The sequence below is a fragment of the Quercus lobata genome, chromosome 6 (genome assembly GCF_001633185.2).
Source record: "Quercus lobata isolate SW786 chromosome 6, ValleyOak3.0 Primary Assembly, whole genome shotgun sequence".
In the NCBI taxonomy this organism is placed as follows: domain Eukaryota; kingdom Viridiplantae; phylum Streptophyta; class Magnoliopsida; order Fagales; family Fagaceae; genus Quercus; species Quercus lobata.
In genome coordinates, this window is record NC_044909.1 from 24971358 (window position 1) to 25043446 (window position 72089).

The window sequence follows — 72089 nt, forward strand, 5'->3', positions numbered from 1 at the left end:
TGTAGTGTAGTAGACCATGGTACACCAGACCAAATAGCTCCAATATCAGTTTCATGTTTATGACAACATCCTAATTCACTTTTTTCCCCCTATCATATGGAAATTAATCTCTGTTTAGTTCTGAAGGCATAAAATTAGGAGAGAATTGACAAGAATGAACTAGAAATTATTTGTTTGCAACACTTCATCAATTGTAACTACAAATCCATTTAAATTTTAAGCCTTGCAAAGGTTTTAGGTATTTCCTTACTTATTTCTAATAAGTATTTTCCACCGAAAATACAAAAGCTAATTAATGGCTTCATTTTTTCTATGCATTTATTTTCGTGCCAGCATTGTTGTTTGATATTAACTAATGAGCATTGTCTGAAATTGTATATTTACTAGATGGAAAGGGCCGAAGAGCACGACAGAGCATGCCACACATGTGATAGCTGCGTATCGTGCGTCACTGTTGAGTATACGAGCACACCAGGTATTCTACCACTTCATGTCACAAGGATATAATTCTCCATATTTTTGTTTTTCACTTGGTAGGGTTGTCAACTACTACATGTGTATAGTTAATAATGTAACTTTGGTCGATTAGACCATAGATATTCAAGGAATTAGTTACGAACATTTCAAAAAGGTAGGCAGTCAATATAAGGTACCTACATAGTAATTTTACACTAATGTTTATCATTTTGATTCCACACATATTTAGCTATGTACCCTTAAAATTTCTCTCTCAATTTTAGCTAGTGCAACCAGTAGTATCAGGGTGCATCTTACCTTGTCAAATCCAATAAAAGGGGGAAATAAGTCAAGAATGTCTTAGGATTTTTAGTGAAGTGGTTCTTCAATGGTCTTCTACATATTTGCTCACATTGAGGATTGACACAAATAAGTACGTATTTGATTTGTTTTTTTGTTAGCCATTTATGTAGGTTGTCTGGGAGCTGTACAGGGATGTCCTAGACTCGTTGCCCCCATATTGCACTGCCGACCGACATATATGGAGGGCCACTGTGCCGTTGATCTATTTTTGGATAGTAGAGGATCATCATCCCGAACATGTCTTTCGTCAGTTTGGGATGAAGAAAACGCCACCGGATATTGTGGATACATCGGTTGATCTTCACAGAATCTCCCTCCAAGGTAAACTAGACAAGGATTGGGCGCAAGAGCATGCTGTCTACATTGACCGATGAGCCCATAGAAAGGAACGTCTTGCCGATGCACCAACATTGGATGGGGACACGACGTACCTTGCTTCTTACATGGAGTCGTACTGAAGGATGACCAAACGGTACATTATGCATGAGTCGGCATATTGGGAAATCCTGGTAAGGCAACAATTCAATGCTTCTTTTATGGATTGACAATATATGTGTTTTGCTGCATGCATTCTAAAAATTAAAGTTTTATGGAGCCATTGAATCAATATTTTGACGTTCATTTTAGAGAACATTTCATTTCTTCCCACTAGATATGCATTTGTCACAACAAATATGTACTAGTGAGCCATTTTAATGTTCATATATATATATGAATAAGCTCAACATGCATAATTTGTTTCCAAATCGGTCATGAATTACCTGCCAAGAGATATACTCAAAAATCATACGATTTGCCCTTAAAGGCATAGACACAAAAGTAACCAGAAAAGTTTTAACTGGACTCCTTCATTTCGTAGGTTGAGTCCAATGTAGAATTACTATTGCAATGCGAACCAGACTCCCAAGTGTACAACAATCTGAAGAGTACACTTGATCTTGTCGGAGAGTTGAGCCGAGTCGCATTGAAGAACGCGCATGCCACAGCGGTTGAGGCGAGCACACAGGCCACAGGCTGTGGTGGGGGAGGTCATGGGTATGGAGGGCGTGGACGCAATGGAGGTCGTGGAGGTGGTCATGAGGATAAGGATGACTCAGGTAACTTCCAAGTCTAATACCTCCAATTCTTACTGACTTCCACTTATACTACTTTCAGTTGTAATTTATTCAGAGGACGTATTATAGTAGTGAAGTATATATTGTTTGGTAAGTATTTTTTAGGGTTAATTTGCACTTCCTTCTCTTAATTATGGTATAATTAGTTACAATGTTCTCCCAAACTTTAAATATTAAAGCTAAGCACTTTAAATATTAACCAGTGGGAATAAGCACTTTTTCTGCCAAGCAAAATATATATGTATTGAAATGTAAGACATGCAAAACTATTTCATTCATTCCTTATAAACTACAATCACAATACTATTATCCACTTTTAACATATACACATCAATGCTAATATATTTAACACATTGATGAAAAAACAGTAAGTCTATTCATTTTTTCATCGGGTATAAAGCACAATAATATGTTTGCCAATGTAATTCCTTTGAAAAATATTTCTACGCGACCATGAAAATAAAATTAGCATTATATGAGGAAAATTCAAAGCTGTGATCACATTATGAAGTTCATAAAATTAGAGTTTTAAAAAATACTAATAATAACAATGACAGGGTATAAACAAGTAAACAAAGTTGGACTTTGTAATTCAAAGGTTTTTTTTTTAATTTTTTTTATTATAGTTAATTAAATATGCCAATAATGAATTGAAAACAAAGTTTTATTAGATTTTATCAACAAAACAAGGTTTATATAGAGTAGTCTAGGTGTCCTAAGCATTAGTTTTATTGGGTAGGGTTTCCACTTTACAATAGTTATTGGATTCTATGAACAACATGCACTAGGTGCGGGTCTATTTGTATTGCTTACGCATTTGGCCCTTGTCATGTAGGGTTTACACTTTAGAATAGTTATTGGATTTTATGATCCCACTCAAACTAAGTTTCTACGAACTTATTTACGAATGAACCCCTCCTTTATACTTTCTAGTTTCTAGGGTAATTATACATTTTGAATCTTGTGTTAAAAACAATGTTTTATTGTTATTGTATCAGCTTTGTAGCTAATCTATGATTTCAGCTCTGTTCTAGCTTTGCTTTTGGACTTTGTTGTCTTCCATTTTCAGTTGAATGAATGCGACTGTTCCAATAAAAAAAAAAGTTTTATTGGATTTTTATGAGTAATGTATTAACTGATAGTGCAAGTAATCTTTCTCCACTCTCGGTCAGAAAATTTTCTCCATCCTAAAAAATCAAATTTTATCACTCACCTTCAAGAATTTTCTTAAATTTTATTGTTAAAGTTGAAATAATTATTCAATTAAAAAAAAAAAAAAAAGACAGCAAATAGTAGACATTTTTATTTTGGGGCAAAATATGATACTTTCATTGCAAATGGAAAAATATTCAATCAAAATAAAAAACGTAAGAACACTGGAAAAGAAAGCAACCATAAGGCTGCAATTGGGACATTTTGGGCGTGTGAGTGTGTAAATGAGAGGTTTCATTCCCCAAAATAAATCCCCTATAAAGGGTCAAATGCCATTGAATCATATCTAGGCTGCAAATGGTAAGACATTTTCTAACTCAATCCCTTGTTGTCATCTTAATAAATACAACTGTTTTTGTACAGATGATGAGGCGTTGGAGGGCAACTAGAGCTTGTACATGGATGGCGCCGAGTCATCACGATGCACATCTGACGCTGCTGCCCAGCCATCCCACCTCGTTGGCCATGACAATGGTGCAGAACACACATCTTGTGCTCAAGCCGTCCCTCAGTCCCCACCACCCACTCGGCTATCTCCCCTATTGTTCAGCGACCCTACCCACGACGGTGGTTGTATATTTGTACCCACACCTGGCTGACCGACCCCACCTGTAGTTCAGGCTAAGCCCACCCAGGACCCTTCACTTCCTCACCCCGATGAACTGGCTACACAAATTGAATAGATACAGAGTGAGAATATTGAGTAGGTACATGGGTTGCAAAGATCACTCCGCACTGACATACATCCCCCTGGTTGTGGGACCGATGACGATAAATACCATGATTTATATTTAACTATGAAATCCACAGATTGCGCATAATTATAAAAGATATATAAAACTTGTAAAGGAATTATTCCTATGTCTACCTCCACTATTATATGTCCTAGTCTTCTATGTTTAGAATGATAAAGTAATTATTTGCACAGTTAGGACGGCATCTTTCTTAACTACTATCTATTAATTAGAATGTTTAGATTAACAATCATGTGCTCAGTTTGCATTAGATTTTCTTATTTAGCAAGTACACCTCCATGCATTAGTATTGAATTACTGTTGCCATTGTTGCAATGCAGTTAATCATGTATTCACCATCATTATTTGTGGTTGTAGAATTTGTAGTAGTCATGTGACATTGGATGGCAACCCAATTCATCACCCAACTTACTAGTGGTGTCAAGGGTGATCAATCATTGCTATAGAATTTTTCTCATTAGTTTTTCTTTTTTCATTCCCTAAAATCCTCACAGAATCTGCACAATGATGTAGCCTATTGAATGTTGACCCCTATTTAGTGGATAAGTAAAAGAGAAGCTATATAGCTCCTTTCCACATCATTGTGGCCTTAGGGAATGTGCGATCCCTCTCTTTAAACTCTACTTTGGTTGTTAGGGAATGTGTGAATTCAAGTAATGTGCTATGGTTTGAATTTCAGGTAAGATGAGACCGGCGAAGGCAGCTGTGAGGAAACGAAAAGATGTTTGAGCTGTTGATGATGTGGACCATATAGGGGTAAAACCTTGCCCAATATCTGGACTTTTTAATTTATTTTAGTTTTTGAGGTTCATTTTTCGATAATTACAATTCACAACCAAAAAAAAAAAAAGAGAAATCAAAAACAAGTTTTTTCTACTGAATTTCTCTCTCCTCTCTATAGATATACATAAGTCCAGCATGGTTTAGAAATTGAATTTGCTTAGTTCTGTTTATAAATTTCCTTCCTTGCTTTAAGCTTTGTTTGATTTTCAAGAAAGTGATGGAAAAAAGGTGCCCTGCACATCAAATTGTTATTATTAAATCTGCCCTGCACATCAAATTAGATCTATGAAATTTGGACACAGACACAACACAAGTGTGTTGTTTCAGCTTGGACATAGCATGTTAAAGATAGCAACTTGTTCAATTTCAGACCATACATATGTCGCAGGAACAGCATACTTGGTACAAAGAGAAGGCATTTCTTTTTGTTGATTGGTAAGTGAAAAATAGAAAAGGCATTTCTTCTACATTAGTTAAAAAACCCTTCTAGTCTTGGTACAAAGAAAAAGGCATTGCTGGGTCAATTTCTTTTGGTCTTGTTTGTGGTTTTAGATTCATTAGGGGAACCTCATTTTAATGATTTTAAGGGACAAGAACATGTTGAGTGAGGATGAGATGCATGCAGGTGAACCATTTTGTGTATAGAACTTGTTCTTGAGTCAGAGCATAAATAACTTCCTTGCTTTATGATTCAATAATGACCAGGGTTTTGATAGGGAAGAGAAAAAGACTTGATGTAGGATTGCGTACGAGTAAGAAGAAATAGTCAGCTATTTATTTGTTTAAGCTACTTAGGTAGTTGGGTTTATTGATGGAGTAATGGAAAACAAACTGGATTTCGGGTGTTTTTTCAAACATTCTTATGCATGCATTTTAATTTGGATGTCGATACATATAGTTTTAAAAAGAATGTGCGCAAAAAAAAAATTTTAAAGGAAAAAAATAAGTTCTATTCCATTCATACCTATAGGGGTAGCAACTTCGGCGGGGTTTATCACATGGATCAAGTGCTTATTGTGAAGATCATTTGCTGAATTTACCATTATTAGTAGTGCAAAGATAGATTCCAAATAGCAATTGCACATTATTAGTATAACAAAAGGCTAACCTAATATAGTATTGGATTCATGTGAAGTGCTCCCAAAGATAGTATTCACACTATTTGGAATAAAATAAGTTGCCACCTCTTCTACCATCATATCCATAGGAACATCTAATAAGCTATCATCTATAACTTCTTTGTCACATCTTTGGAGGATTTCATCATTCAATTAAGACAGCACCAGCATATTTTCTACATTACCGAAATGAAAATCACATCCAATAATAGGAGTCTTCACTAATTATTTGTTGATAATTCCCACTGTTTTTCCCGATTTCAATCTCTTAGTAGCACCATTTTTATCATGACATTCAAAGGTACAAATACCAGAACCATACTTCTCTAGGTACCTCAAATAGATTTCCATTGATGGTTTTACGTTGAAGGGCAAAGGTACCAGGACCATATGAAATAGGAATATCAAACAGGTTGCCAAGATCCACTTCACTTCTACAACACATCTCTACTTGAGTTCGGATAGCTCTTTTTTTATTTAAAATCAAATGCCTTTTTGACCTTCTAGCTTGTGCTTCATCCATAACTATCTCAAATAATATACTTCTTCCATAATTATCGAACCACTAACACAACATTACCACTAACCACTCACCATATTTGTTAATTACTTGAAAATTTATTCGCTAGGAAAATATAAAGTTCTAGTAGTTTGTGAATACCATAAAAACAAAAATGTTAAAAGCTCTAACGAAAAGCATATTAACAAGAAGTCATATAATTTACCAATAACTAGTCGCTAACCCGTGTGATGAACGGGATTGTTTTAAATTAAATCAAACGTTAATATGTTCAGGTTTAATCATTTCTCAAATTTCAATTATTGAAAGCTAAATTGGCTCTAATATAAGATGAAACATGTAATATTATGAAGTAATATATTGCTATAATCATAATGTGCTCTTACATTTGGTTTAATAAGTATTACAAAAGACCTAGTAAATAGAATAAATATACAATTGTGCTTACATCTTCAAGCTTTATTCAATGCTTTTCAAGAATATATTTCCTCCCTTTTTCAAGCTCTTCTAAAATGGTTTACTAATATATACCCTAAAAGTATACTTTAGTAAAACCCAATTTGTAATATCCCTGACAATTTTTTTTTGTTACACATATCTCATCTCAAGTACCGCAGTACCTAACATTTGACAACCATTTTTTTTTTTTAACTAACGTTTTTTCACCTCCACTCATTCTTTGTTGCTTTTAGGTTTTATTTATTTTCTTAATCTTCATATTATCTCCTCCACATGTTCTCTTCCAATATGTACTTACATTTCAAAATTTACAAAACAAAAGTCTTGGCAGTTGGCTCTTTTTACCTTTCGTCATTCATAACTTGATAACCCAAAGCAAAACTCAAAAACCAATAGAGAGAAGTGGTAACCAACAAAGAAAGATCTGATAGAAAAAATGAAGAAGACCGAGAGCAAAGGAACACGCAGAGACCACAATGAAAAAATTGTATTGCAAAGCTCACAAGAAACAAAGTAGAAGAAGAGAAGAGACCATGATACAAAAAGAGAAGCATCAGATTGGCAGATTTGGGATAATTCTAAGGAAGTATTTTTGGCTTCTGAAGTTGTTGAAGAGTTAAGAATTTATCAAAGAGCATAAGAGACGTTGGACAGAAAAAATTTGGGTTTTTCAAAGCTTTCATGTTTGTGTGTCTTTAGATGCGACGCGATGCAATGCTTGCTGTTGGTTTACCATGAGTTTGATCAAGGAGGAGCTGGTAGAGGAGGAGTTGGTAGAGAAAGGCAGGGAAGAGATGGCAGAGCATCGCGCAAGGGAAAGGCAGAGCATTGGGTTTTAGAAAACTTTTATTACATTTTTTTAATGTTTTTTTTAAATATTGTGCTGATGTGGAAATTTGTGGGAGGTCCAAAAGTTTCGGTTTTATATGTATATATTGTTAATAACAACACTATCAATAAAAAAGTAGCTAACCTTTTTCAAGAGAATAAGCAATTATTTATACATTATCAGGGGTAAATACTAACCATACTTTTGTAATCACAACATAAACAAGGGAAAAAAAACTAACCTTTGTTAACAAAATAAGCAGGTACTATGGAAAATCACAGCTAACTACTTGTCATATTTTTTAATGACTTGAAAATAAATTGACGGGATAATAGAGTGTTTTGGTACAATTGTGACTACTGAATAATTGACCAATAATAATAACAACATAAACAATAAAAAAGAGCTGACCTTTGGTAAGGAAATAAGTAGTTAAAAAGCCTCAGTTCATTGGCAACAGATTTTCCCAATTTTATGACAATCTCCTGTGGGGGAAAAAAGCACACCAAATAAGGACATAAACTGTAAAAACATAATGACCTTTGTTAAGACAATATGCTGTTTAAAGACCCTTTATCATATAAGTTACCAACAAATTTTTATGCTAAAACAAAATATACTATTACGCAATCAGGGGAAGAAGAAGAAGTAGAACTAAATGTGTTTCGAAATTCGATTTCTAAAGCATGGGGAGACAGCCCTGTGTGTGCAATATAAATAAGTTTTTTGAAATATATCACAGAAATATTAATGCATTATTAGAACTCAATTCAAACAATTCCCTAGTTTCCTTGCAACTTGTTCTAAAATAGAAAATAAACATGCAACATAAATCATAGGAAAGAAAAAAATTATATAATTAAAGAATAAACATTCTTCACAAAAAGGAAGGAAAGTATAGGTAGATGAAAGAAAGGAGTAATCAAACCTTAGGAATGATTGGAATTCATTTTGCATAGCATAAAACAGGATCAGTAAAATTCTAAGTCTCCTTGTAGCTTCCTATGAAACAGAAAATAAACATGCAACATCAGTGATAGGAAAACAAAAAAATTTATATAATTAAACAATATAATTTTTTCACAGAAATGAACGATAGTATAGGCAGATGAAAGAAATAAGTAATCAAACCTTAGGAAGTATAAACCAGGACCATTAAAATTGTGAGTTTCCTTGCAACTTGTTATGAAACGAAAAATAAACATACAATATCAATCATAGGAAAACAATAAAATTATATAATTAAACAATAAAAATTTTTGACAAAAAGGAACAAAAGTATAGGCAGATGAAAGAAAAGAGTAATCAAACCTTAGGAATGGTTGGAATTCGTTTTGCAGAGCATAAACTAGGACCATTAAACTTGTAAAGAAAAGTAAAATAGGAATAGATGGAGAACCTCTTCCTATATAAGATGCATAAATACCCAAAGACATGCATCATTAATACCGAGAGATTCTTTTGAAATTCCATAGCATTCATTAAGGTGCTTGAATCAGTGTGGTAACTAGGAACATGCACCAATTTCATATTTAAATTGGTGTGGTCCCCACATGACATTGGGAACATTTATGACCCTGTTCATATAGTGGTTTTCTAGCCTATATTGACATGACAAACCTTAATAACTTTGGATTGTAATGCTTGGACCATGAAATGAGGTTATAAATGCACTACAATAATGATCTTCTTTCTACCCCACTAACTTCGTAGATTGACTAAGCTATAAGTCGCAATGCCTCAACGTCAAATTGTAAAATGTGAAACAAGTTTGAATCTACTTCAACATGTGGATCATCACAAGTTCCAGTAGATCAACAACTACAGACATAAAAAGACCACTATGGAGGGAAATGAGTTGGAAAGAAGAGAGAATTTGTTAATATGCTAATATACACGTACGAAAGTCTTGGAAGCGTCGAGCACATCATGGTCAGCAATCCTACAAAACTAAGTACAGATACCACCGCAACAAAATTCACCATAACAGAACCACCATGGTCAACCCTATACGAGAAGAGGTGTGAGTTAGAGGTGTATTGTCGATGGCACGAGTTACGAGTTCCTAAGGCACATTCAGCTGAGTTACCTAGAGATGAACCTGCCAACATACTTGCTCATCTTGAATAAGAGAACAATCAAATGCAAAGGCGACTAGACCATTTTCACGCAATCCAAAAAGCTAGGAAGCATCTAAAAGGGAAGGTACAAGAGCGAGCCATGAAGTCTATTAATGAAATTACTGCGTTAGATGATGAAAGAGATATTTCAAACTTCTTAGATTCAAGTAATGATGATTTCCAAAAATTTCTATCTACGAACATTAGACGTTGTTGTTAATGTCTATACATTCTGTACAGTACAAAATGTTGTTGTTAATGTCTGACAAATGATGATTATGTACATTCAACTTTTGCAAATCTAAAGATTAACTGTTCATTAGTTTTAGCTAAGTTTATATGAAATCAGGATGACATTTTTTCCCTACTGTTCTTTGTTGCTACATATGAAAATTTAATATGAAAATTTCATAGATTCAATACATATAGACTCATCCAAACCACACACACCAACCACTCTTTCACAGAAAAACCATATGGCTCCTAAAGCAAGGACTCGCCGGAGTAGAGTGGGGCCCAACTGGGACCATCACCATCGAGATGTAGACGCTCACATTTGTTCAAGATAATACTCCCTTCCACCATGCGTGACATGAAACTAGTAATGTACATTGCTATGTCAGTATGTTGCAATGTTTTCAATGGATTGGTTAAGTGTATATGAAATCTGTTAGGACATATGTAATTCACTTGTTAGGAACATATGCCATTATTTTATGTAATTGGCTTATCATTTGACAAAACGCACTTTACTTGTATTTGGGTAGATCTAAGATGTGTTTAATACTTCAAGAAACTGTGTTTCAGGATCAAGTGTTGAAGATATGCAAGTCTGTCCAAGATTCAAGCTAAAGAAGTGTTGTTCATTGAAACTCGACAGCTAGCTATCCATCGAGCTTAAGAAACTGTTCCAACCCCGTGGCTCGACAGCACCTCGATAGACAGCTATCTGTTGAGCTTTATGAAAAACAGAATTCCAGTTCTGTTTTGACTCTAATCCGTGATTATGTGTTTGGGCCTTCTTTTCTTCTAACCCTAAACATATAAAAGGATTATTTTAAGGGCTGTCAAAGTGTACACAAGTTGCATAAGTGTTGAGCAAAGTTTGTTTAAGCAATTTGTAACCGGAGACAAAGTTTTGCCCTAGCTCATCATTCTTGTGAAGAAGTTGTTGTATATGTGCACCGTAGGGTTTTGTGACCAAGCATCTTCTTGATCTTCATCGTTGGAATGAACTGAAGAGTTTTGCAGCCAACAACCTTCTTTAGTTGGTGATTGAAGTCGCGTACTGAGATCCACGCATTGGTTAGTCACGTACTTAGGAGCCGTGCATCGAAAAGGGAAATTGTCACTACAGAACAAGTCCAATTGGGTATTGGGGTAGGAGTTCAACTGTAAGTTGGTATAAGGTACTGAGATTCCTTTACTTGTAACCGCTTGTTGTGATAATAGTGGAATTTCGGGAATGGTGACTTGAAAATCACCCAGTGGAGTTTCCCCATTCGTAAACAAATCACCGTGTCATTTATTTTCTGCTGCATAATTAGTTTATTGGTAATTTGTTTGTGCTACCACGCGTTTGCATGTTAATTAACTTAATTAATTCACTTGGCTAAATTAATTGGTTAATTTATCACAAAAGGTCAATTCGTTTTTGGCCTATCAAGTGGTATCAGAGCAGGAACACTCTGATTAGGGTTTAATCTTTGCTGTGTTGATCCATTGACCCCTGTTTGTCATGGATAGAGGACAGTCATTAATTATACCTCCTTTATTTGATGGCACTAACTATGCATACTGGAAAGTATACATGAGAGCTTTCTTGCAGTCTTTAGATTAGAAAGTGTGGCAAGTTGTTAAGATAGGCTGGACCAAGCTGAAGGAAGCGCCAGCCGACTGGGATAATGCCAAGATCAAGGCGGCAAACTTCAACAGCAGAGCGTTGAATGCCTTATTTAGTGCGGTCACTAATGAGGAGTTTAAGAAGATATCATCTACTGAAACTGTTAAGGAAGCATGGACCATCCTCCAAACAACTTATGAGGGAACAAAGGCTGTTAAGGATTCAAAGTTTCAGAGGTTAACTACAAGCTTTGAAGAGATTAAGATGGAGGAGGATGAGTCATTTGATGAGTTCTATGCCAAGCTCAAGGACATAGTGAACTTAGTTTTCAATCTTGGGGAAACCATTTCTGAACCCAAGATTGTGAGAAAGGTACTCAGATCTCTACCTGAGAGATTCCATGCCAAGATTACGGCAATCAAGGAATCAAAGGACATTGACAAGATTCCTTTGACAGAGTTGGTTGGAAATCTGCAGACTTACGAGTTAGGGTTGACTAGGATTGGCAAGACGGGTAAAGGCAAAAGCATGGCATTGAAGGCCAAGCAGTGAGACAGATGAGTCTTCAGATGATGACGATTCTAAGATAAAGTCCTACATCACCAGGCAGTTCAAGAAGTTTATGAAGAATGCTAATGGAAAGGGCTTCGACAAAGACCATAGGCAATCCAGTTCTTCTCAGTTCAAAATCCAAGACAAAGGGAAGAAGGATGCAAAGGATGGCGGTCAGTACACTGTTCCCGCAGGACCTAAGTGCTTTGGGTGTCAAGGTTTCGGTCACATGAATCAAGAGTGTCCTACATATCTCAAGAGCATTGGGAAGAGCAAAGCACTTGCTGCTACCTTGAGCGACATCGAGGCTGAGGATGATTCCAACAATGAGGATGACGGAATCTTGAATGCCTTCACTACCACTATTAATCCTACTGATGGAATTGTTGAAGATGTGGTTGAAGAAGAGGAATTGGTGGAATCCAAGTTTGAGAAGATGGATGATCAAGATGATATCCATACAGCCTATGAGAAATTATACAAGCTTTCTGAGAAACATGAGAAACTTTACAGGCTGACCACCAAGAAGCTCAGTGATGTGGAACTTGATCGTGAATAGCTTTCCACAAAGTTTGATGAGGCTAATCAGACTATTAGAGTACTGAGGTACGAGAACAATTTCTTGGCTGAGAAGACCAAGAAGCTTGAAGCAAAGCTGTTTCAAGTCAAAGCTCAATTGGAGAGGACTTCAAGTGCAAAGCTTGGTGAGATGCTCAGTCTTCAAAAATCTGCTTTTGATCGAACAGGTTTAGGGTATGGTTTCTCTTCCTCTAATACTGCTTCTACTAGTACTACTGTTTTTATTCCTCCTAGCAATAATGTTGAAATTGAGAACAATAATGTTAAAACTGTTTTAGCTAATGAGAACTTAGACAAGGGAAAATCTATCTTAGGAGCACCCACTAAGCAAGATAAGAAGGAAGCTAAAAATCCTAGAGCTAAAAATCCTAGGGCTAAGAAGGCTAACTCTTAAAAGCCTAAACAAAAGAAGTAGCATCTCTGTCATCATTATGGAGTTGTCGGTCATACTTGACCAAATTGCTATAAGTGGCTTGCCACTCAACAGAGCAACATCATGATAACATCTGGAAGCCAGAATCAACTTCAATCCTCTCTTACTCCCCTTGGAAATCTTCTCAAAGCCCTCATGTTCCTTTCAAACTTGAATGATTTTAATTATTCCCTCTCACCGCCGATTAAAGGATTTAATCAAAGGAAAGGTTCTTCCAGGGTGTGGAAGGAAAAGGGCTCTAAGTGATTCTATCACTTTTCTCTCTCTCTCTTCTTGTTTTTGTGTATGCATTACTTGTGTGTTTTGCTTTCAAGTTTTGAGTCAGTCTGGTCTTTATACTTTGCATTGCTTAACTTGTTTTTGTTTGTTTTCAGTTTTGATTATTTTGTTTTTAATATAAAAATTAAAAAAAAATTGAAAAATCAGAAAAATATAAAAACAGTGTGTGTTTTGTGTACATTGGTACTTGTGTACCTTGAATGGCCATTGAAACAAAGTTTTCTAAATTTTGTATCTCTTGTAACTTAGATGAGCATTTCTATGCACAACTAAGCAAATGAGTTTTGTGGCTCTTATTTGTAATGAGTAAGATTAAGTTATCACTTGTACTGAACACTTGTATCACTCTTTTTTGACGGAAAGGACTAGAAAATCCTAAGAGAAAGACATAAATAACCATTTCACCATTGTTGCCCGCCAATCAAAATATGATACCTGTATACTTCGGCATAGCAAAAGTGTAGTGTCAATGACATTTGTGTGCTTCGGCATAGCAAAATTGGAATGTCAAATGCTTACCATCATTGGGTATTTCTTTTCTCTCTCTTATATGCCCATGCATGATTTGCTTAAATAAAATATGCAAAGAAAATGAAAAGCAAAAAGATCAAAATGCTTTCAATATGATTGCAAGTGTGTATTCTAGGAGATGTGGGAGTTATAGGATGTACCTCGAAAGTGATAATCCCCTTCAAACAGTTATGATTGTGTGTGAGTTAGAGTGATTTTCTCATATCTCAAATCGTCATAACATGTATACACTTATGCAATCTTGTGATATTTTTCACACACAATACGCAACATTCTTTGCTACTTTTGATACATGTGCAGGTACAATGTGATTTGGCCATCACAAGGTTTTACATGTGTAGTATGCTCACTAAACTGTCTTGACTTGTTTTTGAAATATAAAATTGGTTAGACTTGTTTAGTGTGTGTGTGTGTGTTTTTGGGATCATTTTGCTTAAAATTTTTGTTGAGAGATGATTTTAAGAGCTTAAAATGTTGATTGAATCTTTGGTTGAGTTGCATACATAATTGCATTCATATTTGTGTTTTTCCCTTCTTGAAAAACGATTTTTAAGCAATCTCAACACCTCCTAGATACCTCCTCGACACCTGGCTATCTGTCGAACTCTTAAGGTCTTTTCTTACCGCAATCTCGACAGATCCTCGACAGCTGGTGGATCGAACGAGAAAGTTCCTGGATCCTCGATAGCTTCTTGAGAGTTGGTGGATCGATCGAGCTTGTTTTCTTGTGTCTTTGCTTTGTTTCTCGACACCTATATCTGTCGACGTTGTCTTTCTCGACATCTACCTCGACAGATGGCTCGATACCTCTCAACACCTCTATCTGTCGAGAATTACTGAGGAGTTATATATTCTCTCTTCACAATCCGGTTCTCACTTCTTCGATCTCTCTTGACCTGTCCGCACCTGTTCCTCTCCCAAACACCATTTCTCTCACTCCAAACCTCTTCCCAAGTGTTTTTTCAAGTTTTCCTTCACTTGGTAAGCTTCTAATCTCCTTCATTTACATGCTTTCGTGATTTGAAACCTAGGTTTTGGGGTTTTTGAAAATTTTGGGGTTTTTCAAAATTGATGATTTATTGTTGAAATTTTGGGATGGGTTTTTAATTAAATGAGTTTCAAATCTCATGTATTGCATCATATTAGCATAATAACAGTATTATCATGCATTTAGATGTGTGCAAATTGATTGTGTGCTGGTAAGATTTGATTGGGCTGAGCCCATGATGCAATTTCTTTTGCATATCACATGTTCATGCATTCCCCATGCATATGTACTTTCTTTTCAATATACTTGTTATATTTGAACTACTTTGGAGCTTTTCTGATTGTCTTTCTTTCTCTCCCCCCCTCCTTCTATTTACGTTAGTCGTGTCTATGGCACCTAAGTGTAAGTCAACTATGTCCCAAAACCCTTTGCGTTCTAGGACATCGTCTTCTTCTGATCCTACTTCTCACATTTGGTTCTATGATGAGGATGCCTGAAAGGACTTCTTGAAGAACTTTTCTCGACGAGGTGTTCATTTGGAACGTCGAGTCATTTTAGCAGACTTTGCCGACACTGACCTTCCCACTGTCATTCACAGTCAGGGATGGGAGTCACTATATGACGTCCCAATCACTTGTCCGACCGTGCTGATCCAGGAGTTTTACTCCAACATGCATGGTTTCGGATTTTTTAGTACCTTTCTTTTCTACTTGCGTTCGAGGTACGCGCATTGTAGTCACATCGCAACTTGTTGCAGATGTGCTTCATGTTCCGAGGGTAGAGCATCCTGACTACCTCGGTTGTGAGCATCTGCGGACTGTGTCCAAGGACGAGATGATTTCCACTTTCTGTGAGTGTCTCGCAAATTGGGGTGATCGTCAGTGCACACCATGTCAGCCTTTTGCTAAAGGACCTAGATTCATAAACATGGTGATGACTTTTGTTTTGCACCCACTCTCTCACTATAACTCTATCACAGAGTCTCGTGCTCGATTTTTGCTTTCTTTATTAGAGTACCTCACTATAGATTTTCCTTCATATTTCATTCTTTCTATCTTCGATGCGTATAGGGATACGGCTACCCGTGATAAGCTTATTTTCCCTTCGACTATCATGCAAATTCTATGCCATTTTTCTGTTCCTTTTCCCTCTTCTGACCATTTTCCTATTATGTGTGTCATAGACTACACTACCGTTAAACGTAGCGAGGTGTAGTTTCAGTCTGGGCAATCGGATTCAACAGCTCCTCCCTTCCATTTTGCTCCGCCTCGTTCTGCTCCATCCACATCTGCTCCCTCTTCTTCTTCAGGCAATGTGACTCTAGGAGACATCATGGCGTAGCTGCGGCGTATGGATGCTCGCCTTGATATACTCTCTACGAAGTTGTATCAGGTGAACGTTCGTGTAGGTCGTATTGCACAGCGACAGGCGACCATGGGTGGTTATGCTCCTGAGGCTTCTCCTCCACCACCTCCTCCAGTGGCTTTTGAGTCTGAGGATGATGATGATGCTTCGAATGATGATGATGGAGATGCTAGCTCTACCGATGAAATGTCTACTTGACACTCTTATCCTTTGTCACTCGTGACAAAAAGGGGGAGTAGTTTTGGATATAAAAGTAGTCATTCTTAGAAGGAGAGTTAGTATAGGACATTTTGTTAGGGGGAGTGTTGATATCTGAGGGATGTAATAAAGATTTCATGTATCTTTTTCTTTTCTCTATTTTAGATACATTTGTTCTTGTATATGGGTCTTGTGACCATTTTGACATACTTATCTTCTTTATATATGTTGATGTATGTTTCTTTCACCTACCTTTACATGTGTTGTTTCTTTTCTCTCTTTATGCACATGCTTCTTATTACGTGTATGCAATCTATTATTTCTGTTTCACACAAAGATGTCTTGATGAGTTTTGTTTAAAAATGTTTCAGAAATACAAGTTGTCAAAGTCTACTTATCATAAACTCTCTTCTTGCAAAGTTTTTTAAGAGTTTGTGTTAAGATAGATTTTATTGTATTCAACAAGTGAATATGAGTTGAGTGATTTATGACTTCTTTCATATGTTCATTTGTTTGTTATGGTTTTGTCACGGATTGCCAAAGAGAGAGATTGTTTGGACATATATGATTCACTTGTTAGGAACATATGTCACTATTTTATGTAATTGGCTTATCCTTTGACAAAACGTACTTTACTTGTTTTTGAGTAGATCTAAAATGTGTTTAATACTTTAAGAAACTGTATTTCAAGATCAAGTGTTGAAAACATGCAAGTCTGTTCAAGATTCAAGCTAAAGAAGTGCTGTTCATTAAAGCTCGATAGTTAGCTATCCATCGAGCTTAAGAAGCTGTTCTAGCCCCGTGGCTCGACAGCTGCTCGACAGTACCTCGACAGACAGCTATCTGTCGAGCTTTATGAAAAACAGAATTCTAGTTTTGTTTTGACTCTAATCCGTAATTATATGTTTTGGCCTTCTTTTCTTCTAACCCTAGACATATAAAAGGATTATTTTAAGAGTTGTCAAAGTGTACACAAGTTGCATAAGTGTTGAGCAAAGTTTGTTCAAGCAATTTGTAACCGGAGACAAAGTTTTGCCCTAGTTCATCATTCTTGTGAAAAAGTTGTTGTGTATATGCATCGTAGGGTTTTGTGACCAAGCATCTTCTTGATCTTCATCGTTGGGATGAACTGAAGAATTTTGCAACCAACAACCTTCTTTAGTTGGTGATTGAAGTTGCGTATTGGATCCGCGTATTGGTTAATCACGTACTTGGGAGCCGTGCATTGAAAATGGAAATTGTCACTACAGAACAAGTCCAATTAGGTATTGAGGTAAGGGTTCAACTATAAGTTGGTGTAAGATACTGAGATTCCTTTACTTGTAACCGCTTGTTGTGATAATAGTGGAATTTCGAAAGTGGTAACCTGAAAATCACCCGATGGGGTTTTTGCCATTAGGTTTTCCCCATTTGTATACAAATCACCATGTTATTTATTTTCTGCTGCATAATTACTTTATTGGTAATTTTTTTGTGCTACCACGTATTTGCATGTTAATTAACTTAATTAATTCACTTGGCTAAATTAATTGGTTAATTTATTACAAGGGGTCAATTCGTTTTTGGCCTATCAAAATCACTTGCTTATTTTTTCCTTGCTGTTCTTTGTTGCTACATATGATTCTTGTGCTTTGGTTGGACCATGTCCTCTACTTTGTAATGTAGGAAAAACTTTAGATATGTTGATGTTTCCAGTATTCTGTCTATGTAATTTGAAATGTTACCCAAATAACACTCATCACTCAACTTAAATTTATTGCACATTACTTGTAAGAAAATTTAATAGATTCAATACATATAAACTCATCCAAACCACATATACCAACCACACATATGATTCAATAATATGAATAATTCATATATATGACACCATGAGTCGCTATATCATATACCCGTATCTGTGTATCTTATTTCTACTAGTGTACTACTTTATATAGATACATTACAAACAAACTTATCTAAACCAGACTAACCACTCATTCTCTCTTCCTCTTTATGTACAAGAAAAATTTTTCGTAACAAACTTTTCTCTGACTTCATCTTTTGTGGGCAAATCATCTAAAGGATATGTTTGTATCATCTTCATCTAAGTCTATTATTTCTACTTGATGATCTTCCAATTTACAGTTCTTGCTGGGTGGATATAGAATCTCAGTGGCAGTCTTATCAAATATAAGAACATGGAAGCTTAAATTTCCTTCATATCTGAAGACTAAAAAATAACCATAACAGATAAAATGGTATTCAACGAAATCCTGCCAACCATTACAAAACCAAATGTTGTTATCAGCTTTCTTCAATTCCACTTGCCAAATACCACCATAGGAAGCAGTGAGTATAGCTACGGTGGATAGCTCAGCACTGTTGAACCTTGACCACAAGTATCCATCCACACTCACGTGAAAACATAGAGCATCCCTTCAAAGTTTATGCATCAATTTTGGGGGTGAGCTATCCACTATTGCTACACTGATGTTTGCAGTGCTGCTAAACAGCTTCGCACTATTGAACTCTGTCCAGTCATGTCACCCACACGCACGTCAATACACAGATATGCAACCTTTTGCAATGCACTGTTTTCAAGGATGTAGAGCATCCCTAAAAAGTTTATGATACATTTAACACAGCTCGTCACTGTCTCGTCAAGTCATGTCAGATGAAGCACAGGAATGTTGAATAGTCTTCACGTGAACCCTATTAAGTCATATCACCTACACGCACGTCAATACACAGATATGCATCCTTTTGCAATGCACCGTTTTCAAGGATGCAGAGCATCCCTGAAAAGTTTATGATACATTTAACACAGCTTGGCACTGTCTCGTCAAGTCATGTAAGATGAAGCATAGGAATGCTGAATAGTCTTCACGTGAATAAATACACAACCTCCTTTGCAGTACACATCACCAGCCCGCTGCTGTAGACAAGCTATAGTCATATCAAACAGCTGCCTCAGCAAACCATATGCACCAATAGGTGCCACTGTATAGCCAAGTCATGTTCGCAGTTTTGCATGTGCTCCTCAACACCTCATTGAACAATACACTGTCGAGTCATATCATATTTATTCACGTGAATACTTACCCTTACACATAGTCACATCCACGTGAATACTTGCTCTTGCAAAACTCCTATATAAAGTCCCATTTACATCTACTCTTGCAAAACATCCACACATACCGAAGTTCCATTTACATCTACCCTTGCAAAACATCTACACATACCAATCAGAAGTCACATTTTCCAATGTCAATGCACAATTGGAAGCTACCTCGTTTTCCAAATAATTATAGGAGGGAGAGAGATTCCGACGATAGGGAATACTATGCCGGACTGCGACGGGAGTAAGACTTTCGTGTGAACAAGTCCAACGCTCTGCATGATGATCTCGTGCGACTTAGAATGCCTTTTGTCGATTGTATCTCGCTCAGATTGCCACGGCGAAACATGCACCAATATAAGCATGCAGTGACAAAAAAAAAAAAAAAAAGAACAATATGATAATACTCCGTAGGTCCAGGTATCACATGCTATAACTGGCGGAAGAGCTAGCCGTCGTACGAACATGCAACTCACTCCGGCGGAACGTAACAATGTCCTCAACTATGAGGAATACCTGTCAAAGTGAATGCCTATGTGGTATGTGTGTTATGTCTAAGGTTAAGTTAATAATGTTAGTAGCGTTAGTGTTCAATATGCAATGCATGCATATTGGTGACATCGTGTAAGTTATTTTAAGTTTTCTGTGTTATATTGTAGGTGATTATTGAAAAACATCATTTGTGGGAATATTTAACTTTTATGTTTTATGTGGGAATAATCTAGATTACGAATAATGTGCATGCTCCTCACAATCAATAATAAGGTTTACATAGTACAAATGCAACAACAGTGATGCACATACATTTAAAACATAGTTAAGCAAAATAGTTCTCCAACAAAGTCTAATTACACCACGACACGATTACTCTTCATCTAACATCTCCACGTCTGACTGATAAATGGGATCAGTAAGAAGTGATTGCATGAATTATGCATGCTCGTACCACCCTCTCTCCATTAACTCTCGAATCTCGACTTGGGTCCGATATCTATTAAGACGTATCTTCATTCGATTATTTTCTTCTCTTATGCGGTTCAATACTTTACGAAGTTCGTCGATCGTGTCTTTGGGCATCTATGATGCGAGTCGCCAAGGTACTAGCAACTTAAAACCAACCAACTCATCATAAAACATTTGCTGTTCACAAAATAACTAAGCCCACTCCTGTCTCATGGTATTGTGAACATAAGCACTATTTTGCAGATTCGAATTGATTAAATAGCTGAACTCATCTTCCAATACCTAGCAACGACCCATAGCAGTGAACATATCGTGAGGCCTATAGAGTTATGGGTTTCCAGAACCAAACATTGACACTGAATACAATAACATCAAATGATCTAATTAACAGTGTGCATCAACTATTAGTAAATAATGTAATGTTGCATAAGATGGTACATGACAAAGACATTCATAAATTTGTGTACTATTACATGTTAAAAATGAAATACTAACACTTAAATTTGACCATAAACATTAGACGTTGTTGTTAATGTCTACACGTTGTGTGCAATACAAAATATTATTGTTAATGTCTGACCAATGATGAGTATGTACATTTAACTTTTGCAAATCTAAAGATTAATTGTTCATTAGTTTTAGCAAATCTAAAGATTTTCATTTTTTGTCAATGAAATTTACCCCAGCAAAGACCCAATATAACCCAATGTACACACATAACACTCATCACCGTTTCTATAGATTATTGTACATTTCTTGTAACACCAAACAACTAATATAACCCTAATCTACTCACATAACACTCATTCAAGAAAATACCAAAGCACAAGTAATACAACCTATTAAATGAAAATTCTTCTCTAACAAAAACATACGTTATGGTTGATAAACTTTTATAATATCTACAACTACTTTTACCTACACAATAAAATTCTCTATGTATTTCAAAGAAGAAAATGAGTTTCTCACCTAAGATGATAGAGAGATAACACCAACTTCTGACAGAAAAATCTGAAAATGAGGAGAAGCTGATCTGAAAATGATGAGGAGAATTGCATGAGAAGCTGATCTGTGGAGGGGAGAAGTAAATAGTAGAACAACTCAATTATACCAGAGCCGAGTAACATTAATAACTCGATTTCCCATTCATCGGGTTCAGCTTCACATGCAAATAAGTGATTTGAAATTGCGTCAGAACATAGCAGAACAACTCGATTATACCAGAGCTAAGTAACGTTAATAACTTGATTTTCCATTCATCGGGTTCAGACATGCTAATAACTGATTTGAAATCCCGTCAGTAACTTGGTTTCCCCATTGCTGAGTTACAAACAGTAACGTGGGAGTATTTTATTGGCCAAAAGCCACGCTGGATTGCCAGTATGGCAAGAACCTGCATATAACTTGGTTTTGTAATAATCGAGTACCTTAAGTAACTCAATTTTAGGGTCATCGAGAATCGAAATAGGGGCACACCCCTATATAGTTTTGAAACAGGGGCATAATGCCAAATATTTTGCCTAATAGGGGCAAAAGGCTAGAATCTCGAGCAAAATGCTAGAATTCCCAAGGGGTAAAACCCCATTTTGGCCCCACCTCTCCTCAAATGAATTTGGCAATGATTCACGCGGCGGGTGGAGCTCTCATTCTCAAGGAGGGTATTGATTTCTTCTAAAATGTTTCTCAAAAATAAATTTGGGAGATCAAATGATATAAAAGAAACTAAAAAAAAAAAATTAAGATTATTTTTTGTAATGTATCTCTAATAATGCTTTTCTTTTTCCACATATTTTGCTTTGTATACACACTCTCTCTCTTGGTATATATTCCCCGAGAATTCGAGACTCACTCTTTCTCAAATGTTTCTTTTAAAAACCCAGAAAGATTCCCCCCCTTTGCATTCCAATCCAATCTGCTCCCTTTATTTTTTATTTTATTTTTTCTCTAGCCATTTGTTTGTTTTCTTTTTTCCACCATAAACCCCAACAGTTCAATGCAAAAACAGAGAGCATCCCTGGTGTTTTGTTTGATGTTGCCGTAGGGTCTAGTAGACTGTTAATGCAACATCAATCAGCTATTGAGCATGCCTCACTCTTCCCTCTAATTTTGTTTTTTTTTTTTTTTCTCTCTCTCTCTCTCTCTTAATATTTCTTTCTTTTTTAACTACTAAAATCAAAAGTTAGACAAAAATTGAAATTTTCATTTGTGATTAAATTTATAATAAAAACAAAATTGGTTTAAATAAAAATGTCAGATTTGCACAATAAATGAAATAAGGATTTTTGTACATTTTTTTAAAATTTAAAATTTAATAAAATAAAGGTGAAAAATGATAGGATGATAATAAATAAAAAACCGTAAATAAAAAGTAAAATTAAAATTTAAGTTAACATGACAAATGAGAAAGATATTAGAGAATTTATGCACATCATTTAATTTGTTCATCATTGGAGGGGTGCACATGCCAAAGGGTATGCTCATGATTGAGGAACAAAATAGGGTGTCTGTATCAAGATTCAAGAAAAAAATTGTACATTTTGTACCAAACATTTGTAGCTTATAAAAGCAAGATGCTGTATCTTTTTAACATTAGCACTTGACAAGCTTCTATAAAAGAAGGGGAAACATTGTTGCTAACTCACAAATTAAGAAAAGTTATAACGTTAGCTTTGGAAATAAAGATGATTCGGATTAGTCTGATGAATGGGAAATGAGAAGTATCACTTCTATTTAGTGCATTCAAAAACTCATGGTTTTGTTTAGATATATGCAGTGAATATGTTTCAAGATTTATGAGAATGTGAAATGCACTCGAATGTAAATACAATTTTCAGTATTAGGTTCACCATTTTATAGAATTTTTAGAGTCACTAAAGAAAATATGTTGAATGAGATGAAGACATGTTGTATTTGCTAGACACTACTGTTTACTTGCTTTAACCAGTGAACACTTAAAAAAATAAAGTTTGCTTTTGATTCTTCTTAGGTCTCACATGATCAGTTGCCCTAAATGTTTATTCAAGAGGGATTTGCTTTTCCTAATTTTTTGGATTTGAGGATTCAGGACAATCAGTTGAGTCCTTTATTGGGGGCAAAAAAATTTGTTGGGTAAAGGTTCAAATTCAGCAAACATTTCAGTTCCTCCATTGTATTGTTAATGCCTTAATGGTCTCTTAATTGTTCCAAGCTCAGTAGAAAGGCTTTTGATAAGCCCACATCCAATGCAAAGTGTCTTTTGCCCTCTAATCCGCAGCTCTTGTTTATCCCTTGTGATGAGTCTTTCCTTGGGTGACTTTTATCAGCTTTCGGCTAAAGTAAATAGATTTTGGGCTCTGTTTATTTTTTAGATAACTATATTCATAGATGTGCCAAAAGTATCCTTAACAAGCGTAAACCCCAGATGCAGCCAATCCAAATGGCTTTATTAGCAGTTAAAAGTTGAAGAAAAGGTAAATGCTAGCTGCATTTTTTGTCCATTAAATTCAATGTATGAGCAAGGTTTTCAGTTTTAGGTAGCACATTTGTTCCAATCCCCCATATCAACATCTAACATCCATAGCTTTTCCCATTAAACTTCTGTATCTTCAAATGTTGTGTTCTTGGCTTATTTTGTACTGTGAACCTACCTTTTGGGTCACTAATCTAGAGAAGTTTGTCCTTTATGAGAGTAGCAGGGATGATAATGATCCTCTTGATTGCCTAAACTGAGTTGTCCTCAAAAAACTCATACAACTTATCCAAATTTTAGTCATTATTGGCTTGATCGATTAGGTTTGAAACAATCAAAGGGGTAATGGAGATAGGGTCATTTTTTTGCTTAGCGTTTGAATCCTTCCTGCCATGGAACATAAAGGGTCCATCTAGACATCAATAGATTTCCAATCTTCGACCGGGATATAGGCCTCCTTTACATCTAGACACTATGCATTTTCTATGGCTCATTAAATAGGTGATGTAGCTTTAATGGGGTCACTTCTCAACCCTCAAAAAAAAAAAAAAAAAATGGGGTCACTTCTCAGCCATTTCTCACCTTACATTTGCTTATTAAAGTGCTCATACATAGTCTCTTTGATGCAATCATTCAGGTGAACTTTGATATTACTGTTGTGTTGAAATCCTTGGAATGTCTCAAACCAAGGCCACCATTCATCTTAGAGTTTGATTAACAAGTGCCCTCGGGACATTTATTAATGGATCATTTTATAAAAGTTTTAATACTACTTTTAGGAGTCCCCTGTGGAGCTCTCTCTCTCTCTCTCTCGTGTATACGAGGTTCTCCCTCTCTCTCGTGTATACGAGGTTCTCTCTCCCTTGACTTAGGTCTAGGGCATCTTGATTCTTTTCAGTAGTGAGTTTGTGTGAGCGATTTTATTTGCCCATGGCTGATGATGTCATGCATGGCATGGAGAACATGAAGTTGACTACGGAGGAGGAGGAGGAGGAGGTGATTTCCATCTCTGACGAAGGACGGTTGGAAGCCATTGAGGAATGCACCCTCAATTTGATGGGTAAGTTTTTGACATGCAAATCTTTTAACAAGCAAGCCGCAAAGAATACTATGAGAAGGGCTTGGGGTTTAGAGGACAGTCTACGTATCACAGAGGTAGGGCCAAATTTGTTTCAGTTTAAATTCACATCTGAATTTGATCTGAATAGAGTCTTTAGAGGCGGCCCGTGGACTTTTGATAACCAATTACTATTGCTTAAGCGATGGAGGAGAGGCATGACTGTTGAGAATACAAGCATGGAGACGGCATCTCTTTGGATTCAGATATGGGGGGCGCCGCTAGACATGTTTACATCACAAGTTGCTAAGGAGGTGGGGAGTAGACTTGGGGCTGTTGAGGAAGTTGAATAGAGAAGAGGTCAAGACGAGTTGCACTACTTCATGAGGGTTAGAGTGGCATTACCTATCTCGAAGCCCATTTGCAGGGGAAGCTTTATTGCAGGGTCTGATGGAGAAAAACACTGGGTGAAATTTAAATATGAACGGCTGCAGTTGTTTTGCCATTATTGTGGCATGCTTGGCCATGATGTAAAGAATTGTGCAGAACACTTTGCGGCGACTAAGAATGGAGGCATGGTCGACTTCCAATATGGAGAATTTCTTACAGTTATGGGAGGCCGAGCAAGAAGTGGTCCGTTTGAAAGAAAGGCAGGAGGGGTTGAATACGGTTCAGAGGGGGGTGGTGAAACATCCGGCGCTGGTCGGTACAGATCGAAAGAGGATTCGGTCAGGTGTGAAGAGGCACTGCAACATAGCAGAGCTGTGGCGGCGGATGAAGGACAGTGCAGAAACCCTAGAAACGATGATGAAGGCCAATCCGGATTTTCAGGAATCTCGCTGCACGGTCAGGAACGTAATCACGTCCATGCAGGTTTCGTGGTGAGTGGCACTACTGTTGTGCATAATCCAGTAACTGAGCTGAAGGAAGAATTGATACAAAAGGTGGATGATTTATCTAGTGGGTTGGTGAGCAAAGCACGTGAAAATAAAGTGTTGGGCTTAAGTAATGTTGAAGTTGGCTGTGGAAAAAATTCAGATGGGCCGAATGCTAGTAAGCCTAAGTCATCTTGGACTAGATTCCAAAGGATGGACTTTGGGCTTGGGAGCTTGCAAAAGGTGTTGCTACCGTCCAATGGAAAAAGGCCACTGACAGTAGACTTTGATGGGAACCAAATTCTTAAGGGAGATGAGGGAAGAACTAAGAGGGGGAAATTAGAGAATGGGGAAGTTTCTGGGTTTGAGAGATCGGCGCGGGTGGATGACCACCCTTGCCGGGAGCAATGAGGTTGTTATGCTGGAACTGCCAAGGGCTTGGGAACCCTTGGATAGGTCGAAGCCTTCGCAAACTTGTGAGGGAACAAGCTCCCACTGTGTGTTTTCTTATAGAAACACGTCTGGATAAGGAAGGATTTGATAATTTGTATGGAGATTTGCAATTTCAGAATAAAATTATAGTTAAACAACCAAATGCAGGAGGTGGGTTGGCTTTACTATGGAAGAAGGAAGTTGGGATGGATCTGATTAATTATTCGCCTAATCACATTCTGATGAAGCTCACTAAAGAGGATGGGTTTGTCTAGTTTTTTACTGGCTTTTATGGCTGGCCTGGGGCTCAACATAAAGAAAATCTTGGCAACTGCTGGAACATCTGAGGAGTTTTGTTAATGGTGCATGGCTTTGTGCAGGAGACTTCAATGCAATTCTAAATAGTGCAGAGAAGTTAAGTTTAAGGCCTCCTAATTCAGTAGAGATTGATGCTTTCAGGAATGTGTTAGATTCTTGTACTTTGGAGGATTTGGGATACAGAGGGTATACCTACACGTGGTCTAATAAGAGGCCTGGGGAAGCTAATACCAAATTAAGGCTTGATAGGGCTGTGGCAACTATGGAGTGGCGGGAAAAATTTCCGATAACTACAGTTTCTCATCTTCCACCCCATGCATCGGATCATTTGCCAATTCTGGTGCATGTGAAGAGTGTTCAGAGGTTCCAGCAAAAATTTAAAAAGGGGTTTAAATTTGAAGAAAATTGGTTACTGTGGGAGGATTGTGGCGGAGTGGTTAAAGATGCTTGGGAGATGGTGGGAGGGGGGGAGTCGGGTTTAGCTTCAATTAAGGAGAAGATTAAGTTCTGTGGTGAGGAATTGCAAGCTTGGGGATCTTCAAAGTCAGAACCGAATGAAGTAGCCATTAAAACTCTCCCAAACCAGCTGGAGGTATTAAATAGTGCTGAAGTGGTGACTGAAGAATCAAAGGCCGAATACTTGAGTGTTAGCAAACAGCTGGATGACTTTCTACTGAAGCAGGAAGTTTACTGGGCACAAAGGTCTCGAACCCCGTGGCTTAAATATGGAGATAAAAATACTAAATACTTTCACTCAAAAGCCTCCCAGAGAAGAAGGCGAAATTATATTAAGGGGATTTGAAGTGAACAAGGGCTCTGGGTGGAGGAGATGGAGGAGATAGCTACTGTGGCTACTGGTTATTTTGACAATTTGTTTTGTGCAGGTAATTGTGACCAGATGGAGGAATGTCTCAATGCGGTCCCCAAGAAGGTGACACCGGAGATGCATGATACCCTGTCCAGTGAGTTTAGTGCTGAAGAAGTTAAGATAACGTTGTTCCAAATGGGACCAACAAAGGCACCTGGACCTGATGGTATGAATGCTTTATTTTACCAAAGATTTTGGCATGTTGTGGGTGATACTGTAGTTGATGCTGTGTTGGATTTTCTGAATAATGGTCATATGTTGCCTGATATTAATCATACTTACATTGTGCTGATCCCTAAAGTCAAGAATCCGGAGAAAATGTCTGATTTTAGGCCCATAAGTCTGTGTAATGTGATTTACAAAATAATTTCTAAAGTCTTAGCCAATAAACTGAAGCAGGTATTACCTATTATCATATCTTCCACTCAGAGTGCTTTTGTCCCTAGACGTCTTATTACTGATAATGTGTTGATAGCATATGAAACACTACACACTATGCACTGCAGGAAGAAAGGAAAAAAAGGGTACATGGCGTTGAAATTGGATGTTAGTAAAGCATATGATAGGGTGGAGTCGCCCTTCCTTCAGGGGGTTATGTAGCGGTTGGGTTTTCCTGAAATATGGATAGAAAGGGTAATGAGTTGTGTGACAACGACTTCTTTCTCTGTTCTGGTAAATGGGAGACCATTTGGTAATGTTTTGCCTTCTAGGGGAATTCGTCAGGGTGATCCTCTCTCACCATATTTATTTTTGTTATGCACTGAAGGGTTTACTTCACATGGGGTATCTATCTGTAGAAGTGCACCAAAGATTACTAATCTTCTCTTTGCAGATGATTCATTGATTTTTGGCAGGGCTACACCAGCGGAGATTAATACTATTGTTGAGATCCTTCAAGTTTATGCTAAAGCCTCTGGACAATGCATAAACTTGGAAAAGTCTTCCGTGTATTTTAGTAATAACACCACTGTTAGCCAGAAGCAGGAGGCTTTGGGGATTCTGGGAGTGAAGGAAGTGGCTCGGTTTGAATCATATCTGGGTTTGCCTACTTTAATTGGAAGGGCAAAATACCATACCTTTTCTTTCATTAAAGATAGGGTGTGGAAAAAACTACAGGGGTGGAAGGGGATGATGCTATCCAAAGCTGGGAAAGAAGTTCTCATCAAGGCAGTTGCTCAGTCTATTCCAACATATACAATGAGTGTTTTTCAGCTTCCATGGAAATTATGTGAGGAGTTAGATGGCTTATGTGCTAGATTTTGGTGGGGCCAGGTAGGGAATGAACGAAAAATTCATTGGAAAAGTTGGGATAAACTGACATTGTCAAAGAAGGATGGTGGAATGGGGTTTCTGGACCTCAGAGCGTTTAATTTAGCTATGTTGGCCAAGCAAGGGCGGAGACTATTAAATGATACAACTTCTCTAGTCTATCAATGCTTTAAAGCAAGGTACTTCCCTAGAACTTCAGTACTTGAGGCTTCAGAGTCACCTAACTGTTCTTTTGTGTGGAGGAGTTTAGTGGCGGCCTTACCTATTTTAAGATTGGGACATTGTTGGTGAGTGGGTGATGGACTTTCTATTAATGTCTATCGGGATAGGTGGATTCTTGAGTATCCTACTAATAAGCCCTTTTTGTTGGTGAGGGATGATGAAGAGGAAGTATGGGTGTCAAGGTTGATTAATCAAGATCTCCATGTATGGCGACGAGATTTTATTATGGCTCATTTCAATCGGGAAGAGGGGGAAGCTATTTGTAATATATCTTTAAGTCGAAGGCAAGTATCTGACTCTATTTTTTGGAAGCATAATAAGGATGGTATTTTCACAGTGAAGTCAGCCTACAAGGTTGCCAGAGCTCAACTGAGGAAGGTGGATTGGGCTGAATCATCACCAGGCAGTGGTGGTAATCGGGTGTGGGCTGCTATATGGAAGCTACGGATCCCCAATAAGATAAAGGTGTTTGGGTGGAGGGTGAGTCATGATATTCTCCCTACTAGAAGGAACCTCAAGAAGAAACGGATTTTGACGGATGATGTGTGTCCGTTATGTGGCCTATTCCAAGAAACAACTATCCATGCTTTATGGGAATGTACAGTAGCGCAGGATGTTTGGTATGGTAGTGTAAGGGCATTGCAGAAGTGTGGGACGAGTCAGCTTGATTTTGTGGCTCTATTAGAGTATTTGCTGGATTGGCTGGACAGAACAGAGGTGGAGCTGTGGTTGGTGCATGCATGGCTGATTTGGAACCAACGGAACAGAGTAGTGCATGGAGGCGAATTAATGGAACCGGGCTGTTTGAATAGGCGTGCAGTTGAATTGCTTGAGGAGTTTCAGCAGTCACAGGTGAGTTTACAGGTGGCTGTGGAGGTCGGAACGTCTCGGCAGACGGTGCAGACTGATGGAACGCGCTGGATACCCCCACCACAAGATGTGTACAAGCTCAACTATGATGCTGCGGTGTTTGAGGACTCTGCTAGCTCTAGGTTCAGTGCAGTGATCAGAAACTATCTGGAGAAGTTATGGCGGCAATGACAGTTAAAGGTCCGGCAATCCAGGGAAGTGATATGGCTGAACTACTCGCATGTCGTAAGGCACTTGAATTCACTATTGATGCTGGTTTCACGGTGCTTGTAGTGGAAGGGGACAGTGTTAATGCTATAAGGTGGATTGCTTCAGGTACGGAGAACTAGTCAACTATTGGCCATGTTATTGGAGACATCCGGCATCTGGCAGGAGCTTTGGAATGGACGTCTGTGAGCTGCACTAAAAGAAATGGTAATAGGGTAGCACATGAGCTTGCTAGGTATGCCCAAAAGGTTAATGTTGATTTATTTTGGATGGAAGAGGTTCCATCGGTTGCTGTTGAGTATGTAAACATTGATGCTTCCTTGATTTAATGAAAGTTTTTTTTCAATTTCAAAAAAAAAAGTTACTAAAAAAAAAGTTACTTACTAATTTATTTTCCCATAAAAAATTTCTAAAAATATTTCATAAATCAATACTCTTAGAGCATATGTTAACTTTTCCTTTCATCTTATATTGACATAATTGTTCCCAAGCATCTTCTCAAAAAAAAAAAAAAAAAAAAAAATTGTTCCCAAGCCTTCCAAACTAGAAATCTTCCATCTTGGTTTCTAGGATCCCATTAAAATCTACTTATTTGAGCATCCAAATTTTTGCAAACCCTACTTAGTATATCAAAAGTGGACATGGTGTACGTAGGAGTAATTTTGATTAGTGTGTATCTACTTGCCTAAGACAGTGTCCTACTTCTCCAATATTTTACTCTAGCTTATAGTTTACCTTACAAGAAACTGAAGTTTTTGGTTCTACATTGGTGACCATCTTTTTGAATGTCTTTCATCTTGCCTGATTTCTCTAATCATAATCTTTTGTGTCATTTTAGAGAACAACAAACTTGAATTAACTTTGTTAATCACTTGTATTGCGTAGCTGTTATTAGTTTTTTAAACATTCATTCCAGGATATTGTCTCCCTTCTATTTGCTTTAGTCAAAAACATTATATCATTATTATAGATTACGTGTGGGAGAGATTTTAAAAATAAATTCAATTACAATTGATTAATACAGTGTAAACAATGTTATTTATTTTAAGAACAATTAAATTAAACCATGTGATTTTTGAAAAAAGAAAAGAAAAGAAAAAGGATTATCATATTTGAGATGAATCTATTTTATGGTTCAAATTTAATTTAATAAATATAAAGTTTTAAGTGATGGTGATCTACATACATTATCAGATTCCAAAAATAAAATTTTAGTGGTGAAATTGGCAAAATAAATAGAACTGAAAATGGAAAGGATCCTATAATAATTTATTGGCCAATGCAACTGGATGATCGCTTTTATATATAAAGAATTGTTGTTAAGTTTTAATCTTTAATAAAAAAGCTAAAATCCTGGAAAAACCTATCACAGCAAAGTCTCTGTTTTTTGTGTATCTTATATATAATTATTACCAGTTACCACAGTTTTCACCATCATTAATTAATTCCCTACCTTTTTGCTGTGAGTGACAGACTCTAATTATAAGACTCATGAAAGAGGCTCCTCCTGCTCCTAGAACTAGTACTAGTAGTAGTGCTAAGTGCTTTTTAAAACTTAAAAATGCGCACACCTCACTCACTCTTTGTTACATTTTTTTTTTTTAGATCCTAATAAATAAACCCTTCCTTTTCCTTTTCTCTCTTATGCTATTGCTATGTAAATGTAAGGCTCCTTAATTCCCTGCAACTGCAACCCTCTCTCTCTCTAGCAATCTTTTTCGTTTTCAGGTAAATCTCTGTAATTTCTTTTTCCTATTTATTGATTTATTTCATTTTTTGAATCCTTAGTGATTTTTAGCTCATATGTATGCTTTTGCTTCTCCTAACACGATTGCTCTGAAGCTCTTATCTACACTTTTATCATCCAAACCATCATCTGGGTTACGCTCCAAGAACCTGAATCCTTAATGGGTTTGCTTTAGCATATAATGGGGGTTTGGCTTTTTGTTCTACTGTTATTGATTATGTTGAAACGGTTGCTCCTATTAATACAAATCTGTGATGGGTCTTTTTTTTTTTGGTTGTTGTAAGGTTTAATTATTAGCAGTATATGTTCATGTTCTTCTTTGTTTGTTTGTTAGGCCAATACATGTTTAGTGAGTGGTTCTTGTTCTTTGCGTTTTTGTTGGTTGTTTGTGGTGATTGCTTTCATTTTTGTTTTTGTTTTGTTTTTTTAAAAAAAAAAAATTCTGGTAGAGTTTATTGGTAGTGTTGGATTGGTTTTAGGGATTAATGGGGAAGAAAATCAAGAAGAAGAGCCGAACTCCTGTAAAGGAGAAACGGGTTGCAACCCATTCGACGAAAACAGTTACCCAAGATTCTGACCCAAGTGCTAAGACTGTTGATGAAGGAATTTTAGTAGTGAAAGAGAGAAAACCATGTGTCCATCTTGACAAGAGTGTTGATTTGATTAAATTGTCAGCTAAAATGGGGTCTTCAGAACCTATTATGTGCGAAGATTGTAGGGTTGATGGGAAGGGGACTAAGGGAAAAGGTAAACATGGGAAGAAGAAAGGTGGGGCTGCAGTTGATTCAAAATCCGACTCCAGAGCCATGTGGGTTTGTTTGGAATGTGGGCATTATGCATGTGGAGGGGTTGGACTCCCAACAGGCCATCAAAGCCACACGGTTCGGCATGTTAGGCAGACTCGTCATCCTTTGGTAATGCATTTTGAGAAACCACAACTCTGTTGGTGCTTCCCTTGCAATGCTCTCATTCCAGTGGACAAGATGGAAGAGAATGATGAACATAAAGATGTCCTGTCAAATGTTTTGAAGTTGATAAAGGGGCGATCCTCAGAAGGGTCCTCGGCAGATGTTGAGGATGTTTGGTTTGGGGGTGGCAGTGTTACAAGTGAAATTAAATCAGGAAGCAGCATATTAAGTGATTTGGACGGAGGTGGTGGTTATGTAGTAAGAGGATTGGTTAATCTTGGGAATACTTGCTTCTTCAATTCAATAATGCAAAATCTTCTAGCTATGTGTAGATTGAGGGACTATTTTTTCAACTTGGATACCTCTATTGGACCTCTTACTGTTGCTTTAAAGAAGCTTTTTATTGAATCCAAACCGGAGGGAGGACTAAAAAATGTGATGAATCCAAGATCATTTTTTGGATGCATCTGTTCCAAGGCTCCCCAATTTAGGGGGTATCAGCAGCATGACAGTCATGAATTTCTCCGTTGCTTACTTGATGGTTTGTCTGCTGAGGAGTTGGGTGCAAGAAAACAGAGTAATTCTTCAGAGGGAGATGAAATTTCATCAAATCCAGGTACTTTTGTGGATGCTGTATTTGGGGGCCAAATATCTAGTACTGTTTGTTGTGTTGAATGTGGGCATTCTTCAACAGTGTATGAGCCTTTTTTAGATCTCTCCCTTCCAGTTCCAACCAAAAAACCTCTATCCAAAAAGTCCCAACCAGTCTCTAGAGCAAAGAAAACCAAGCTGCCACCCAAGAAAGGTGGAAGGATTCAGCCAAAAGTTATTAAAGCTGCAACTTTGTTGCCACCTCAAAGTGTTTCAACCCCATCAGCCAGCAATGATATGTCCTGTCAAGCACAGTCCATTGAGCCTGTTGAAGAAAAGATGATGGCTTCTTCATGCGATTCTAGACCATCAGATTCCAGTAACCTGATTGTTATGGCTGGTGAAGTGGGTTCAGCTTCACAGAACAAGTTAGCTGGTCAAACATTTGAAAATGAGCAAGTCTTTGAGAATGCTGTAGGGCAAACATCAGCTGAGTTGGAAGATTTTACATGGATGGATTTCCTTGAACCAGGAACTGTATCGGATGAACATGATTTGACATCACAAAATGTTGATATTTCAGTAATTAAAGATGCAGAAAACAAGGATGTATATCTGAATGACATACCATTACAGGGTAGCTCTGAATCTAGCAGTCAGACTTGTTCACTTGATACAACACCAAATTCAAAACCAGATTCTTCAGCAAATTATTGCGACAAGGAGCTCCCCTTACAGGTTCAAGGTAATGAAGTTCTATTGCTTCCATATAAAGAAGAAACTTCCACTACTGGGGAGATTATGAAAGGAGGAGCTGAGGCCTCCTCGTCAGTCATGGGCTGTGGACAAGAGGAATTGGACTTTGATGGCTTTGGTGATATGTTCAATGAGCCTGAGGTTGCTGTGGGGCCCATCATAGGCCCCACTTTAGGTAATGGGGTAGCAGAAACTGGTTTTGTGGCAGGAAACAGCAGTGAGTCAGATCCAGATGAAGTTGATAATTCGGATTCTCCGGTAACCATAGAGAGTTGTTTGGCTCATTTCATAAAACCAGAGCTTCTTTCTGATGAAAATGCTTGGCATTGTGAGAATTGTACAAGAATGCTGCTACACCAGAGGTTGAAAGCAAAGGTACAGGAAAAAACCAAGTCAACAATTTTGATGAATGAAAATGAGACTGGAAGCCACAAGGAGCAACTGCATTTAGATAAGGACTTATCCTGTCCTGCTGAAGTTGAAAACCCAAATAATGGAGCTATCAAATGTGATGCTTCTCTTAACAGTAGTGGTGAAAGCATTGTTTCATATAAAGAAAAAATGGATTGCTTGATAACTGAAAATGGTCAAACAGGTGAGCTGAATCCAGCTGTTTCTCAGTTGGAAGATGGAACAGGTGAGAAAAAAGATGCACTTCCAGAGCAATCACGCTCTCCAGGTTGCTATAAAACTTGCAGTCAAGAAAATTTCTTTGGTCAAGTCACTGGTTCCTGTAGTACAGAATGCACCACCAGTAAAGTCCAGCAAAATGAATCCCAGTTGTTGGCTGGGAACTGTGAATCAGAGGGAAGTGAGGATGAGGAGACAGATTCCAAGAGTGTGAAGGTGAAGAGAGATGCAACCAAAAGGGTCCTTATTTACAAGGCCCCACCAATTCTCACCATTCATCTTAAAAGGTTTAGCCAAGATGCTCGTGGTCGATTAAGTAAATTGAATGGCCATGTCAGTTTCAGAGAAACAATTGATCTTGGACCATATATTGATCCCAGGTACTCCTCCAACCTAATCTTGATGCTCATTTTGGATTGTCAAATGCCATTGTTGCATTGCTTCTTTTCTTCATGTTTTACTGATTTAGACACCTTCTCTAAAGCTGTATTTTCCTGCATTTATGAAAGAACTTGTAACTTAATCAAGAACTTTTTGGGGTCACTCATTCTCTTTTCTGGTGCAGGTTAAATGTTTTTTTATTTGTTTTTTTATTGTCTTGTCGCATATATTTTCAACTTCCTTATTTTTAACATATATCTCAATTAATTGGTGCTTATCTTCATTAGTAAGACTGCCACAGAAAGCCCATTCCTTGCAATTATAACTTGGCTGGGCACGTAAGAGATTCCCTGGTAGATATGGAACCCTGTCTCTTTAAGTTTTAACTATGGATAGTATTCTTGCTTCTTTATGATGATTGTTATAATATTCTAGTTTTAGAAACATTAACCAAAATTTGGAGCCAGGATGAGGCTTTGTGGAAGTATTATGACTCTATTGAGTTAGCCTTCCTTTATTTATTTTTAATTTTTATATTTGATATCCAAAATTAAGAACTATTCAAGTCAAACAAAAGGAACTTTACCAACTGGTAACCAAATGCATTTGTACTTCAAAGTTTAATATTATCTATCAAACTGAAATACTAAGAAAATGTAGAAGATGTAGGGATAGCAAAAGGAACTTTTTGTGCTGAAAGCCTGCTAGGTTGGCTACAATTTTTGCAATCTTATTAACAGATTAAGAAAGTCATCGTAAGTTAGTCAACACTTCGTTTATGGATGAAGCCATGCTGGCAGATAAATAGACCTAATAGGCTAGTAACTCTTTATGTAGACCTCTTAGTACTAAAAGATTAAGAAAGTCATTAAAAGACAGATCAACAGTTTGTTTGTGGATGAATGCCATATGATAAGACATAATAACCCAATGGGCTAGTAATATAAACCTCATCACTTCTATACAGTGAATTTAAAGGTTAGCCTCATATCAGTTTCTTGAAGGCTGGGCAATTGATTTTTCCTGTGTATGTGCGTGTTTGTCCAATTGTCCCTGCCTAATTTTATTTTTAACTGCATAAGACACATGAGACACATAGTGATGGTGAAGTAGCTGTCAATTGTGGGGATTATTTGCAAGACATATAGCTTAAGTATCTAACAACGTATAGATTATGTCATTATGCTCTGAAGCAATCAAGGAGAACAAACATTATAATTGGATCCTCCAAGTGAGTTAGAAAACCTTTTTTTTTTTTTTTTTTAAAAACTTCAATTTGTGTGTTTATGCCTGATATGGAATTAATTAGCTGTTAATAAATGAAGAGTGTCCTCAAGTGAACAGGTTGTATACAAGAGGTCCTCCTATACGCTACTATTGTTAAATGATGAAGAAAGTCCAATATGGAGGGCTGCCCACTGCAGTCATATATTAACACAGAAATCTCTTGAGCAAAGGATTTAGCATGTTTGTAGAAAGCTCCACTCCCTTAAAGGTCCATTGGTTTCATTTGCGCCAATTAATCCACATTATGTAGAGCGAGACATCATTCTAACAAAGAAACACTTAAACAACCTTTTCTAGGTGTCAAACTGAATCCAAAGACTGGAAATATTAATGACCTCAAATCTCATGTGACTAAAGAATGTTTAATGGACTCTTTTATGAAATTTTCTCATGTCACATCACCACAATAATTATTATCCTTTTCATGAGATTATCTATTGTTATAAGTTTTCCTCATGTAGCTGTTCACACATGTATACACAAAAAAGAAGAAAAAAAGAAGAAGAAGAAGCTATCTTATGTGGTATCTTTGTTTGTTATTTGTAAGTTATATATGCACTCAAGTGGATTTTAGAATTGCAATCTCACCCCCTGCCCATTCTTATGTGAGAAGAAAGTGTTATTTGAACTAGAACTCATTAGCTATCTTATGTGATATCGTACTCACTAAATAGTCATTCATAGGAAATGGGCACTAGTAGTGCTTAATTTATTGCTTGTCCATTTTCTATTTTTATGTATTAAAACTACAGTTTGATATTCATGTAGTGGTCCAAAGCCACTATTTTGTTTGAGCACACATGCTTTGTTTTGCTTCTATTTCTATGTATCTGTGATCTGTTGATGCTTAGAAAAATGATTAAGGTTTTAGTGGAATTAATGGTTTTTGTTTTGATCTTAAACACTTTCAAATTATTACAGCATTATAAATTTAGATGTGGGTGTTTTTCCTCAGATTATTGTTGTGGTTTCAATAACTGAAGATTAGGGTAGACATTATTGTATTTGGCATATCAGTTATGTGTATTTTGGCCAATGTGCTCTAGATCAACTTGCAGCTCTGGTGGAGAGTGGAGTCGTGGATTCAAGACCCATTGGGCGCATGTGTAACTTGCTATGACACACAAAAAAAAAAAAAAAAAAAAAAAAAAAAAAAAAAAAACTATTTTGATTAGATGTTGTAAGCTAGCTTCCCTTTCGATTTCTTTTGATCGACTGTTTCCCCCTGTGAAAAAGAAAATATGAAAAATTTTCCATTTGAAGACAGGATTAGTCCTAAGATTAGATGAAGACAAGATTTTTACCTACTAAGCTATCACTCCTCTAGTTATTGTTTATATGGTTGATAAGAGTCACAAGCAAATAGACAATAAATCTTTTACAGCTTTACCCTGTTTTTATACAATTGTCTTTGTGCCTTACTGGACTATTGGGAAAAGCTTTTCTGTTGTAATCAAGTTGACTTGAACAGTGACTTTTGTTGCACAGTTTCTTCACATGTTATTTGAAGGAAATGAGATTATCCTAGATATGGTTTAGTTCCTTCCATTTTATTTTATTTTTCCCATGTTTAGGCTTCGTTTATTGAAAATGGAAAAGAATATCTATAACAAAAATGATATTTTTGCTATTTTAAATTAGACCATACAAGTGTTATGATTCTGATTTTAGTGAGCTGTATCACTTAAAAACTCAAATAACATGAGTGTCAAATATTTAGTTTTGAAAAGTGGCATTCTGAAAATAAATGGGAGTCCACTTTAGGTCATCCTAAAGGAGGTTGGCGAATTGTAATAATTTATTAGGACAAATCCATGTTAAAACGATAGTGTGTCAAGGACATTACCATCTTGTCCTGATATTTAAGAGAGTAGTAGTATATTTGTTTAGTGTAGGTTTGGTTATGGTTTATATACTGGTTAGGCATTTTTACCTAATAGCTTATCATTTTGAGTTGGATGCTTTAACATGCTATTAGAGCCTGGTTTTTTCTGCTCTTGGGCTCCAGATGTTTGCTTGTTGCATTTTGTCTGTAGTTTGTTTTGGCTGGTTCCCATCTAATTACAAAATTATGGTAGTTAAATCCTTCTGTACTTTTCTATAATATTCCAATCATAGTCATTTAAATACGTTTTTGATTACTTAGGTGAGTCACTTAATGTATGTTTAATACATAACATGCACAGCTGATATTTATTCATGCAGTCTTTTGCTTATGAATTTATCTGTTGTAACTTATAAGTCAGAAATATATTGAATTTTTTATAGAGAAGTTGAGGTTTGTTTTTGTTGTAGGATGCAATTTAGGCTTCTTTCTTTTAATGCAACAGCTGCTTGATGGCTCCTATTTATTGGTTTTAAGTATTTGTTATTGTAGTTAAATCTCAAATACAGAAGTCAAAAGGATGAGCTTTTTTTATCTCAATCAGTTTTAACCATGTTCAATTTTTATCTCAAATACAGGAGTAATGTAGTACCTTTTGTTGACTGTAGTGTGATAAGTGATGGCGTGTATGGAGAACTCAAAATATGTTTTTTTTTTTTCCTGAACATTTATAGGTCCATAGAAGAAGAGAAGTATCATTACCGTCTGCTTGGGATAGTGGAGCATTTGGGTACCATGAGAGGGGGACACTATGTTTCATATGTGAGAGCAAGTGAGAAGAGCAGAGGAAAGACTGAGAAAGAAAATAGCGGTTCTATATGGTATCATGCTAGTGATGCGTATGTGCGTGAGGCTTCACTGGATGAAGTTCTTCGTTGTGAGGCCTACATCTTATTCTATGAAAAGATTTGAGATAGATCTATTTCCATACGTATTAAGTTTTCTCAGATACAATTTGGGGGTTTGGCTTCAGCACCCCCACCCCCAATTGAAGAGAGGAAGTGAGAGAGTTCAGGTGAGTGTACAACATCAAATTACCCTTTATATCTCGATGATACCCATTTTTTTGACATGTCGTTGTAAGATGCATATCTTCACATTTTATCATCACCCTGGGATCTACATGAATTAATGATATATATATATATATATATATAATATAATATTTTAATATTAAAAATTTAAAAAGAAAAGAAGAAAAAGATGCCCAGATGAATTACTTGTCCAGAGACAATTCAATTATTATTTGATTAACAGGAATTCCTTCAGCCAAAGATCATAAAATGTGCCATCTCATCTCTACTAATAATATGTTTGTGCATATCCATTCCTTTTAGTTTGTATTATTATTATTATTATTATTATTGATTTTGAAAGCTTGGCTAATATGAGCTTCGAAAGTTCAGGTATGTGATATCTCAGCCTTGCCTGGTAAAAATGATGATGCAAAGCCTATGATTGTTGTGACCTATTCTTACCACTAGGAAGAACTAACTGGTGCAGTGGTGCATTAACGTACAACTGAATTTTGAAGTGTCTCTTAATTTTTCGGCTAATTCAGCCTCCCAACAAAATAAATAAATAAAATTATAATTATAATTTATATTTTATATTTATATGCATGCCTAAGAGCATTATTCTAGGTGGTATTAAATTGCTAAAATGAGCTTTGAGTACATTAAATTGCTAATATGAGCTAAAATGAGCATTATTTAAGTTTATCCCACCAATTCATAATTTGTGCCATTGCTTATGATGAGTTTTGAGTACATTTACGGTCTGCCACCAATCCATTACAATCCATTTAGGCCTAAGGTTGAAATCATGACTCACTTAGTTGTTTGTCTAACCATATATCTTGTGTTCACCTAATTCTAAAGAACAAATGAAAGACGTAAAATTTGAAAAGATGACCTAAAAGTTATGGCATGCCCTAAGACAGTGGGACGAAAAGAAAAGAAGTTCTCACATATAAAAGGTTTATTCCAAAATCCAAGGGTATATTTTAACTTAAAAGGTTCATAGGATCATAGCATAGTTGCTATCATAAGCCCAAAATTGAAGGCTTCTTGAAAAAAAAAAGTCTTGGGCCTAAGGTAATAAATATGCCATGGACCTAGCACCCACAAAGTCAATATGAATCTCTCTAATCTTGGGTTTCTTTGTTGCGTGTAAATGTTTAAAATGATGAGAGATTCATGGGCCTTGAGAGGAAGGGCGCAGAATATTTTAGCTAGAAGGCTACTTCAAAAATTTGACAAATGAATATAAGAAAAGAAGAGCTCAAAGGTAATAAATATGTTGTTGGCTCGTATTTGAAACAAAGGGTTGAGAATCTCTTAGCACATTCTCATGGAAGCCCATGAGTGTAAGATATGAACTTTATTGTAAATGAACCAAGCCCTATAAAGCAAGGGGCAAGGCTCATGAGAGCAAAATGAATGATTTTGCAATTCGGTCTTCATAAAAATGGACTTAAAAACTTTCTAAGAATATCCAAACAAAAGGAAACTTTTATTGGCATGTGTTTGTTTTTTAATGGCTTCTCCCAGATTTTCCACGTACTAGTGTCTAACCACACAACTCAAGAGGAGGCTGATCATGTGATAATTGAAGGAATGGTTCGCTTGCTTTTCCTAGTGTTGAAGCACGTTCCTAGAGCATTGACCTTCACAAATACCCATGTCAACAACTTTTTTGAAGTAGGAAGTGCGAGATCTTAGGAAGATCATGATTAGCCAGATTGGACCTCGATGGTTGGAACAACCCAAATCGTCCCCGCCTGCATTTTGATTGAATAAGATACTGCCTCACCTCTCGACGAGGGATGGTACTTTGTCTTGGCCCAAGATGAAGACGATGAGGAAGAAGATGATGACGAGGAGATTGGTTACTAGAGCGAACATGATTATGACTGGTTCGCTAAAAGGGAGGATGACACCATTTCCGACGAGAATAGTGTCTCATGGGATATGACTAAAGCCATACACATGTGGGGTCCTTTGGGAGATGAAGGTTGGTCCGCGAATCTAGCATCCAAGACCCTACAAACGAGGATGGGAAAAGCCAAAAAAGAGATGAAAAAAAAAAGTTCGTTCCAAATCCATACCTACAACCCAAATTAGAAAATTCCAAAAAAACAGTATAAAAATTCAAAAAATTATAAAACATCATTCTAGGTTTTTTTTCTAACCAAAACGGGACAGGAAAGGCCAAAAAAGAGAAGAAAAAAAAAATCGTTCTGAATCCGTCACTACACAACCCGGTTTAGAAAATTCCTAAAAAATAGTAAAAAAATTCAAAAAATTATAAAACACCATTCCAGGTATATTTTTAGCCAAACCGGGATGGGAAAGGCCAAAAAAAAGAAAAAAAAAAATTTCGTTCTGAATCTGTCACTACACAACCCGGTTTAGAAAATTCCTAAAAAATAGTAAAAAAATTCAAAAAATTATAAAACACCATTCCAAGTTTATTTCTAGCCAAACCAGGACGGGAAAGGCAAAAAAAGAGATGAAAAAAAAAATTCGTTCCAAATCCATCACTACACAACCTGATTTAGAAAATTCCTAAAAAATAGTAAAAAAATTCAAAAAACTAGAAAACACCATTCCGGGTTTATTTCTACCCAAACCGGAACGGGAAAAGCCAAAAAAGAGAAGAAGAAAAAAATTTCATTCCAAATCCGTCCCTACATAACCCAGTTTAGAAAATTCAAAAAATAATAAAACATCATTCCGGGTTTATTTCTAGCCAAACTGGGACGGGAAAGGCCAAAAAAGAGAAGAAAAAAAATTTAGTTCCAAATCAGTCCCTACACAACCCGGTTTAGAAAATTCAAAAAAAAAATAGTATAAAAATTCAAAAAATTATAAAACATCATTCTGGGTTTATTTCTAGCCAAACTAGGACGGGAAAAACCAAAATAGTATAAAAATTCAAAAAATTATAAAACATCATTTTGGGTTTATTTCTAGCCAAACTAGGACGGGAAAAACCAAAAAAGCAAAGAAAAAAAAATTTTCTTTCCAAATCTATCCCTACACAACTTGGTTTAGAAAATTCCGAAAAAATAGTAAAAAAATTCAAAAAATTATAAAACATCATTTCGGGTTTATTTCTAGCAAAATCAGGATGGGAAAAGCCAAAAAAGAGACGAAAAAAAATTTCATTCCGAATTCGTACCTACACAACCCGGTTTAGAAAATTCCAAAAAAACAGTATAAAAATTCAAAGAATTATAAAACATCATTTTGGGTTTATTTCTAACCAAAACGGGACGGGAAAGGCCAAAGAAGAGAAGAAAAAAAATTTCGTTCCGAATCCGTCCCTACACAACCCAGTCTAGAAAATTCAAAAAAAAAATAGTACAAAAATTCAAAAAACTAAAAAACATCATTTTGGGATTATTTCTAGCCAAATCGGGAAGGTAAAGGCCAAAAAAGAGAAGAAATTTTTTTTTTCGTTCTGAATCCGTCCCTACACAACCTGATGCACACCAAGGAGCTGGACATGCTGATTATACAAGTGGAAATGGAGCTGAACTTGCACAAGACCCTTTGTCATTTTCTAGTGGCCCAATTACAAGACTTAGAGCCAAACGTTTCAAGGAAGCACTAAATGGGCTAGTCCAAGAGAATTGGGCTGATTCAAAAAAGACCAAGATGGGATCAAATAATAATCAAGGCTTAGTCCATGTCATCAAAGCAATTGAAGAGGCTAATGCATGCCAATTCGCAACCAGCATGGTCTGACCATAAAAGGGTGTGAATTTGTTAAGTTCCAAGGATATTAAATGGGAAGATGTCTTGGTATTGGCTGGGCATGTTAATTCTAGTCCTTTAGCTATTTTGACTGCCTTTAGAAGTCCTAGAAAACTAAAAAACGTGGGAACTTGATTATATTAATTTTTGTGTTGTTTTTGAAGTTGTAATTATGATTTTTACCTATTCTTGGAGGGTTGTTCCAAGTATATATCTGGTAGTACGAATTTTAAAGAGGACAGATTGGTATACAGAAAATTATTCTCCTTGTGAGTCTTGTGATCCTCTTGGTTCTTAAAAGAACTCTTGAACTTATCAAGTTAATCTTGTGGCGTTCAAACAACCAAACTTATCACCTTTGATTCTTGAGAGATTCTTAGGAATTCTTGGTGTGGCGTTTCAATTCTATCGTAGTCTTGGTTTTCATCTGGTTAGGTGATGGGTCAAGGCTCAACAAATCTTTTCTACACGATCTTGGGGTTCCAAACCATCATTGTTATTGGGTTTTATCACAATTGTTGGTGAAGTTCATATCATTTTGGTATCAGAGCTTTGGTTCTAAGATAAGTTTGACTATCTTTATTTTCATTCTATTTCCTGTTCCTTGCTCAAAAAAAAAAAAAAAAAAAAAGAAGATTTCTCAGTACATGAAGAGGAAAATTTTTCAGTCATATCATTTCCAGTAAGAAAATTTCTTCATTTCAATCTTGTTTCTCACCTTATTCAAGTTCTTGACCTTGTTGATGAGTTTTGGTTGTTTCTCATTTTGAATTGCTGCTAGTTTATTTTGAATTAGTTTCTTGAAGTTCGATTAAGAACTAAAGAAGACACAAAAGAGTGGAAAAAGGCAAGAGTGTGTGAGACCATAAGAGGATAAAAGCCGTTTAGAGTGAAAACACAAGTGCTAGTGTATCAATTCTTGAGTGAAACACGTAAAGGAGGGCTTGTGAGGATTCTAACTTTGTTTTGCAGATTTTAAATATGTCCAATAATCAAGAAGAAGACACAACCGAAGGACTTCGACCACCAACGGATCAGACCTTCCAAATGCAAGCGATGCTAGGGGGGATGAGGCGTATGTTGAAGGCTGAATTAGAACCTATTCATGAGAGGTTGGATAGGGTAGAAGCGGGAACTCCTAGGGGCCAGCAACATGACAACCCCAATAAGCAGCAAGGTGGGTGTGTTCCATGGTGGAATGTTGAGGAAGAGGCGGAGTCGGAGGAGGTTGATGGGCCATATATGAACCGAGGCAAGTTTGAGCGTGGGTATGGGAATAGAGAAGCAAGGATGGGTAGGCCTAGGAGGGATAATGATTTAGGAAACATAAAGATTAAAATCTCATCTTTTCAAGGTAAAAATGATCCTAAAGTTTATTTGGAGTGGGAAACTAAAATGGAGATGGTGTTTGATTGTCACAACTATTCGGAGATAAAGAAGGTTAAGTTGGCTGCAATTGAATTTACTGATTATGCCATTGTTTGGTGGGATCAATTATTGATTAATAAGAGGAGGAATAGAGAACCACCTGTGGACACTTGGGAGGAGATGAAAATGCTTATAAGGAGGCATTTTGTACCCAATCACTATTATCGGGGATTGTATCAAAAGTTGCAGAGGTTAACTCAAGGTTCCAAGAGTGTGGATGAGTATTACAAGGAGATGGAGGTAGCTATGATCCGGGCTAATGTAGAAGAGGACCGGGAAGCCACCATGGCTAGGTTCTTGCACGGTTTAAATCGTGAGATTGTGGATATAGTTGAGATGCAACACTATGTTGAATTGACGGATATGGTGCATCAAGCCATAAAGGTGGAGGAACAATTCAAACGAAAGGGATTGGCTAGGAGGGGACAACCTATGGCTACCACCAGTCCATGGAAGACAACTCCAAAAAGGGACGAGCAGTTACAAAATAAGCCAAAATTTGAACAATCTAAGAGTGCCAACTCAAAGACCACTTTAGGTAACACCGAGGCTTCGAGTTCTAAAACACGTGATATTAAGTGTTTTAAATGTCAAGGGCGGGGACACATAGCCAGCCAGTGTGTAAACAAAAGGGTGATGGTGATAAATGCTCAAGGAGAGCTTGAGTCGGAGAATGAGGAAGAAGTAGATGATGATGACATGCCATCTTCGGAGGATGCCGATGATGAGCAAAATGTTGTGGTTGGAGATTCATTGGTAGCAAGGCGAATTCTCAATGTGTAGGTTAAGGAGGAAGAAAGTAATCAAAGGGAGAACTTGTTTCATACTCGGTGCTTTGTAAATAACAAAGTTTGCAGTGTCATTATCAATGGAGGGAGTTGCACAAACGTAGCCAGCACTTATTTGGTGGAAAAATTGGCCTTAACTACCTTGAAACATCCTCAACCTTACCGGCTTCAGTGGCTGAATGAATGTGGCGAAATCAAGGTGACAAGACAAGTGTTGGTGGCATTATCCATTGGCAAATATGAGGATGAGGTGCTATATGATGTGGTTCCCATGCATGCATGCCATGTATTGTTGGGAAGACCATGGCAGTATGATCGGAAGGTTACGCATGATGGATTCACAAATAAGTATTCTTTCATTCTTAAAGGGCAACCTATTACTCTTGTGCCATTAACTCCAAAATAGGTTAGGGAGGACCAATTGAAGTTACAAAAATCAAATGAAAAAAAAAGGAAAAAGAAAGGAAGGCCAAAATTGAAAAAAAAGAGTTTAAAAAAAAAGGAGAGAAAAACAGTGATCAGAGTGAAAAAGAAAGAGAGAGGGATTCGGCCATAATAAGAGCAAGAGAGGAAAAATTCAATTACATTGCAAAAAAAAGTGAGATTAAGAGAGCATTATTTTCACACCAGCCCCTTATTGTACTTATGTACAAGGAGGCTCTTTTATGTACTAATGATCTCGCCGGTGCATTACCGAGCAATATTGTTTCTCTTTTGCAGGAGTTTAAAGATGTCCTTCCCGAAGAGGTACCTCATGGTTTACCCCCAATTCGAGGGATTGAACATCAAATTGATTTCATACCTGGTGAATCAATTCCAAACCGACCTGCTTATAGGAGTAATCTCGAGGAGACCAAGGAACTTTAGAGGCAAGTAGGTGAATTATTGGAAAAGGGGTATGTGCGAGAAAGCATGAGTCCTTGTGCGGTTCCAGTGTTATTAGTTCCTAAGAAGGATGGAACATGGAGGATGTGTGTCGACTGCCGAGCCATCAACAACATAACGGTAAAATATCGTCATCCCATTCCTAGATTAGATGATATGCTGGATGAATTACATGGTTCTTGTGTCTTTACAAAAATTGATCTTAAGAGTGGATATCACCAGATTAGGATGAAGGAAGGTGATGAATGGAAAACTGCTTTTAAGACTAAATATGGTTTGTATGAGTGGTTAGTAATGTCTTTCGGTTTAACTAATGCTCTGAGCACATTTATGTGTTTGATGAACCATGTTTTGCGTGCATTTATTGGTAGATTTGTAGTTGTGTATTTTGATGATATCCTAATTTATAGCAAAAATTTGGAAGAACATGTAATGCATTTGAAATCTGTTTTGGAAATTCTAAGGAAAGAAAGGTTGTTTGCTAACCTCAAAAAGTGCACCTTTTGTATGGATAAGCTTGTGTTTCTTGGTTTTGTTGTTAGTAAGGGAGGAATTGAGGTAAACGAGGAAAAGGTGAAGGCAATCCAAGAGTGGCCAACGCCTACAACAATCAGCCAAGTGAGGAGTTTCCACGGCTTAGCTAGCTTCTATCGACGGTTTGTGCGTGATTTTAGTAGCTTAGCCGCCCCTCTCACTGAAGTCATCAAGAAAAATGTGTCGTTTAAGTGGGGGAAAGAACAAGAAAAGGCATTTAATCAGCTCAAAGAAAAGTTAACTAATGCACCTTTGCTTGTTTTACCTAACTTTGCTAAAACTTTTGAAATTGAGTGTGATGTTTCAGGAATAGGTATTGGAGCTGTTTTGATGCAAAAAGGTCGTCCAGTTGCTTATTTCAGTGAAAAATTGGGTGGGACAGCCCTAAATTACCCCACTTATGATAAGGAGATGTATGCCTTGGTGAGGGCTTTGGAAAATTGGCAACACTATCTATGGCCAAAGGAATTTGTGATTCACACAGATCATGAATCTTTGAAGCATTTGAAAGGACAGCAAAGGTTGAACAAACGCCATGCCAAGTAGGTGGAATTCATTGAAACATTTCCTTATGTGATCAGATACAAGCAAGGTAAGGAAAATGTGGTGGCCGATGCATTGTCCCGAAGGTATGCTTTACTTTCCATTTTAGATACAAAAATGCTTGGCTTTGAATACATTAAGGTTCTGTAGGCACAATATTCTGATTTTTGTGATGTGTTCAATGCATGTGAAAAAGTAGCATTTGGTAAGTTTTATAGGCATGATGGATTTTTGTTTCGGGAAAATAAACTGTGTGTGCCTATGTGTTCTTTGCGTGAATTGCTTGTGAGTGAAGCTCATGGTGGTGGTTTGATGGGTCACTTTGGTGTAGCTAAGACTTTAGGAATTTTGCATGATCATTTTTTTTGGCCTCATATGAAACGTGATGTGGAAAGAATCTGTGAGACATGTATCACGTGTAAACAAGCTAAGTCTAAGTTGAAACCCCATGGTTTGTACACCCCTTTGCCAATACCCAGTGAACCTTAGACTGATATTTCTATGGATTTTGTTTTAGGTTTACCTAGGACTAAGAGGGGGGAGAGATTCAGTTTTTGTGGTGGTCGATAGATTTTCCAAGATGGCACACTTCATTGCATGTCACAAAACTAATGATGCATCACATATAGCTGATTTATTCTTCAAAGAAATTGTTAGGCTACATGGTATGCCTAGGACCATTGTTTTTGATAGGGATGCAAAGTTTTTGAGTTACTTTTGGAAAACTTTGTGGGGAAAGTTGGGCACCAAGTTGTTGTTTTCTACTACTTGTCATCCACAAACAGATGGTCAAATTGAAGTAGTAAATAGAACTTTGTCTTCCTTGTTGCGTGCTATCATTAAAAAGAACTTGAAAACCTGGGAAGATTGTTTGCCACATGTTGAATTTGCTTACAATAGAAGTATACATTCTGCATCTAAGTTTTCACCATTTGAAATTGTTTATGGTTTTAACCCATTGTCACCTTTGGATTTAACTTCTTTACCTTTGAGTGAACGTGTGAACTTAGATGGCAAAAAGAAAGCAGAATTTGTAAAGATGATTCATGAAAAGGCACGGTTGAACATTGAAAGGAGGACTCAACAATATGTCCATCAAGCCAACAAGGGACGCAAGAAGGTAGTGTTTGAACCAGGAGATTGGGTTTGGTTGCACGTAAGGAAGGAACGTTTTCCAGAGAAACGGCGTTCAAAACTCCTAACTCGAGGTGATGAACCATTTCAAGTAGTGGAGTGCATCAATGATAATGCCTACAAGCTAGACTTACTCGGTGAGTATGGTGTCAGTGCAAGCTTTAATGTTGCTGATTTGTCTCCTTTTGATGTAGGTGATGATTTGAGGACAAATCCTTCTCAAGAGGGGGAGAATGATGCACACCAAGGAGCTGGACATGCTGATTATACAAGTGGAAATGGAGCTAAACTTGCACAAGACCCTTTGTCATTTTCTAGTGGCCTAATTACAAGACTTAGAGCCAAACGTTTCAAGGAAGCACTAAATGGGCTAGTCCAAGAGAATTGGGCTGATTCAAAAAAGACCAAGATGAGCTCAAATAATAATCAAGGCTTAGTCCATGTCATCAAAGCAATTGAAGAGGCTAATGCATGCAAATTCGCAACCAGCATGGTCTGACCATAAAAGGGTGTGAATTTGTTAAGTTCCAAGGATATTAAATGGGAAGATGTCTTGGTATTGGCTGGGCATGTTAATTCTAGTCCTTTAGCTATTTTGACTGCCTTTAGAAGTCCTAGAAAACTAAAAAAACTTGGGAACTTGATTATATTAATTTTTGTGTTGTTTTTGAAGTTGTAATTATGATTTTTACCTATTCTTGGAGGGTTGTTCCAAGTATATATCTGGTAGTATGAATTTTAAAGAGGACAGATTGGTATTCAAAAAATTATTCTCCTTGTGAGTCTTGTGATCCTCTTGGTTCTTAAAAGAACTCTTGAACTTATCAAGTTAATCTTGTGGCGTTCAAACAACCAAACTTATCACCTTTGATTCTTGAGAGATTCTTAGGAATTCTTGGTGTGATGTTTCAATTCTATTGTAGTCTTGGTTTTCATTTGGTTAGGTGATGGGTCAAGGCTCAACAAATCTTGTCTACACAATCTTGTGGTTCCAAACCATCATTGTTATTGGGTTTCATCACAATTGTTGGTGAAGTTCATGTCACTTGGGCTGTCCAACCCACCTGGCCACCCGTCCTACCTGCACGTACCCGACCGGCGTTCACTTGATCCGACTGCTCCGGCAGTCGGCCGCCGGTCCTGAGCTCCAAAACCTGACATCGGCAGGTCGGTTTCAAGTTCCCTCGTTCAAATCCCGTGAAACCCGACCTGTCCAAAGACATCAAATTCTGGTGAATTGTCCAGCGATTTCAACGAGTTTTCAGCTTGATTTTGCAGATTTCGGTGACCAAAACAATCAGATCCGGCATTGATACACCAGATCCGGCTATTCTCGGCAAGATTTGGGGGAAAAATCATCGGATTTGACGAAATCTTCACCGGATCTCGACTGGATTGGGCGGGATCTCGCCGATTTTGGCCATTTTTCTGTGTTTTCCGTCGGGTTTCGGCCTCACCCAAAACCGATGCCACCCGCCGGAAAACCGACCCGCAAAAGCCAACCATCCTAACGAGTCAATTGAGGGTTGAGAATCTGCCCACTCGATCTATTACAGATCGGTTGCGGGTTGGGCACAAACCTGACCCGCCCAACCCGTGGACACCCCTATCTGTCACTACACAACCCGGTTTAGAAAATTCCTAAAAAATAGTAAAAAAATTCAAAAAATTATAAAACACCATTCCGGGTTTATTTCTAGCCAAACCAGGATGGGAAAGGCCAAAAAAGAGATGAAAAAAAAACTTTCGTTCTGAATCCGTCACTACATGACCCAGTTTAGAAAATTCCTAAAAAATAGTAAAAAAATTCAAAAAACTAGAAAACACCATTCCAGGTTTATTTCTAGCCAAACCGGGGCGGGAAAAGCCAAAAAAGAGAAGAAAAAAATTTCGTTCCGAATTAGTCCCTACACAACCCGGTTTAGAAAATTCACTAAAAATAGTACAAAAATTCAAAAAATTATAAAATATCATTCCAGATTTATTTCTAGCCAAAATGGAACTGGAAAGGCCAAAAAAGAGAAGAAATTTTTTTTTGTTCCGAATCCGTCCCTACACAACCCGGTTTAGAAAATTCAAAAATAATTGTAAAAAAATTCAAAAAATTATAAATCATCATTCTGGGTTTATTTCTAGCCAAACTGGGATGGGAAAGGCCAAAAAAAAAAAAAAAAAAAAAAAAAATTCGTTCCGAATCCGACACTGCACAACCCGGTTTAGAAAATTCCTAAAAAATAGTAAAAAAATTCAAAAATTATAAAATACCATTCTGGGTTTATTTCTAGCCAAACTGGGATGGGAAAGGCCAAAAAAAAGAAGAAAAAAAATTTTCATTTCGAATCCGCCACTACACAACCCGGCCTAGAAAATTCCTAAAAAATAGTTAAAAAATTCAAAAAATTATGAAACACCATTCTAGGTTTATTTCTTGCCAAACCTGAATGGGAAAAGCCAAAAAAAAAAAAAAAAAAAAATTCATTCCAAATCCGTCCCTACACAACCCGATCTAGAAAATTCCCAAAAAACAGTATAGAAATTCAAAAAACTATAAAACATCATTCTAGGTTTATTTCTAACCAAAACGGGAATGGAAAGGCCAAAAAGGAGAAGAAAAAAAAATTTGTTCCGAATCCATCACTACACAACACGGTGTATAAAATTCCTAAAAAATTTTAAAAAAATATAAAACACCATTCTAGGTTTATTTATAGCTAAAGAGGGATGGGAAAGGCCAAAAAAAGAAGAAAAAAAAATTTGTTCCGAATCCGCCACTGCACAACCCGGTTTAGAAAATTCCTAAAAAATAGTAAAAAAAATTCAAAAAATTATAAAACACCATTCCGGGTTTAGTTCGAGCCAAATTGGGATGGGAAAAGCCAAAAGAGAGATGAAAAAAATTTTCGTTCCGAATCCGTCCCTAAACAACCCGGTTTAGAAGATTCCCAAAAAAACAGTATAAAAATTCAAAAAATTATAAAACATCATTCCGGGTTTATTTCTAACCAAAACGGGATGGGAAAGGCCAAAAAAGAGAAGGAAAAAAAAAATTTGTTACGGATCCATCACTACACAACCAGGTTTAGAAAATTCCTAAAACAAAAATTACGTTCCGAATACATCCCGACATAACCCGGTTTAGAAACTTAAAAAAAAAAATAGTAAAAAAATTCAAAAAATTATAAAACATCATTCTGAGTGTATTTCTAGCCAATCCGTTCTTACCCGACCCGAGCTAGTGAATTCCTAAAAAAAAATTAAAAATTAAAGAACATCGTCCTAGCTTCATTTCATGTTGAAACAAGTCGGGACAGGTTGAAAAAGGGAGAAATTTTTTTTGTTCCGATCCGTTCCTACCCGACCCGAGCTAGAGAATTCCCAAAAAAATTCAAAAAATTAAAAAACATCATCCTGGCTTCATTTCAAGCCGAAACGGGTTGGGACAGGCTGAAAAGGAGAGAAAAAAAAATTTTCATTCCAATCCGTTCCAACCTGACCCGAGCTTGAGAATTCGCAAAAAAATAGCAAAAAATTTCTAAAAATTAAAAAAATCATCCTGACTTCATTTCAAGCTAAAACAGGTTGGGATAGGCCGAAAAAGAGAAAGAAAAAAATTTCCAGTTCGGAACCATTTTTACTCGAACCGAGCTAGAGAATTCCGAAAAAAATATCAAAAACATTAAAAAACATCATCCTTGCTTCATTTCAAGCCGAAACAGGATGGGAAAGGCCAAAAATGGGGGGAAAATTTTTCTTTGTTCAGAGCCGTTTTTACCCAACCTGAGCAAGAGAATTCCCAAAAAATAGCAAAAAAATTCAAAAATATAAAAAAAACATGCTTCACTTCAAGCCTAAACGGGTCTAGAAAAGCCCAAAAAGAGGGAAAAAATTTTCTTCGTTTAGAACCATTTTTACCTGACCTGGGCTTCAGAATTCCCAAAGAAATAGCAACAAAAAATCAAAAAACATCATCCTGGCTTCATTTCAAGCTGAAACGAGTCCGGACAGGGTGAAAAAAAGGGAGAAAAAATTACTCGCTCGGAATCATTTTTACCTGACCGGAGCTAGAGAACTCCTAAAAAAATAGCAAAAAAATTTAAAAACATCATCCTGGCTTCATTTCAAGGCGAAACGGGACGGGAAAGGCCAAAAAAGAGGGAAAATATTTTCTTCATTTAGAACCGTTTTTACCCGACCCGAGCTCTAGAATTACCAAAAAAATAGCAAAAAAATTTAAAAAACATCATCTTAGCTTCATTTCAAGCCAAAAAAGGGTCGGGACAGGCCGTCAAAGAGATAAAAAAAATTTCTCGTTCGGAACCGTTTTTACTCGAACCGAGCTAAAGAATTCCCAATAAATTAGCAAAAAAATTCAAAAATATTAAAAAAAACCTCATCCTGGCTCCATTTCAAGCTGAAGTTGGTCGGGAGAGGCCGAAAAAGAGAGAAATTTTTTTCTACATTCGAAATCGTTTTTACTCGACCCGAGCTTGAGAATTCCCAAAAAATTAGGAAAAAATTTTAAAAATATCATCCTGGCTTCATTTCAAGCCAAAACGGGTCGAGAAAGCCCGAAAAAGAGGGAAAATGTTTTCTTCGTTCAAAATCATTTTTACCTGACACGAGCTTGGGAATTCCCAAAAAAATAGCAAAAAATTAAAAAAAAAAAAAATCATCTTGGCTTCATTTCAAGCCGAAATAGGTCCGAACAGGACGAAAAAGAGATAAAAATTTCTCGTTTGAAACCGTTTTTACCCAACCCAAGCTAGAGAATTCCCAAAAAAAAATAGCAAAAAAATTAAAAAAACATCATCCTGGCTTCATTTCAAGGCGAAACGGGACGGGAAAGGCCGAAAAAGAAGGAAAATATTTCTTTGTTTAGAACCGTTTTTACCTAACCCGAGCTCGAGAATTCCCCAAAATAAAATAGTAAAATTTTTTTTTTTAAAAAAACATCGTCTTGGCTTCTATACAAGCCAAAAAGGGTCGGGACAGACCATAAAAGAGAGAAAAAAAAAATTTCTCATTCAGAACCCTTTTTACTCGACCCGAGCTAGAGAATTCCCAAAAAAAATTTAAAAATTTAAAAAAATCATCTTGGCTTCATTTCAAGCCGAAATGGATTCAGACAGGCCGAAAAATAGAGAAAAAAAATTTCTCGGTCGAAACCGTTTTTACCCAATCCGGGCTAGAGAATTATAAATAAAATAGCAAAAAATTTCAAAAAATTAAAAAACAACATCTTCGCTTCATTTAAAGCCGAAATGGGTCAGGAAAGGCCGAAAAGGAGGGAAAATTTTTTCTTCGTTCGAAACCGTGTTTACCCGATCCGAGCTTGAGAATTCCACAAAAAATTCAAAAAATTCAAAAATATCACCCTGGCTTCATTTCAAGTCAGAATGGGTCGGAACAGGCTAAAAAAGAGAGAAAAAAAAATGTCTCGTTCGAAACTGTTTTTACCCAATCTGGGCTAGAGAAATCCCAATAAAATTGTAAAAAAATTAAAAACATCATCCTGGCTCCATTTCAAGCTGAGAAGGGTCGGGAGAGGCTGAAAAAGGGAGAAATTTTTTCCTTCGTTCGAAACCATTTTTACCCAACCCGAGCTTGAGAATTCCAAAAAAAAATTCAAAAAATTTAAAAAAAAAATCCTGGCTTCATTTCAAGCCGAAACGTGTCGAGACAAGCCGAACAAGAGAGAAAACAATTTTCTCGTTAGGAACTGTTTTTACCTGATCCGAGCTAGAGAATTCCAAAAAAAAAAAAATAGCAAAAAAATTGAAAAAATCAAAAAACATCATCCTAGCTTCATTTCAAGCCGAAACGGGTCAGGAAAGGACGAAAAAGAGGGAAAACATTTTCTTCATTTTGAACCGTTTTTACCCAACCCGAGCTTAAGAAATACAAAAAAATTCAAAAAATTAAATAACATCATCCTGGCTTCATTTCAAGCCGAAACGGGTTGGGACAGACCGAAAAAGAGAGAAAAAAATTTTCTCGTTCGGAACCTTTTTTCCCAACCCGTGCAAGAGAATTCCCAATTAAATAGCAAAAAAATTCAAAAATATCATCCTGGCTTCAGTTAAAACCGAAATGGATTGGGAAAGGCCGAAAATGAGGGAAAATTTTTTCTTCGTTCGAAACCGTTTTTACCAGACCCAAGCTTGAGAATTCAAAAAAAAATTTTAAAAATTAAAAAACATCATCTTGGCTTCATTTCAAGCCGAAACGTGTCGAGACAAGCTGAAAAGGAGAACAAAAAATTTTCTCGTTCGGAACCGTTTTTACCCGACCTGAGCTAGAGAATTCCAAAAAAAAAAAATCGCAAAATAATTCAATCAACTGAAAAACATCATCTTGGCTTCATTTTAATCCGAAATGGGACAGGGCAGGACGAAAAAGAGAGAAAAAAATTTTCTTGTTCGGAACTGTTTTTACCCGACCCAAGCTAGAGAATTTCCAACAAAATAGCAAAAAGATTCAAACAATTAAAAAACATCATTCTGGCTTCATTTCAAGCAGAAACGGGTCAAGAATGGGTGAAAAAGAGGGAAAATGTTTTCTTTGTTCAAAACCGTTTTTACCTGACTCAAGCTTGAGAATTCCAAAAAAAATACAAAAAATTAAAAAACATTATCCTGGCTTCATTTCAAGCCAAATGGGGATGGGAAAGGCCACAAATAAGGGAAAATATTTTCTTCGCTCAAAGCCGTTTTTACCTAACTCGAGCTCAAGAATTCCCAAAAAAATAGGAAAAAAATTAAAAAATATCATCCTGGCTTCATTTAAAGCTGAAAAGGGTCGGGACAGGCCGTAAAAGAGAAAAAAAAAATTCTCATTCGGAACTGTTTTTACTCGACCCGAGCTAGAGAATTCCAAAAAAAATTCAAAAAATTTTAAAACATCATCCTGGCTTCATTTGAAGCCGAAACGGGTCGGGAAAGGCCGAAAAATGGGAAAAAAATTTCTTCGTTCAGAACTGTTTTTAACCGATCCGAGCTAGTGAATCCCAAAAAAAATAGCAAAAAAATTCAAAAAATTAAAAAACATCATCCTGGGTTCATTTCAGGCGGAAACAAGTCAGGACAAGCCGAAAATAAAAGAAAAAAAATTTCTCGTTTGGAATGTTTCTATTCGATTCGAGCTAGGGAATTCCAAATAAAATAGCAAAAAATTCAAAAAATTAAAAAAAAAATCATCCTGGCTTCATTTGAAGCTGGAACGGGTCGTGAAAAAGTGGGAAAATTTTTTCTTCGTTCGGAACCGTTTTTAGCCGACCCGAGCTTGAGAATTCCCAAAAAAATTCAAAAAATTAAAAATCATTATCCTGGCTTCATTTCAAGCTGAAACGGGTTGGGACTGGCCGAAAAAGAGAAAAAAAAAAAATTTCTCGTGCGTAACCATTTTTTCCTGACCCGAGCTAGAGAATTCCAAAATAAATAGCAAAAAAATTAAAAAAATTAAAAAACGTTATCACGGCTTCATTTCAAGCCAAAACTGGTCGGGACAGGCTAAAAAAGAGAGAAAAAAATTTCCTCGTTTGTAACCGTTTTTACCCGACTCGAGCTAGAGAATTCGAAAAAAGATAGGAAAAAAACTCAAAAAATTGAAAAACATCATCCTAGCTCCATTTCAAGCTGAAGGGGGTCACGAGAGGATGAAAAAGAGAAAAAAAAATTTCTCCGCTCGGAACCGTTTTTACCCGACCCAAGGTTTAGAATTCCCAAAAAAATAGCAAAAAAATTCAAAAAATGAAAAAAAATCAACCTGGCTTCATTTCAAGCCGAAATCGGTCAGTTCAGGCCGTAAAGGACAGAAAAAGATTTTCACGTTCGGAACCATTTTCACCCAACTCGAGCTAGAGAATTCCCAAAAAAAATTCAAAAAAGGAAAAAACATCATCCTGGCACATTTCAAGCCGAAACAGGTCAGGAAAGGCTGAAAAAGAGGGAAACTTTTTTCTTCATTCAGAACTGTTTTTACCCAACCCGAGCTAGAGAATTCCAAAAAAAATTCAAAAAAGGAAAAAACATCATCCTGGCATCATTTCAAGCCAATACGGGTCAGGGAATGGCGGAAAAGAGGGAAAAAAATTTCTTCATTTGGAACCGTTTTTACCCGACCAGAGCTTAAGAAATCCGAAAAAACATCATCTAGGCTTCATTTCAAGCCGAAATGGGCCAGGACAGGCCGAAAAAGAGTGAAAAAAATTCTCATTCGAAACCGTTGTTCCCGACCTGAGCAAGAGAATTCGCAATAAAATTGCAAAAAAAATTCAAAAACATCATCCTGACTTCATTTAAAGCCAAAACGGACCGGGAAAGGCTGAAAACGTGGAAAAATTTGTACTTCGTTTGGAACCATTTTTACCCGTCCCGATCTTGAGAATTTCCAAAAAAATTGCAAAAAAATTCAAACAATTAAAAAACATTATCATGACTTCATTTCAAGCCGAAACGTGTCGGGACAAGCCGAAAAAGTGAAAGAACAAATTTCTCGTTCGGAAACGTTTTTACCCGAACCAAGCTAGAGAATTCCAAAAAAAAAAAGCAAAAAAATTAAAAACCATCATTTTGGCTTCATTTCAAGCCGAAGCGGTTTGGACAAGCCGAAAAAGACAAAAAAAAAAATTTCTTGTTCGGAACCGTTTTTACCCGACACGAGCTAGAGTATTCCAAATAAAATAGCAAAAAAATTCAGAAATTAAAAAACATCATCTTGGCATCATTTAAAGCTGAAACAGGTCAAAAAAGCCCGAAAAGGAGGGATAATTTTTTCTTCATTCGGAACCGTTTTTACCCAACTAGAGCTTGAGAATTCAAAAAAAAAAAAAGCAAAAAAAAATAATAATAAAAAACATCGTCCTGGTTCGTTTCAAGCCGAAATGGGTTGGGACAGGCCGAAAAAGTGAAAAAAAAAAAAAAAAAAAAATTCTTATTCAAAACTGTTTTTACCCGATCCGAACTAGAGAATTCCCAAACAAAAAGCAAAAAAATTCAATAAACTAAAAAACATCAGCCTGACTTCATTTCAAGCAAAAACGGGTCAAGAAAGGTCGAAAAAGGGGGAAAACGTTTTCTTCGTTCGGAACCGTTTTTACCCAACCCGAACTTCAGAATTCCCAAAAAATATCAGAAAAATTCAAAAAATTAAAAAACATGATCTTGGCTTTATTTCAAGCCAAAACAGGACAGCATAGGCCAAAAAAGTGGGAAAATATTTTCTTCATTCATAATCGTTTTTACGCAACACAAGCTTGAGAATTCCCAAAAAAATTTAAAAAAAATAAAAAATATCATCCCGGCTTAATTTCAAGTCAAAAAGGGTCAGGATAGGTCGTAAAAGAGATAAAAAAAAAAATTTATCGTTCAGAGCCATTTTTACTCGACCCGAGCTAGAGAATTCGCAATAAAATACTTTAAAATTTCAAAAAATTAAAAAAAAAAAAAAAATCATCCTAGCTGCAATTCAAGCCAAAGTGGGTCGGGAGAGGCCGAAAAAGAAAGAAAAAATTTTCTTTGCTCAAAACCGTTTTAACCTGACCCGAGCTTGAGAATTCCCATATAAATAGCAAAAAAATCAAATAATATCATCCTAGCTTCATTTCAAGGCGAAGCGAGTCAAGAATGGACGAAAGGCACGAAACTTCTTTTTTTTTTTTTTTTTTTTTTTTTTTTTTTTTTTTTTTCTTTTCGTTCAAAACCGTTTTGACCCAACCTGAGCTTTAGAATTCCCAAAAAAATAGTAAAAAAATTTAAAAATTAAAAAACATCTTCCTGGCTTCAATTCAAGCCAAAACGGATCCGGACAGGCCGAAAAAGAGAGAAAAATTTTTCTTATTCGGAACCGTTTTTACCTGACCCGGGCTAGAGAATTCGAAATATAATAGCCAAAAAATTCAAAAATTTAAAAAAACATCATCTTGGCTTCATTTAAGGCCGAAACGGGTCAGGAAAGGCCGAAAAGGAAGGAAAAAATTTTCTTCGTTTGGAACCATGTTTACCAGACCCGAGCTTGAGAATTCCAAAAAAAAATTCAAAAAATTAAAAACCATCATCCTAGCTTCATTTCAAGTCAAAATGGGGCGGGAAAGGACAAAAAAGAGAAGAAAAAAAAAATTTCTCGTTCGGACCTGACTCAAGCTAGAGAATTCCTAATAAAATAGCACAAAAATTCAAAAAATTAGAAAACATCATCCAGGCTTCATTTCAAGCAGAAACGGCATAGGAAAGGCCAAAAAAGAGGGAAAATGTTTTCTTTGTTCGAAACCATTTTTACCTGACCCAGACTTGAGAATTCCTATTACAACTGCAAAGAAATTCAAAAAATTAAAAAACATTATCCTGGCTTCATTTCAAGCCGAAACGGGCCGGGACAGGCCGAGAAAGACGTAAAAAAATTTTCTCATTCGGAACTGCTTTTACATGACCCGAAGTAGGGAATTCAAAAAAATTCAAAAAATTAAAAAACATCATCCTGGCTTCATTTCAAGCCGAAATTGGACAGGAAAGGCTGAAAAAGAGGGAAAATTTTTTCTTCGTTCAGAACTGTTTTTACCCGACCTGATCTTGAGAATTCCTAAAAAAATAGCAAAAATATTCAAAAAATTAAAAAAAAAAATCATCCTGGCTTCATTTCAAATGGAAACAGGTTGGGACTAGCCGAAAAAGAAAAAATAAATTTCCTCGTTCGAAACTTTTTTACACGATCCGAGCTAGGGAATTCCGAATAAAATAGCAGAAAATTCAAAAAATTAAAAAAATCATCCTCACTTCATTTAAAGCCGAAACGGGTTGGGAAAGGCTGAAAAAGAGGGAAAAATTTGTCTTCGTTCGAAACCGTTTTTACCTGACCCGAGCTTGGGAATTCCCAAAAAAATAGCAAAAACGTTCAAAATCATCATCCTGGCTTCATTTATAGCCGAAATTGGTCCGGATAGGCCGAAAAAGAGAAAAAAAAATTTTTTTTTTCTTGTTTGTAACTGATTTTACCCGACACGAGCTAGAGAATTCCGAAATAAATAGCAAAAAAATTTGAAAAATGAAAAAACATCATTATGGCTTCATTTCAAGCCGAAACGGGTCAGTTCAGGATGAAAAAGAGTGAAAAAAATTTCTCGTTCAGAACCGTTTTTACCCGACCCAAGCTAGAGAATTCCCAAAAAAATTCAAAAAAGCAAAAAACATCATCCTGGCAACATTTCAAGCCGTAACAGGTAGGGAAAGGTCAAAATTTTTTTTTTCGTTCAGAATCGTTTTTACCAAACCTGAGCGTGAGAATTCGAAAAAAATAGCAAAAAAAATTATAAAAAAAAAAAAAAAAAAAAAAATCCTCGCTTCATTTCGGGCTGAAATGGGTCGGGAAGGCCGAAAAGGAGTGAAAAATTTTCTCGTTCGGAACTGTTTTTACCAGACCCGAGCAAGAGAATTCGAAATAAAACAGCAAAAAAATTAAAGAACATCATCTTGGCTTCATTTAAAGCCAAATGGGTCGAGAAAGGCCGAAAAGGAGGGAAAAAATTTTCCTCGTCCGGAATCGTTTTTACCCGACCCAAGTTGGAGAATTCCAAAAAAAAGCAAAAAAATTCAAAAACTTTAATAACATCATCCTGGCTTCATTTTAAGCCGAAGTAGGTCGGGACAGTCCAAAAAAGAGTGAAAAAAAATTTCTCGTTTGGAATCGTTTTTACCCGACCCGAACTAGAGAATTCCTAATAAAATAGCAAAAAAATTCAAAAAATTAAAAAACATCATCCTTGCACTATTTCAAGCCGAAGTGGGTCAGGAAAGGCTGAAACAGAGAGAAAAATTTTTCTTCGTTAGAAATCGTTTTTACCCGACCCGGGCTTGAGAATTCCCAAAAAACTAGAAAAAAATTAAAAAATGTCATCCTGGCTTCATTCCAAGCCAAAACGGGTCGGGAATGGCCGAAAAGGAGGGAAATTTTTTTTTTTTTTTTTTTTTTCGTTCAGAACCATTTTTACCTGACACGAGCTTGAGAATTCCCAAAAAAATAGCAAAAAAATTTAACAAATTAAAAAACATTATCCTGGCTTCATTTCAAGCTGAAACGGGTTCGAACAGGCCGAAAAAAAAGAGAAAGAAATTTTCTCGTTTGGAACCATTTTTACCCGACCCGAGCTAGAGAATTCCAAATAAAATAGAAAAAATATTCAAAAAAATTAAAGAACATCATCTTGGTTACATTTCATGTATAAACGGGTCAAAAAGGCCGAAAAAGAGGGACAATTTTTCTTCATTCAAAACCGTTTTTAGCCAACCCGAGCTTGGGGATTCCCATAAAAATAGAAAAAAAAATTAAATAATATCATCCTAGCATCATTTTAAGCCGAAACGGGACGGGAATAGCCGAAAAAGAGGGCCAATTTTTTTTTTTGTTTGGAACCGTTTTTACATGACTCAAGCTTGAGAATTCACAAAAAAAAAAAAAGAAAAAAAATTAAAAAAAATCATCCTGGCTTCATTTCATGTTGAAACGGATCCGAACAGGCCAAGATAGAGAGAAATTTTTTTTCTCGTTTGGAACTGTTTTTACCCGACACGGGCTAGAGAATTCGGAATAAAATAGCAAAAAAATTAAAAAAACAGTAACTTGGCTTCTTTTAAGGCCGAAACGGGGTGGGAAAGGCCGAAAAGGATGGGAACTTTTTTCTTCGTTCGGAACTGTGTTTACCCTACCCAAGTTTGAGAACTCCAAAAAAAATTGTAAAAGAATTCAAAAAATTAAAAAACATCATCCTGGCTTCATTTCAATTTGAAAAGGGTCGGGACAGTCCGAAAAAGAGAAAAAAAATTTCTCGCTCAGAACCGTTTTTACCCGACCCGAGTTAGAGAATTCCCAATAAAATAGACAAAAAATTCAAATAATTAAAAAAAAAAATCATCCTAGCTTCATTTCAAGCAGAAACGGGTCAAGAAAGGCTGAAAATGGAGGAAAATGTTTTCTTCATTCGGAACCGTTTTTCCTCGACCCAAGCATGAGAATTCCCAAAAAAATTTAAAAACCTAAAAAACATCATCCTGGCTTCATTTCAAGCCAAAATGGGTCGGGACAGGTTGAAAAAGAGATAAAAAAATTTTCTCGTTCGAAATCGTTTTTACTTGACCAGAGCATGAGAATTCCCAAAAAAATAGCATAAAAATTTAAAAACCTAAAAAAAATATCATCCTGGCTTCATTTCAAGCCGAAACGAGTCAGGACAGGCTGAAAAAGAGATAAAATTTTTTTTTCATTCAGAATCATTTTTACTAGACCCGAGCTAGATAATTCCAAAAAAAAAAAATAGCAAAAAAATTAAAAAAAAAAAAATCATCCTGGTTTCATTTCAAGCCGAAACGGGAAGGGAAAGGCCGAAAAAGAGGGAAAATTTTTTCTTCGTTCAGAGTCGTTTTGATCCGACCCGAACTTGAGAATTGCTAAAAAAATAGCAAAAAAATTAAAAAAACATCATCCGAGCTTCATTTCAAGCAGAAACAGGTCGTGCCAAGCCTTAAAAGAGAGAATAACATTTTCTGATTCGGACCGTTTTTACCCAATTCGAGTTAGGGAATTCCGAATAAAATAGCAAAAAATTAAAAAACATCATCCTGGCATCATTTCAAGCCGAAACGGGTCAAGAAATGACAAAAAAGAGGGAAAAAATTTTCTTCGTTCAAAACCATTTTTCTCCGACCCGAGCTTGAGAATTCCTAAAAAATAGCAAAAGAATTGAAAAACATCATCCTGGCTTCATTCCAAGCAGAAACAGGTTAGGAAAGGCCGAAAAAGAGGGAAAATGTGTTCTTCGTTTGGAATCGTTTTTAGCCGACCCGGGCTTGAGAATTCCCAAAAAAATAGCAAAAAAATTTTAAAAAATAAAATATAAAACATCATCCTGGCTTCATTTCAAACTGAAATGGCTCTGGACAGGCCAAAAAAGAGATAAAAAATTTATCTCGTTCGAAATCATTTTTACTCAACCCGAGCTAGAGAATTCCAAAAAAAAATAGCAAAAAAATTCAAAATATTAAAAAACACCATCCTGGCTTCATTTCGTGTCGAAAAGGGACAGGAAAGGCCCAAAAAAAGGGAAAATTTTCTCTTCATTCAAAACAGTTTTCACCCGGACCGAGCTTGAGAATTCCTAAAAAAAAGTAAAAAATTTCAAAAAATTAAAAACCATCGTCCTAGCTTCATTTCAAACGGAAACTAGTCGGGGCAAGCCAAAAAAGAGAAAAAAGAATTTTCTCGTTCGGAACATTTTTACCCAATCTGAGCTATGGAATTCCGAATAGAATAGCTAAAAATTCAAACAATTAAAAAATATCATCTTGGCTTCATTTCAAGCCGAAACGGGTCGGGACAGGCCAAAAAAAGAGAAAATAAAAATTTCTCATTCAGAACTGTTTTTACCCTACCCGAGCTAAAGAATTCCAAGAATAATAGCAAAAAAATTCCAAAAATTAAAAATCATTATCCTGGCTTCATTTCAAGCCGAAATGGGTCGAGACAGGCCGAATAAGAGAAAAAAAAAATTTTCTCGTTCGGAACATTTTTTACCAATCCGAGCTAGGGAATTCCGAATAAAATAGCAATAAATTAAAAAGCATCATCCTGGATTCATTTCAAGTCAAAACAGGTCGAGACAGGCAAAAAAAGGGAAAAAGATTTTCTCGTTCGAAACCATTTTTACCCTATCCGAGCTAGAGAATTCCAAGAAAAATAGAAAAAAAAATTTTAAAATTTAAAATCATCATCCTGGCTTTATTTCAAGCCAAAACAGGTTGGGACAGGCCGAAAAAGAGAAAAAAAACTTTTATCGTTTAGAACCATTTTTACCTAACCCGAGTTAGAGAATTCCAAAAAAAATAGCAAAAAAATACAAAAAATACAAAAACATCATCCTGACTTCATTTCAAGCGGAACCGTTTTTACCAGATCTGAGCTAGAGACTTCGAAAAATTAAAAATCATCAGCCTGACTTCATTTCAGGCTGATACAGGTTGGGACTGGGCGAAAAAGGGGGAAAAAAAATTCTTTTATTCGTAACCATTTTTCCACTTCCCGAGCCAAGGAATTCCTAAAAAAAATAGCAAAAAAATTAAAAAAATTAAAAAACATCATCCTAGCTTCATTTCAAGCCGCAATGTACTGGGAAAGGCCGAAAAGAGGGAAAATTTTCTCATCGTTCGAAACCATTTTTACCCGACCCAAGCTTGAGAATTTCCAAAAAAATTGCAAAAAAATTCAAAAACATCATCCTAGCTTCATTTCAAGCCGAAACGTGTCGAGACAAGTCGAAAAAGAGAGAAAAAAATTTTCTCATTCAGAACTGTTTTTACCCGACCTGAGCTAGACAATGCCCAAAAAAATTCAAAAAACTAAAAAACATAATCCTGGTTTGATTTTAAGCATAAACGGATTAGGAAAGACCGAAAAAGTGGGAAATTGTTTTCCTCGTTCGGAACCGTTTTTACCCGACCTGAGCTTGAGAATTCCCAAAAAAATAGCAAAAAAATTCAAAAAATTAAAAAACATCATCCTGGCTTCGTTTATAACTGTTTTTACCGAACCCGTGCTCGAGAATTCCCAAAAAATAGCAAAAGAATAAAAAATAAATAAAAATTATTATCCAAGCTTCATTTTCAAGCCGTAAAGGGTCGCGACAGGCCGTAAAAGAGATTAAAAAATTTTCTTGTTCAAAACCGTTTTTAATCGTCCCGAGCTAGAGAATTCCAAATAAAATAGTAAAAAAAATTGGAAAAATTAAAAAACACAATCCTAGCTCCATTTCAAGCCGAAGTGGGTCGGGTGGGGCCGAAAAAGAGAAAAAATATTTTCCTCGTTCGAAACTGTTTTTACACGACCCAAGCTTGAGAATTACCTTAAAAATAGCAAAAAAAATTAAAAAATATCATCATGGCTTCATTTCAAGCCGAAATGGGTTGGGAATGGCCGAAAAAGAGGGAATTTTTTTTTTTTTTTTGCTCGGAACCATTTTTACCCAACCCGAGCTTGAGAATTCCTAAAAAAATTTAAAAACATTATCCTGGATTCATTTCAATCCGAAAGAGATCAGGACAGGCCGAAAAATAGAGAAAAAATTTCTCCTGTTCGGAACCGTTTTTAGCTGACCTGGGCTAGAGAATTTCAAATAAAATAGCAAAAGAAATTTCAAAAAATTAAAAAACATCATCTTGGCTTTATTTAAAGCCGAAATGGGCCGGGAAAGACCGAAAAAGAGAGAATTTTTTCTTCGTTCGGAACTATGTTTACCCGACCCGAGCTTGAGAATTCCCAAAAAATTTAAAAAATTAAAAAACATCATCCTGGCTTCATTTCAAGCTGAAACAGGTCAGGAAAGGCCGAAAAAGAGGGAAAATGTGTTCTTCGTTCGGAATCGTTTTTAGCCGACCCGGGCTTGAGAATTCCCAAAAAAATAGCAAAAAAATTTTTAAAAATAAAATAAAAAACATCATCCTGGCTTCATTTCAAACTGAAATGGCTCAGGATAGGCCGAAAAAGAGATAAAAAATTTATCTCGTTCTAAATCATTTTTACTCAACCCGAGTTAGAGAATTCCAAAAAAAAATAGCAAAAAAATTCAAAATATTAAAAAACACCATCCTGGCTTCATTTCGTGTCGAAAAGGGACAGGAAAGGCCGAAAAAGAGGGAAAATTTTCTCTTCATTCAAAACAGTTTTCACCCGGACCGAGCTTGAGAATTCCTAAAAAAAAAGTAAAAAATTTCAAAAAATTAAAAAACATCGTCCTAGCTTCATTTCAAACGGAAACTAGTCGGGGCAAGCCTAAAAAGAGAAAAAAGAATTTTCTCGTTCGGAACATTTTTACCCAATCTGAGCTATGGAATTCCGAATAGAATAGCAAAAAATTCAAACAATTAAAAAATATCATCTTGGCTTCATTTCAAGTCGAAACGGGTCGGGACAGGCCAAAAAAAGAGAAAATAAAAATTTCTCATTCGGAACTGTTTTTACCCTACCCGAGCTAAAGAATTCCAAGAATAATAGCAAAAAAATTCCAAAAATTAAAAATCATTATCCTAGCTTCATTTCAAGCCGAAATGGGTTGGGACAGGCCGAATAAGAGAAAAAAAAAATTCTCGTTCGGAACATTTTTTACCAATCCGAGCTAGGGAATTCCGAATAAAATAGCAATAAATTAAAAAACATCATCCTGGATTCATTTCAAGTCAAAATGGGTCAAGACAGGCAAAAAAAGGGAAAAAGATTTTCTCGTTCAAAACCATTTTTACCCTATCCGAGCTAGAGAATTCCAAGAAAAATAGAAAAAAAAATTTTAAAATTTAAAATCATCATCCTGGCTTTATTTCAAGCCAAAACAGGTTGGGACAGGCCGAAAAAGAGAGAAAAAACTTTTATCGTTTAGAACCATTTTTACCTAACCCGAGCTAGAGAATTCCAAAAAAAATAGCAAAAAAATACAAAAAATATAAAAACATCATCCTGACTTCATTTCAAGCGGAACCGTTTTTACCAGATCCGAGCTAGAGACTTCGAAAAATTAAAAATCATCAGCTTGACTTCATTTCAGGCTGATACGGGTTGGGACTGGGCGAAAAAGGGGGAATAAAATTCTTTTGTTCGTAACCATTTTTCCACTTCCCGAGCCAGGGAATTCCCAAAAAAAATATCAAAAAAATTAAAAAAAATTAAAAAACATCATCCTAGCTTCATTTCAAGCCGCAATGTACCAGGAAAGGCCGAAAAGAGGGAAAATTTTCTCATCGTTCGAAACCATTTTTACCCGACCCGAGCTTGAGAATTTCCAAAAAAATTGCAAAAAAATTCAAAAACATCATCCTAACTTCATTTCAAGCCGAAACGTGTCGAGACAAGTCGAAAAAGAGAGAAAAAAATTTTCTCATTCAGAACCGTTTTTATCCAACCTGGGCTAGACAATGCCCAAAAAAATTCAAAAAACTAAAAAACATAATCCTGGTTTGATTTTAAGCATAAACGGATCAGGAAGGACCGAAAAAGTGGGAAATTGTTTTCCTCGTTCGGAACCGTTTTTACCCGACCTGAGCTTGAGAATTCCCAAAAAAATAGCAAAAAAATTCAAAAAATTAAAAAACATCATCCAGGCTTCGTTTATAACTGTTTTTACCGAACCCGTGCTCGAGAATTCCCAAAAAATAGCAAAAGAATAAAAAATATATATATATATCATCCAAGCTTCATTTTCAAGCCGTAAAGGGTCGCGACAGGCCGTAAAAGAGATTAAAAAATTTTCTCGTTCAAAACCGTTTTTAATCGTCCCGAGCTAGAGAATTCCCAATAAAATAGCAACAAAAATTGGAAAAATTAAAAAACACAATCCTAGCTCCATTTCAAGTCGAAGTGGGTCGGGTGGGGCCGAAAAAGAGAAAAAATATTTTCCTCGTTTGAAACTGTTTTTACACGACCCAAGCTTGAGAATTACCATAAAAATAGCAAAAAAAATTAAAAAATTAAATAATATCATCATGGCTTCATTTCAAGCCGAAATGGGTTGGGAATGGCCGAAAAAGAGGGAGTTTTTTTTTTTTTTTTTGCTCGGAACCATTTTTACCCGACCCGAGCTTGAGAATTCCTAAAAAAATTTAAAAACATTATCCTGGATTCATTTCAATCCGAAAGAGATCAGGACAGGCCGAAAAATAGAGAAAAAATTTCTCCTGTTCGGAACCGTTTTTACCTGACCTGGGCTAGAGAATTTCAAATAAAATAGCAAAAAAATTCAAAAAATTAAAAAACATCATCTTGGCTTTATTTAAAGCCAAAATGGGCTGGGAAAGACCGAAAAAGAGAGAATTTTTTCTTCGTTCGGAACTATGTTTACCCGACTGGAGCTTGAGAATTCCCAAAAAATTTAAAAAATTAAAAAACATCATCCTGGCTTCATTTCAAGCTGAAACAAGTTCAAATAGGCCAAAAAAGAGAGAAAAATTTTCTCGTTCGGAATCGTTTTTACCGAACTCGAGCTAGAGAATTCCAAATAAAATAGCGAAAAAATTCAAAAAAATTAAAGAACATCATCCTGGCTTCATTTGAAGCCAAAAAGGAGGGAAAATTTTCTCTTCATTCGGAACCATTTTTAATCAACCCGAGCTTGAGAATTCCCAATAAAATAGCAAAAAAATACAAAAAATTAAAAAACATCATCCTGGCTCCATTTCAAGCCGAAATGGGCATCATTTCAAGTCAAAACAGGTCGGGAATGGCCGAAAAAGAGGATTTTTTTTTTCCCATTCGGAACCATTTTTACTCGACCCGATCTTGAGAATTCACAAAAAAATAGCAAAACAATTTTAAAATTTTAAAAATATTATCCTGTATTCATTTCAAGCCGAAACAAATCAGGACAGCCCGAAAAAGAGAAAAAAAATTTCCCTCGCTCAGAACCATTTTTACTCGACCCGGGCTAGAGAATTCCCAATAAAATAGCAAAAAAATTCAAAAATTAAAAAAAAAAAAAAAAAAACATCATTCTGGCTTCATTTCAAGCCGAAACGGGCCGGGAAAGGCCGAAAAAGAAGGAAAATATTTTGTTTGGAACCATTTTTACACGACCCGAATTTGAGAATTCCAAAATAATTAACAAAAAAATTCAAAAAATTAAAAATCATCATCCTGCCTGAATTACAAATTGAAACAGGTCAGTTCATGCCCAAAAAGAGAGAAAAAAAAAAGTTTCCCATCCGGAACCATTTTTACCCGATCTGAGCTAGAGAATTCCCAAAAAAATTCAAAAAAGCAAAAAACGTCATCCTTGCTTCATTTAAAGCTGAAACGGGTCGGGAAAGGCCAACAAGGAGGGAAAATATTTTCTTCGTCCAAAACCGTTTTTACCCGATCCGAGCTTGAGAATTCCAAAAAAAAAATAGCAAAAAAATACAAAAAATTTAAAAATATCACCATGGCTTCTCAAGGCGATTCAGGTTGGGACGGGCCAAAAAAGAGAGAAATAAAATTACTCGTTTGGAACCATTTTTACCCGACCCAAGCTAGAGAATTCCCAAAAGAATTCAAAAAGTTAAAAAACATTACCCCGGCTTCATTTCAAGCAGAAACGGGTCAGGAATGGCCGAAGAGAAGAGATAACGTTTTCTTCATTCGAAACCATTTTTAGCCGACCCGAGCTTGAGAATTCCCAAAAAAATAGCAAAAATATTAAAAAACATCATCCTGGCTTCATTTCAAGCCAAAATGGGATAGGAAAACCCGAAATAGAGGGAGAATTTTTCCTTGTTCAGAACGGTTTTTACTCGGTCCGAGCTTGAGACATCTCAAAAAAATAGTAAAAAAATCTTTAAAAAAATAAAAAACCTCATCCAAGCTTCATTTCAAGCCGAAAACGGTCAGGATAGACCGTAAAAGAGATAAAAAAAAAAAAAAAAAAAAAAAAAAAAAAAAAAAAAAAAAAAAAAAAAAAAAAAAAAAAAATTCTTGTTCGGAACCGTTGTTACTCGACCCGAGCTAGAGAATTCCAAATAAAATAGCAAAAAATTAAAAAACATCTTCCTTGCTGCATTTCAAGCCGAAGTGGGTCGGGAGAGGCCAAAAAAGAGAGAAAATTTTCTCTTCATTCAAAACTGTTTTTACCCGACCGAGCTTGAGAGTTCCCGTAAAATAGCAAATAGATTAAAAAATTAGATAATATCATCCTAGCTTCATTTCAAGCCGAATCGAGTCGGGACAGGGTGAAAATGAGATAAAAAATTTGTCTCATTCGGAATCATTTTAACCCAACCCGAGCTAGAGAATTCCCCAAAAAAAAAAAGGAAAAAAAATTCAAAAACACCATCCTGGCTTCATTTCAAGTTGAAACGGGTTGGGAAAGGCCGAAAAAGAGCTAAAAATTTTTCATCGGAACATTTTTACCCGATCCGAGCTAGGGAACTCCGAATAAAATACCAAAAAATTCAAAACATCATCTTGGCTTCATTTGAAGCTGAAACGGGTCGGGACAAGTCAAGAAAGAGAAAAAAAAGTTTCTTGTTCGAAACTGTTTTTACCCAACACAAGCTAGAGAATTCCAAGAAAAATAGCATAAAAATTTTAAAAATTAAAAAACATCATCCTGGCTTCATTTCAAGTAGAAATAGGTCAAGACAAGCTGAAAAAGGGAGAAAAAATTTCCTCGTTCGGAACATTTTTACCCAATCCGAGCTAGGGAATTCTGAATAAAATAGCAAAAAATTCAAAAAATTAAACATCATTATCCTGGCTTCATTTCAAGCCGAAATAGGTCAGGACATGCCGAAAAAGAGAAAAAAAAATTTCTCGTTCTCAATCGTTTTTACCTGACCCAACCAAGAGAATTCCAAAAAAAAATTCAAAAAATTAAAAATCATCATCCTGGCTTCAATTCAAGGCGAAACCGGTCGAGACAGGCTGAAAAAGAGAAAAAAAAAATTTCTCGTTCAGAACCATTTTTACTCAGCCCGGGCTAGGGAATTCCCAAAAAAATAGCAAAAAAATTCAAAAAATTAAAAAACATATCCCTGGCGTCATATCCAGTTGAAACAAGGCAGGAAAGGCCCAAGAAAAGGGAAAATTTTTTCTTCCTTTGGAATCATTTTTATCAGATCCGAGCTTGAGAATTCCCAAAAAAATTTAAAAACTTAAAGAACATCATACTGGTTTCATTTAAATCAGAAACAGGTCGGGACAGACCCAAAAAGCGAGAACATAATTTTCTCGTTCGAAACCGTTTTTACCCAATCCGAGCTTGAGAATTCCAAATAAATAGCAAAAAAATACAAAAAATTAAAAAAACAACATCTTGGCTTAATTTGTAGCCGAAACGAGTCGGGAAAGGCCAAAAGGGAGTGAAAATTTTCTCTTCGTTCGAAACCGTTTTAACCCAACCCGAGCTTGAGAATTCCCAAAAAAATAGCAAAAAAATTCCAAAAATTAAAAAACATATCCCTCGCGACATATCCAGCCGAAACAAGGCGGGAAAGGCCCAAGAAGAGGGAAAAAATTTTCTTCGTTCAGAACCATTTTTATCAAACCCGAGCTTGAGAATTCCCAAAAAAAATTAAAAGACATCATCCTGGTTTCATTTCAATCAAAAAAGGGTCGAGACTGGCCCAAAAAGGGAGAACACAATTTTCTCGTTCGAAACTGTTTTTACCCGATCCGAGTTTGAGAATTCCAAATAAAATAGCAAAAAAATTTTAAAAACTAGAAAACATCATCCAGGCTTCATTTCAGGCAGAAACGAGATAGGAAAGGCCGAAATAGTGGGACAATGTTATTTTAGTTGGGAATCGTTTTTACCCGACCCGAGTTTGAGAATTCCCAAAAAAATAGTAAAAAAATTCAAAAATCAAAAAAATCATTCTAGGTTCATTTCAAGCCAAAACAGGACGTGAAAGTCCGAAAGAGGAATAATATTTTTTCGTTCCGTTCCGTTTTTACCTGACCCAAGCTCGAGATTTCCCAAAAAAATAGAAAAACAAATTTAAAAATATTATCTTGGATTCATTTAATACGGAAACAGATCCAGACAGGCTCAAAAAGAGAGAAAAAATTTCTCTCGTTCGAAACTGTTTTTCCCGACCTGGGTGTTAGAATTCCAAATAAAATAGTAAAAAAAATTCAAAAAATTAAAAAATATCATCTTGGCTTCATTTAAAGCTGAAACGGGTCGAGAAAAACTGAAGAGGAGAGAAATTTTTTTCTTCATTTGGAACCGTGTTAACCTGGGATAGAAAATTCCAGAATTCCGTTCCTACCCTACCCGGGATAGAAAACTCCAAAAAAAAAAAATCAAAAACATCATTCTGGCATTATTTCTATCCAAACGGGATGAGATAGGCCAAGAAAGAGAAAAAAAAAAAAATTAGTCCCGAATTCCGTTCCTACATGACCCGGGCTAGAAAATTCAAAAAAAAGTTAACAAAAAAAATTCAAAAAATTAAAAAAGATCATTTCGACTGTATTTCAGTCCAAACTGGGGTGAGATAGGACGAGAAAGAGAGAAAAAAATTTTAGTCCCGAATTCCGTTCTTACCTTACCCGGGCTAGAAAATTCCAAAAAAAATAGAAAAAGAAATTAAAAAACATCATTCCGGCATTATTTCTATCCAAATCGAGATGAGATAGGCCGAGAAAGAGAGAAAAAAATTTTACTCCTGAATTCAGTTTATAGCCGACCATGGCAAGAAAATTCCAAAAAAAAAAAGCAAAAAAATTAAAAAACATCATTCCGGCATTATTTCTATCCAAACCGAGATGAGGTAGGCCGAGAAAGAGAGAAAAAAAATTTAGCCTCGAATTCCGTTCCTACCCTTCCTGGGATAGAAAATTCCAAAAAAAAAAAAAGTGGAAAAATTAAAAAACATCATTCTGGTATTATTTCAATACAAACGGGAGGAGATAGGCCAAGAAAGAGAAAAAAAAAATTTAGCCCCGAATTCCGTTCCTACCTGACCCGGGCTAGAAAATTCGAAAAAAAATAGCGAAAGAGTTCAAAAAATTAGAAAACATCATTCCGGCATTATTTCTATTCAAACCGTGATGAGATAGGCCAAGAAAGAGAGAAAAAAAATGTTATTCCCGAATTTCATTCCTACCCTACCCGGGATAGAAAATTCCAAAAAAAAAAGCAAAAAATTAAAAAAACATCATTCTGGCATTATTTCTATCCAGAAGGGATGAGATTGGCCGAG

At 36.2% G+C, this 72089-nt stretch overlaps 2 protein-coding genes and 1 pseudogene across 2 annotated transcripts; all 3 read left to right on the forward strand.

Moving 5' to 3' along the window:
- Positions 1-24939: 24939 nt before the first annotated feature.
- Positions 24940-25419, forward strand: LOC115950028. The gene has a single exon (XM_031067282.1). It carries the CDS (start codon positions 24940-24942, stop codon positions 25417-25419), a length of 480 nt encoding a protein of 159 aa, XP_030923142.1.
- Positions 25420-31643: 6224 nt separating this feature from the next.
- On the forward strand, positions 31644-39423 carry LOC115994772 (ubiquitin carboxyl-terminal hydrolase 2). The gene is made up of 3 exons (XM_031119029.1): positions 31644-31855; positions 32354-35139; positions 38987-39423. Exons 2-3 carry the CDS (start codon positions 32360-32362, stop codon positions 39222-39224), a joined length of 3018 nt encoding a protein of 1005 aa, XP_030974889.1. The 5' UTR covers positions 31644-31855; positions 32354-32359; the 3' UTR covers positions 39225-39423.
- A 5200-nt stretch (positions 39424-44623) lies between these two features.
- LOC115950029 lies at positions 44624-48886 on the forward strand (annotated as a pseudogene).
- The last annotated feature ends 23203 nt before the right edge of the window (positions 48887-72089 follow it).

What these genes read in the sequence shown, in the direction of transcription:
- LOC115994772 (XM_031119029.1), top strand. Translation starts at nt 32,360, where the DNA reads ATGGGGAAGAAAATCAAGAAGAAGAGCCGAACTCCTGTAAAGGAGAAA. An exon ending in GGACCATATATTGATCCCAG is followed by an intron (nt 35,140 to 38,986) that starts GTACTCCTCCAA and finishes GAACATTTATAG; the next exon opens with GTCCATAGAAGAAGAGAAGT.
- LOC115950028 (XM_031067282.1), top strand. Translation starts at nt 24,940, where the DNA reads ATGGCTGATGATGTCATGCATGGCATGGAGAACATGAAGTTGACTACG.